Source organism: Alosa alosa, chromosome 15 (assembly GCF_017589495.1).
Source record: "Alosa alosa isolate M-15738 ecotype Scorff River chromosome 15, AALO_Geno_1.1, whole genome shotgun sequence".
NCBI classification, from domain to species: Eukaryota; Metazoa; Chordata; class Actinopteri; order Clupeiformes; family Clupeidae; genus Alosa; species Alosa alosa.
This window is the reverse complement of record NC_063203.1, coordinates 2,581,143-2,637,410: the sequence shown is the minus strand read 5'-3', so window position 1 is coordinate 2,637,410 and position 56,268 is coordinate 2,581,143. Positions and strand designations below refer to the sequence as shown.

The 56,268-nt window shown below is 41.8% G+C and overlaps 3 protein-coding genes across 4 annotated transcripts in view; all 3 read right to left on the bottom strand.

Moving 5' to 3' along the window:
* Window positions 1-8,997: 8,997 nt before the first annotated feature.
* On the bottom strand, window positions 8,998-19,529 carry LOC125308015 (thymus-specific serine protease). Its single transcript, XM_048264211.1, has 12 exons — window positions 19,399-19,529; window positions 16,799-16,974; window positions 16,405-16,504; window positions 12,604-12,733; window positions 12,273-12,396; window positions 12,018-12,095; window positions 11,838-11,885; window positions 11,361-11,645; window positions 11,051-11,192; window positions 10,717-10,896; window positions 10,306-10,457; window positions 8,998-10,163 (listed from the first exon to the last, which is right to left on the bottom strand). Exons 1-12 carry the CDS (start codon window positions 19,457-19,459, stop codon window positions 10,101-10,103), a joined length of 1,539 nt encoding a protein of 512 aa, XP_048120168.1. The 5' UTR covers window positions 19,460-19,529; the 3' UTR covers window positions 8,998-10,100.
* Window positions 19,530-19,735: 206 nt separating this feature from the next.
* ech1 (enoyl CoA hydratase 1, peroxisomal) lies at window positions 19,736-36,291 on the bottom strand. 2 transcript variants are annotated; one of them, XM_048264245.1, is made up of 10 exons: window positions 36,067-36,291; window positions 35,197-35,398; window positions 34,395-34,483; window positions 32,272-32,396; window positions 31,615-31,663; window positions 31,318-31,382; window positions 29,290-29,360; window positions 29,115-29,186; window positions 20,362-20,512; window positions 19,736-20,200 (listed from the first exon to the last, which is right to left on the bottom strand). In XM_048264245.1, exons 2-10 carry the CDS (start codon window positions 35,376-35,378, stop codon window positions 20,096-20,098), a joined length of 909 nt encoding a protein of 302 aa, XP_048120202.1. In that variant the 5' UTR covers window positions 35,379-35,398; window positions 36,067-36,291; the 3' UTR covers window positions 19,736-20,095. The 2 variants fall into 2 exon arrangements, with proteins under 2 accessions (XP_048120202.1, XP_048120201.1); XM_048264244.1 differs by having other exon boundaries at window positions 35,197-35,362.
* A 17,239-nt stretch (window positions 36,292-53,530) lies between these two features.
* Window positions 53,531-56,268, bottom strand: part of LOC125308012 (heterogeneous nuclear ribonucleoprotein L-like) — a gene marked incomplete in the record, with an annotated part of 10,397 nt that continues 7,659 nt past the window's right edge. The window contains 4 exon segments of the mRNA XM_048264207.1: window positions 53,531-53,971; window positions 55,119-55,226; window positions 55,423-55,480; window positions 55,593-55,797. Of these exon segments, the coding sequence (XP_048120164.1) occupies window positions 53,913-53,971; window positions 55,119-55,226; window positions 55,423-55,480; window positions 55,593-55,797 (430 nt within the window).

Genomic DNA, 56,268 nt, shown 5'->3' with positions numbered 1-56,268 from the left:
TATGTGATAAATACGCCCCAGCAGGAGAGACATGTAGTTCACCTCTTCTGCCTCTTCAGCTGCCCTGGCCTGGCTTCGGAGGAGTTAGGGATTTGTTACCCTCTAGAAGATCACATGCCACCGATCAAGAAGTTGACATTGCCCCAATCAGATTCTATAACCAATTCTTATTATGGATTAGCAGGAAATGACCACAGAAAAATACACTCATCCATAAAGAAAATGTTTCAACAACTGGCAAATTAACTAGGTTCTTAGACACCAATCATTCATCTGGAGTCTTGTCAAAACCCCACAGCAGAGCCACACGTCAGCAGCTTTCACAGGTTGACAGAGGGATGCAAAATGACAATCAATTCCCAGTTGCACAGAGAAAAGCCATTAGTGTTTTAATCAAATCAATGGAATCCTACCAAGCCAGAGGTTGTCTATGCAGACATGCATCCCCACTCTCAGCAGAAAAGCACTGGTCTACCCAGACTCATTGCATCCATCCACTCCTTCTGCCCTTGCTAGAAGTAACGTTGGCCACCCAGGCTCGATGTTGACTCAGTCCTAAAGTGTAAATGGCCACAGTGACCCCCTATACCCTCACAAGCAGTGGAACCTCCAAAATGAAGGGGGTGCCCCCATCACCGTGGCCTGTCTTTAAAGGGGGAGGAAGAAAGAGAGACAGAGAGAAAGAAAAGGAGAAGAGTGCTTTTTTACAAGGGTGCACCTCTCCAGTTTCTGTGTTGCCTGGCCTCTGTTCTCGTAAATATCCATCATCGCCCTATATCTCTCTCTTTCTCTCTCTCTCTCACACACACATAGTGTGTACTCACTTTCTCATCTCTGTACTTCATCTCTGTCACTGTCTCTCTCCAACCTAACATGGCTAAGTGGCCATATGTGTTCCCTCCTCTTGGAGAGTTCTTTATTTCAATACCATGTAGAATAAATAGCTACCTGTCTACATAGTCTCTTAAAGACATGGGACATGTTTTTGATGATCTTTTATGCCTATCTTCCATTCTTATTTCTATTTTTTTCATAACCGGGTCCAAAAAAGAGAATCACAAAATAAGAAAAACATAGCAGCTCCTTCTCTGTCTCCTTTCTCTGTCCTTTCACCCCACCACCCCCCACCCCAACACACACACACATTCTCTCTTTCTCTCTTTCTCTCTCTCTCTCTCTCTCAGACACACACACACACACACACACATAGAAACACACACACACACACACATACACTCACACACACACACACACACACACACACCACCCTCCACTGGTCTCCTTACAGATGGAGATTAACTCAGGGCCCAAGCTCCATCCGTTTCCCTGACTGTTTGTTATTAAGGAGATGGATGGAGGCTTGCAGTGCCAGCCCAACACAGCCGCAATTACAGCAGCAGCCGTGATAGATAGAGGGAGAGAGAGAGGGAGGAGATGGCAAAAGGGAGATACAGAGAGGGGCATCTATCACACCCCTTAATCTACCTGTCACTCTGTGCGGAAAGCAAAAGGAGGGAGGGAATAGAGGATGAAGGAGGAGAAAAAGAGAAGGAAAAAAGGAAAGGTGCGGAGAGAGAGAATTCAGACTAGCTCAGTTCTGCCCTGTTGGCCCTATGGATGCTCTGATTCTTTAACCTCGCTGCTTCCCATAGCACAGACTGACATACATATAAACACCATGACAGCTTTTCACTGCAAAGGCAATCAGATCACATGGGCTAATGAGCTCTCATTGTGTCGTGAAGGAGGTGAAACAACTTGACCAGTTCAGCACAAGCAGGTGTAATGTTGACGTCTTGCAGGATGTTGACACAGGGGCAGTGTATTAGCGTTCCCGTGTGCTGTTTGGCTGGATGTGGGGTCTGTGCTCTCTGAGATGTGATACTCATGAAACCCAATCCTCTGACTTGGCTGCATGCCATGACAGTCCAGGGCTGGTGTGTCCTTTCATTGATTGATGCTTGTTGTCAGCCAGGCAGCCAGCGGACTGTATGTTGCTTGCTGTTAACCTGGGGATATTGTGTGGCACATTATTGAGTTAATATTAGCTGCTGATGGGGAATGATGCTCTGTAGATACTTGTCAAGGTTGAATGTGGGTTTAAGGACACATCCGTTGTAGGCTACTGGGAGACAGAGACCCTAAATCTGAGTTTCTAATGAATGAAACACTCATCACTATGAGAAAATTATACATTTACCATCAGTATTCAGGCACATACAAACGGCAAAGCACACTAAACAGTGCTTTTCAGATGTGTGTGTATCACCTCTCACACGCACACTCACACATCGTGATAAGGTCCTCTTGGAGATTATACCTTCTTGGTGACTGGTAATATATGGACATACATCGCAGGTAATATGATACCGTTTTTCTTTTTACAGTGTTATGAGAAAGTAATCCAAAGCTCCCCTATCCTTCCCCTCCACCTCCTCCCTCCCACTCTCATCTGTCCACGGGAGTGAGGGATGGGAAGAAGGGATTAATCTCCTTCCGCTGGCCATGGGAATGATGGATGGACAGATGTGAAGAAGGACAGAGGGAGGGAGAGGTGGTAAGCAACGGGGGCAAAGGAGAGATGTGAAGGCAAGAAGAGCCATAGATCCAGAGGAGGAGCTGCTCTGCGTCACGTAGGCCTGTTGCCAGTAGACTCTCACTAACAGTCTCCCCATCGCAGCTGCACCATCCAGTAGGCACTACAGGCCGGCCTTTCTTTCAGCTGAATGGAGCGCTGAAGATCATTTACCACGGCAGAAACCTGAGCAAATGTGTGGACTTTGTTGTAACTAAAGTACAAAAGAAACAACAAGAGAGGAAAAGAAAGTACGATAAATATATATATATGTAAAACAAACACAAAGCAAAGACAGAAAGATTAAACAATAAATGAAAGAAAAGAATTTTAAGAAATGGGTTGAAAGATTTCACATAAACTCAAGACATTACCTCCAAAATGCATAAGGTATGCCTATGTCATGAAAAGCATGAAAACAACTAAAATAAATAGGAAAAGCATGGAAAAACAAGCTCTTTACAACGGTGGTAAAATCTGTACCATGTTCGTTTATGCGTCTTTTATGAGTGTTGTCTATGATATGGGTCAGTAGTCTGAAATATGTCGAAATTCTGAAGCATGTTTTGTGGTTTGTATGGTGTTGATACAAACCCACGCAGGTTAGTGTGTGAGGGGGGGCAGCCTCTGGAGTCATCTGTAAGTGGCGTAGTGCTGTGACCTGGCTAAGATCAGATAAAGTGTGCCTCTCTCCACACCCCACCCCCACCCCCACCCCAGTCTGCCCCCTCCCTGTTCCATTTGTCATGGGCCAGCTGTCGGGCTCCTGTGATTGGTTGTTGGGGGAGACAGATAGCCGATAGGCCCTGATTAATAGTTGTGGCTCTGGCACTTGCTCATTGATCAGGGGAGCTGGCGAGAAGTGAGGGAGAGGAGAAGAGAGAGCAGAGAGAGAGAGGGGGAGAGGGAGAAAGAGAAAAACAGAAGGATGGGGAGATTGGGAGAGGAGGAGGGAGTAAAGGGTAGATGGAAGGGGGAGACAGAAGAAAGCAGGAGAGAGCAAAAGAGAAAGAAAGCAAGAGAAAGATGGAGTGAGAGGAAGAAAATGTGCTTTACCATTCCGCTGAACACCTCTGCTGCTTGCTTGCATGCCAGAGTGAGAAATGTGAACTTCCATTTTTATGACTGATTGTCACCTGCCCAGTTTTTTTAAAATGCTGTGTGCCTCTCTCTGTTTGTGTGGCTGTTTGCATGGGTCTAGAAATTAATGTGAGATATCAAACTATTTCAAACATGAATGTGTGGAGTGCAGGGAGAGACAGGACATCATAGGAGCTGTCAAGGCAAGGCATGCATGTGCCAATGTGCTCAGAAGACGCAGATGCCACCTCAATGCTCATTGGAAGGCATGCGTGAAAGGCTGTATGTGCAAATGTCACATATTGACCAAGCCCATAATGTGAGGATGATGTGTGAGAAAGGAAGGCGGTGTGAAGTGATATGGTTAGGACTAGAACCAGAGTGGACATGGATGTATACAGCCATGGACTAGAGAGTGTGTGAATGTGTGAGCAACCAGATGTGTACATGATCTTTGTAAAATATACCGGTGGTGATAAAGAATATGTCTTCATGTAATAATCTCTGACAAAAAAGAGATGGGAAGCAGACATATACCAGTGAATATTTTCCTGAATGTTTCTTCAATCAGCATTACCGGCCTTCATGGTCTCCTCGCTGTCTTGACATTCTTATGGAGATCATTCAGGGCCTAAGGGAACTGCTTCCCATGCACGCTTCAGTCCTGTCCATGGATCATCCAGGGTGGATCTGGCTTCTCCAGCTATCCAAGTGGAGGTCTACAAGTCCTTAATGGATTTATATTCAAGGACGAAAGATCGACACACAGGCCCAGGGCGTTTGCTAGAAATCTGAAGAACAGATTAAAATCTAATAGACAAAAATTCTGTTATCCCTTGTTGTTCCACCTATTAACCCTTTCAAATCAGTGAACTCCAGCAACAATTTCGCTTTCCCAATTATTTTCTGAAGATTGTTAAAACGTATGACTTACTTCCCCCTGTTGTATACCCTGACTAACACTGCACAATACCATGACTTAGACTGCACATTCTGACAACGCAAAATTTACAATTCCTAGCGTGTACCTTGGATAATGAGCATACCTTCCCTCAGTAAATACCTCAGCCACTAAAATGTTACTTAGCATAAACAAAACCCAGAATAATCTCCCATCCACACTTCTTCTACACATCCTTCAAACTAGGGCTCTTATAGGGCTCTCGGGGCTTTCAAGCAGAGCTACAGAGTTACATGACAGCTATTCTCACTGGTGTAGTTGTGCTGTTAAGTATACCCTGTAAAACAGGCAAATGGGAATGAGTGTGCCTGTGTATGTGTAAAAGTGCATTTGTGAGTGTTCAAATGGACATTACAACTGTTGTTAAAGAGGCACAGAACGTATGTGTGTGTGTGTGTGTGTGTGTGTGTGTGTGTGTGTGTGTGTGTGTGTGTGTGTGTGTGTGTGTGTGTTTGTGTGTGTGTGTGTGTGTTGTGTGTGTGTGTGTGTGTGTAGAGTTAGTGTGTGCATGTGTGGGTGAGTGTTTGTGCAAATGGGCAAAAGGTTGTTGTAACAAGGGGTTAGTCCATATGTGTGATGAGTGTGTGATGTCTTGATGGAATGAGTGTGTGTGTGTGTGTGTGTGTGTGTGTGTGTGTGTGTTAGGAGGGGGAGATTGGGCTCTCAGTGGGGAGGTCAGTGTAGAGAGGTCATGACCTGCATGACCCCAGGGGAGTGGAGATCATCAATCAGTGGTGGGCAGGGCAGAATGGCAGGAGCCCACCACCCACCCTCACACAGACACACACTCACACACACACACACACACACACACACACAACCTCTGCCTCCTCTAGCACAAACAGATACATTCCTCTTTCCCTCTGCCATATAAAGATGCATATATTAAAACAAAATCACACAAAGGTCTCTCTACACACACACACACAGGACAAATCAGGTGTCCAGCTCTGAGAGAAACAGATGGCCCGGGATAACATGTCCTCTTCACCTTCCATAAGACACACAGTCCCTTTTTTCTGTATCTACCCCCTTCTCCCTCCCTCCCTCTCTATCTCTCTCTCTCAAACACACACACACACACACACACACACACACACACACTTCTAATTACTACAGATGTTCAGTACACCAAGAAAACTGCTGTTGGATCATTCCGTGTCAAATCAGATAAGGTTGTTGCTGCAGCATCTCAGATTTTGTTCATATGTTGTCCATATCATGAATCGGTCCCAAATTGTATCATTAGGACGTAAGACAATCATGTTCTCAGTATGACTTAACCATTAAGTTTACTTTTTTATAAGGCCCTACATTTTGGAAAAACGTGCAAAAATAACAACACTGAGGGTATTGATTTGGTAACCATCATTATTTTACTTTAAAATATTATTTTATTCATGCTATGCCAATGTTTGAGTTCTCCACATACAATTAGCAATATTACAGTTTTTCTCATTCGCTTTGGTGCTTTTTTCAGATCAGAATGAAAATTCTCATAACTATTAGTTTAACCTCTACAACATTTAGTCATTTGTGCACATCATAGTAGCAATTTCTCCTTCCTCTGAACAAATTGCAAATACTTTTGGACATGTATCAGTTGCTTTCATACAATTCTCTGCTGTTTTTTAACATTATCATTTGCTTATGTCATGTCAGTCAAAATGAACTATACTTATGAATGCTGAATAGTCGTTCCCAATAAAACTAATAGTCTTCATTTCATTGCTTGAGTCATTACATACAAAATTGTTGAACTAGTTATCAAATTCTGTCACAGTGCTGTAGAATTGCAAAGAGCATACAGTAAAAATGTATGCATTCAGTGTCTTGTACTCACTTACTCACCTAACTACAGCAATGTGTAACTTTACTGTAGTTTTCAAATGGCTGTACAAGTACTGTATAGTGCTGTCTTGAGCATGTTCAGGTAGTGTCACCGAAGTTCTGACCTTTTGCATTGGAAAACACTGAGAGAACTATCATAATGAAAACATGACAAAGCCATTTGACTATCTTGTTCATAAACGATGGTGTCAAGACTTCTCATTTTGATGACACTGACAGTTTCATTGACATGAATACCTGCTTTTGAGGAATGGACTATCCATTTTGAGCAAGTGACGTGCTTTTGCAGGTCATCCACTAGGTTTTGCAGTTTGCATTAATTGTTTTGAGAATTGCACTAACTTCTGTGCAAATGTTAATAGTGATGTGAGAAAAGCACCAAAGCGACTGAGAAAAACTGCAAGAATAAATCAAGGGAAGGTTACAAATTTCTTCATTTTCAAAGAACTAAAATGGTGTTCGGGTCGGCTATAAACATATGATAAAGTATGTGGAAGTAGTTCAATGTATGGCTATATATACCATAGAGAAATAGAGTTTAAATCATTGTTTTACCTCAGGGACAAGAATTGAAAAGCATGTACAATGTAATTAACTAAGTGTATTTATCTATGGATGAAACACGGCACTACATGTTCTTTGTACATGATTATACATTGAACTATTCCCATATACTAAATAATAACAATAAATAATAATAATACATTTACTTGCTACACAGCACCTTTCAAAGCATCCAAGATCGTTTTACAGAGTAAAACACAGTAAAAACAATACCAGCACACAAAATGAAAAACAAAAAGGCACATTAAAGTCCATAGGAGCTGAAAAAGGAGGGTTTTGAATTGTGAGATGGAGTCGAGAGGTGTGAAGGGAGTGAGTTCCACAGTTTGGGTGCAGCATATGAGAAGGTCTTTGCTCCCATTGTGGCGAGCCTAATCCAGCTGTAGATGATCATAGTGAACGGGAGGGTGTATAGGTCTGTAGGAGTTCTGTGATGTACAGTGCAACCAGAAAGTTTTCAGACCCTTTCAAGTTTTCCACATTTGGTTATGTTTCAGACTAATCTTTAAATGCATTCAATTATTTTTTTTCTCGTCAATCTACACAAAATACTCCAATACAAAAAAAAACAGGTGTTTGAAGTGTTTTGTAAATGTATAAAAAAAGAGAGAATAGAGGCTACCATGCTGTTGGGCATTTTCAAAGCTGCAGAAATGTTCTTTCCTATAACTGTGTCTTGACACAATCCTGTCTCGTAGGTCTACGGACAATTCTCACATACACCCTCAACTGTGAGACCTTACATAAACAGATGTGTCCCTCTCCTCACAATGTCCAATGAATTCATTTAGGCACAGGTGGACTCCAATCAAGTTGTAGAAGCATCTCAAGGACCATTGATAGAGGTAGGATGCAGGGCAGCCGTGGCCTACTGGTTAGCACTTCGGACCTGTAACCGGAGGGTTACCGGTTGCCGGTTCGAACCCCAACCAGTAGGCACGGCTGAAGTGCCCTTGAGCAAGGCACCTAACCCCTCACTGCTCCCCAAGCGCTGCTGTTGATGCAGGCAGCTCACTGCGCCGGGATTAGTGTGTGCTTCACCTCACTGTGTGTACACTGTGTGCAGTGTGTGTTTCACTAATTCACGAATTGGGATAAATGCAGAGACCAAATTTCCCTCACGGGATCAAAAGAGTATACTTACTTATAGGATGCACCAGAGCTCATTTGCAAGCACAAAGGTCTGAATACTTAAGTAAATGGGATATTTCAGTCTTATTTTTTTCATAAATTTACAAAATGCTCCAAACACCCACTTTTTTGCGGAGTATTGAATGTCATCAGTAGGATTTTTAAGTTGATCCGTTGAGAGACAGGGTAGCTGTATCAGGAGAGGTGTAACACGTTGGGAGGACTTTGATACTATACATGTTACTTCTACCCCACATACCATTTCAAAAAAATAAATAAAAAATACCAATAAATGCAATCACACCTCCTTTTATCCTTAATATCTTCATGTTCATTTGTTGTGGAGAGCTCAAATAGACACATTAACAAGCAGACAAAATACTAATTGATGCCATGTGAGTGCAAAAAAGTTGGGAAGACTCAATGATCCAGTCATCCTGAACATGCTTTTGGCTAAGTTTGGCTAGAAAAATACTTTTTTAGATATTGATGTCCAAAAATGTCCTCCAATATAAGACATGATTGAGGTTGTAAAAATGATGACAAATCAGGAATGAAAATGTTGGAGTACATTGAAATTTAACAAAGAATAAGTATTATTTGTTACATTATTTAGACAAATTCTGAACAAAATCTGACACAATACAGCAACTATTTTCCAATATTCTGTCTGACTTGAGATAGAGTGATCCAGTTCACAGTTTATACAACCTCTACGTACACTTCCACTTTAATACACTCTTATCTTGCAGTCATGTAATTAGTGAGAGATTAACATGCATCTAGATACTACAATGCTTGCTTGTGTACCATTAATTCAGCATTCACCAAGACACACAGAAGCAAATGAGTTTATTACAAAATGTCATCAATACAGTCTTCACTTAGACTGACATCGGGGTGCCATTTGAAGTATTTTTCTATTTACTCTGTGTTTGGATATTTTGCAACATGACCATTGTAAAATGCAAATTTCTAAAACAACTATTCATATTTTTTCTTGCAGGTCTTACAGCCTACTGTAGGCTTCAGGAAAGCATCACTTGTGCACTCTGCTGGTCAGGTCTGAGAAAAAATTGTATGGCTACACTGTACCTCAGATTTGGCACTGCAACTTTCTTCTGACCTGGTGAAGTCCTCAGATTACAAGTCTGATCTGATTCTAAGCACAAGGCACAGAACCTGTAATGATTTAATGAAATTCAGGATTGAAAGGGACTGTTCTTACAACAGATGCGGTTGCATAGTCATATCAAATACACTCTTGGTGAACTAATGATCCTTTTTTAAATATATCTGTCTAATGTCAATCATAAGTGTGGCTGTGTAGTGAAGCCCAGACTATGGAATCACTTTCATGCTCTTGGATTAGAACTAGAAGAGGAGACACACAGAAGCACGGGCTTATGGCGCCCCTTACTGGGCATATGAAAACCTACAGGATAATAACTGGGGGGGCAATTTGAGTTATGCTCACTGCAATTTGAGTTATGCAGCCTTCACATACAATGTGACAACAGCACCACTGCGTTCTAAAACCCATTATTTTCAATGACTGTTCAGTGGCTCAGCAAGCTCTTGTCCACACACGCGATGGCCACTACTATTTTGCACTGAACCCAGCGGCCAGCACAGAGCGCTATAAGTCATGCTGGAAAAACGCCTTCCCAACATCAGTTAATAGGGGAAACCTCGCAATGCTTTCACCACACTTATTCAGTCTATATGCAGCCTGGAAAAAAACTAAAAGTTAAATGTAATACAAACATAACATCTAACTAGCATCTCATGGAAATGTTTTATCCCTTTCAACTGCAACACACCAACTTATTAGCCTACATCTCCAAACATTTTCTCTAAAGCTGGGCGATTAGTGGAGAAAACGCTGTGGTCAAGCCAGCCTGTGGAACATCAGCCGTCTGCAGCCTGGCCGCCTGCTCAGGCCATCATGCGCTCCCACGCAGCAGTCTTCAGCCACATGGCCACGTGGCTCTCAATCCCCTGTGGACGTGGAGAGAGAGAGAAAGAAATGAAAGAAGGAAGGATGGAAGAAAGAATGAAAGGAAAAAAGAGATAAAAAAAAATCAAGAGTGCTGTTGGTCTCATGCAACCCATTTCTCCTGCTCTTCTCCCACTCCCTCACCTCTCTGGCCTCTCGCAGTGAAGCGCTATCTGACTTGTCCTCTTTCTGCATGTCAGCACAGTGGGACGCACCCTTGATGAAGATGGCACGGCCCCTGTTCTTCCAGGTGCCGTTGCTGGTCACACTCAGTTCATGCCAGGGGTCAATCTCGCCTGGGTTGGGAGAAAGGACAAAGATGGCATCAGCGTGACGCAAGCACTGCCAGCTGTAGGCTATAGGTTATAGGTTATAGTAGGACTATAGCTAACCTTTGCATTACAAATATACTTATTGATTAATTGTATATGAATTATTTTTAATTAATTATTTAATTAATTATTTCTCCATCCAATGATTTGTAGACAGGTTGACCAAAAACACCTTAAACAAGACAAAATTCTGGATGATTTGAACAAATGCTTCAACTCCCACCATTGACATAGAGAACTCTGTCGTTTTCGGGGTCTTTTCCTCCATAGTACAAGTTGGTGAAGGCCACGTGCCCTGGCAGCCTATCCTGTGGGATGTCAAACACCTCAGTGCAAAGCTCTGTGGCCGAACGCAGAGTCAACATACGGGAGAAAGGACAGGAGGCGTCCTCACAGGTCTGGACTGCACACACACAAGGACACACATGCAGTCATGAAAACATACATACTAGCAACACCTCACGGGATCAAAAGAGTATATATACTTAACACAGTCACTGCAGGTGTAATTATAGACATGCGTCATGGGACCATACGAAAGTAGGCTGTCGACTCACAGAAGCCAAACTCAGTGCACATCTGGTAGTACCACTGGCGCTCAGAGGAACCATCCATGGATTCAGTGGTGTTTCTCAGCTCATCCAATATGTCCTCATGAGAAGACAGCAGGCAGGGCAGGTCCTCCACATCCCTGTAGATCTGAGCCACAGACACAGCACAGTAATCACCAGTCAAGCAGCAGACTCCTGTTACAGGTGACCGATGCTAACCAGTGCTAGTGCCATTACAGATGGATCAAAAATGCTACTGGGATTGATGTTCCAAGCCAGAGACTGGAGTGAGGTGATATGCAGTTGAGTTACTTACGTCCATAAGATTGACCAAACGGTCATATGCCTCGGCTTCTTCCTCATATTGCTCACTCTGATTGGTCATTAGGGTGCAGAGCTCCTCGATGGACATGCCTCCTTCAATGTCATTGAGCTCCACAGTGGTAGCGATGAGGTCAGCGAGGCTGCTGAGCAGCTCGATCTGGTCATCCAGGCTGCTGGGGGTGTCACAGCAAGAGAAGTCCTTTCCCACCTGTGTCTCATTCCCACCCATAAGGGCCGCCTCGACAGCAGCAAAGGCCTCCCAAACATCTCCCACACACTAAGGAGAGACAAGAACCACTGTACATCCATGCTGACATGCACACACATCTATCCCATCCCTCCCTCCAACAATCCATTCATCCACCCCCAATACAATTATCCAACAATTCATTCATTTATCTACTGCAGCAATGACATAATCTCATCTTTAAATGATCCACCTATACTTCCAATTCTGAATCAGTCTCACCTTAGCAGAGCCACCGACACCCTCATCCATTAAACTCAGTCCGACAACCTGTAATTGAAGAAAACAAAACTAAACCGATGCCACAGATAGTACGGCAAAGACGTGATATACATTAATTTCACTTCAATGTATAAAAACCCTGGGATTCAATAACCTGTCTCTACAGTTCAGTTTACTTACTTTGTTGTAAGTGGAAAAGTCCAGTTTGGCTTTAACAGGAGCGGAGGAGGCCACGGCACCATAGACGAGGTGAGGGAACTAGAAAACAATGCAACATACACACATACATTGTGAGCTTTCATCTCTCCGATCAGTCCGTCATTGTGTACCATTCATTCCTCATCTTGCACGCCATCTTTACAAGCATCTTTACAAGTATCAATACATCTCTCTACAGTAAACTGTGGTGGTGCTGGCTGCACACGAGAGCAGTACCTTGCCCCGCAGCCAGGCGGAGAGGGACCCCCCATAGGAGCCCCCAAAGCTGATCCAGGTGTTTTTATCAGAAAGGTGATAACGTTCTGAGATGTAGTGATGGAATGTGACCAGATCCGCAAGACTGCAATGGAAACAAGGAGGGGTGTCAGGCTCAGGTGTCTGTATATTACAACAAATACCAATCCAACTTCATATTTGTGCGCAAAATAATCTCTGCAAGAAATCATGACAGGAATATCCAATGTATCACACATTCCATGAGTTTGATTATTTGATTTGATAATGGCATAGCTTCATATTGCTGTCTTCCCCAATGTTTTTTTCTCACGCTTGCTGGCTGGACAGGTCAGCCAGGTCCTCTGTGTCCAGACCCCCAGGATTCATGCTTTCGCCATAGAAACGGTGCTCCAGGGCCACAATCAGTGCTCCGTGCTCCTCTGCCATGTCAACATGGTGCCCTAGAAGATAATAACAGACAACCCAAATACACGTTTGTTATATTCTATCAGCCTTTCCTGTGTGCTAGTGATACGTGCTATTACATGGTACATACCATTTAAAACACAAGTTTCATTTTTTATTTTCATTATTAACACTATAATTACCACTGTTAATTTCCTCTTGTTTCACAACTTCGTTTCAATTTAATTTTTATCTTATATGTGTGGTGTTGCTCACAGGAGGAAAGGTAGAAACTTTAAATGATGAGGAGACGGTAAGTATCGTTCAACTTTTTACTGGAACTCTCAAGGGCACACTGGACCACGTATCATAGTGCAGTCTCAATATATACCATGTACCGGTTACATCACTACAGTGCCACCTGCTGGTGATTGAGTACACGCACTCAAGCATGATAAAGTAAACACAACAATATGTTCTCATATTTTAAAACTTTTTATGTTATTAGCCTATTATCATCATCACCGTAGTCATTTTAGGCATGTTTTATTCTTATTATTTATAAATGATTTTGTTATTTGTAAAGCACTTAGGGTCAACCTTGTTGCGTAAAACATATTGACTTGACTTGAACGTGCGTTACGGCTGGTGTCCATGTCCATTATTGCGGCGCGTAGACGCTTGCAGACGCCTAGCCCTCTCTTCCGTCGCCGCTTGTGGCCGTGTATAGGCTAAAGTGTATGGTGTAACGACAGAACTTGTTCCAGAGCCCGTCTACGGAGAGCCTGGGCACTTCCTATTAAGCCTCATTGTATCGACATTGGTTGCAGTTCCATTAGAATTCCGCTGGGGGTGATCGCGGGCGAGTGCAGGTTGAATGGAGTCTATGGAGCTAGATGGCTAAATGTATCTCTTTCACCTGCTTGTCGTGGAAGAATCGTAGATTTTATTGTAGTTTATGCAAGTTCAATATAGATTTTAGATCTAAAGTTGAATGAGCAGTACTTATGTCCTTTTCATTTCTTACAGGTTGGTGAATTCGTTGTTGCCCATATCACGCTAGCATTGTGCTAATGAATCACTCATTGACGTATTTGAAAGGCTTTTTTTAGAAGACTTATTGACTTCAAAAAAATATCAACAGTGTGTATTTTCTTTGCCTCTCCTAGCTTAATGCAACATTCAAATTACTACTCAAAAAAAATTATATCCAGAGAAAAGTGGATATTGAGGGGTAAAGCTCCATAGACCTCAATGCATTCTGCACTCGCCTGCGAGCGCCCTCAAGTGGAATCTGAGGAGGAACTGCAATCAGTCCAGAAACCGTAAGTAACCAGACAGTGCCAATTCTCTTCCTATTAGACATTCTCTGGATGTACTCAGAGAATGTCTAATAAGGGCTCTGATGTACTTTTCATTGGATAACCGCCAAAGATTGTTAAGGCGGAGCAAGATACTTCGTCGTAGTTCATGTCTATGGGCGCGAAATGGGGATCGAATCCTGTCTGCATAAAGAGGCGTGTCGATGACGTATTGATGAGCGTACGTTGCAACCGGCCAACAGCAGCGGCATAAATAACCGGCGCACACCTGATATAAAGTCGATTTTCTCCAGACTGGAATGCTCAAAAATGCTAAAAATGTACCTGAAATGTTCAGAAGGGTTTGAGGATCATGAAAACGTGCCCGAAATTCACATTCCTAACTCTATAGAACCAAGACCTTAACATATGTGGTAAAATTCTGAGCTATGCCCATAGACTTCAATGGAGCAGTCACTGCCTTTTCTTTGCATGAAGGGGGATTATGACCCGCCCTCGTGCGATCTGGGTTCCAGGAAGTGGCTCCTGATGAAATATCTTGCTCCGCCTTAACAATCTTTGTAACCGCCTCGCGTTAACCGCTCTCATTTGCATAAAGTTCAGCCGAGCCAGAGCCCGTTTACGGAGAGCCGGATCACTCCCTAGTGCAAAAACAATGGGGGTCTATGGAGCTAGATGGCTAAATTTGTCTCTTTCACCTGGTTGTCGTTGAGAAATTGAAGATTTGATTGTGGTTTCTGCAAGCTCAATATGGATTATAGGTCAAAAGTTGAAGGAACGAGTAGTCACGTCCTTTCAATTTCTTACAGGTTGGGTCGTTGTTGCCCACAACACACTAGCTTTCTGCTAATGAATGACGTCATTGACATATTTGAAAGGCTTTTTAGAACAAATAAGTGACTTAAAAAATATAATACTCAGCGGTTTGTATTTTCTCTGCCCCCTCTTTTGACTGCAACATTCGAATTTCTGGGCAAAAAATTATATCCCGAGAAAAGTGGATATTGAGGGGTGCAGCTCCGTAGGCCTCCATTCCTTCTGCACTTATTCGTGAGCGCCCTCATTAGTACGGGGGCCTATGTGTGTAATTTGGGGGCTTGTGGGATTCGCATGTTCATTTTTGGAGAGTAATATATCTTTGTTCTAGAGGTTCTTAAGAGTAAAAAAAAAAAACATGTCTCCATTTTTTTTAAGGTTTTGAAGGACCCAAATCAAAGGTCAAATTCAGAAAAGGTCAAATTTGGTGTTTTGTCCATAAACCTCACATTGCTGGTATTATAGCATAGGGTTTGGTGCCAAAAAGCAAAGATATTCAACAAGGTATTGTGCAAAAGTGGACCACATAAACAATACAACATTATAAAACATTTTTTCAGAGCACAAAGTGCAGAGATCTCTGTTAAATCAAGTTTAATAGACTTTTACATAGTACCAGCTGAAGTCTGTAAGGCCTTCCGAAGCCTATGTAAGTGTGAAGAAAAGACAGGGTAAAGGATCAGCTAGACAAACAGACAGGTGTGTGTGTGTGTAAGAGAGAGAAAGAGAGACACTACTAGCATGGACGGATTATGAACTTTCAGGCCCCTGGGCCCACATGTATTAAGGGCCCCCCACTAATTGTTGCGGGGGACATTTTTTTAATTTACTTGATGTGATTTCCTGTATTCTGGTGCATTTTGGGGATGGCCAATACTTTATTTCAATCAGATTCATAGCCTGTGTTGATATGATGTGTTGATATTGAGACAATGATTCCATGCAATGGCTTGGGCCCTCTGACTCCTTGGGCATCTGGTTTTGGGCCCGGTAGGCCCGTGCAGTAATCCATCCCTGACTACCAGTGACAGTTGGCTGTTGATAGCTGGCAGTGATAGAATTTAGAATATTGAATAACTTGAAGCACATAGTGTTCTGTTCTTCATGGTTGGTGATATTAGTGACCTTCTAGCCTTCTACATTTGAGCAAGCACATTTTCATATAATAACTATATAACTATAGTTCATGGTGGCACAGTCTAGTTTCTGAGGTGTATCTTTCTGTTAGTCAGGTGATGGCACACATATTCTAAAAGAAACAGATTTTGGGCTATGTATCCAGTGGCAAATATGTGTGGACTGGTGAATGACCCATCACTAGAGACATATGCCAAATTTCTTGTTTTTGTCCATGAGAAAGTATGGAGATGGGTATCACAGATCAGATCAATAGCGATTACATTGTTACAGTGCAGTTATTTTACAACAGAACAAAGCAGTTTGGCACAGGAACTGCTACAAATCCACCTGTAACAGTGAGCATCTGCAGCATGCTAAGATTCGCTACTAGAAATCATGTGAAGCAGGCAGGACTCAGTGTCTTCAGAAAAGGCCCCCTGACTACATGTAGAACCAGAAAAGGGTCATACCTGCCAAAACATCTACTTCTGAGATTGCAGCTTCTCCTCCAATAAAAAGAAAGACCGGTCCATCGGGTTCCTCCCAGTACTTTTCATTCACAAAGAATCTCTGAGGGAAGACAGAGAATGTTCAGACAGAAGTTGATAGCATGTATCACATGCAAGTCTACATGCTCAAGTTCAACTCAAATAACCTAAATCGCAACATTATGTGCCTTTTTCTAGTGAGTCTGTGCACGGTGCAGTGACTAATCTAGAGTTGTCTGTTTACATATTCTTTGACAAATTATAGGCATAGTGTAGGCCTAAGTCATGTTCTTCATATTAAATGTATTAATTTACCCAGGAATGCCTGGGCTCGAACCCTTTAATAAAGAAGGAAATAGTCCATTGTCAGTTTTACCTGAGGAAATGTGTCCTTGCGATTGCTATCAAAATGATCCAGTTCCTGGTGGATAACTCCGTCTTTGGCATGGCTCTTGAGTAGATGTCCTCTTAAAGCATGCCCCAACAAATGCTGCTTGGCCTTTTGATACCGTGCTTGACGAACACGTTCTTTGATCCGCCAAAGAACTCGTCCTAAGACAGACACATGGAGCTTACGTCAAAAGATTATGTTATAACCCTGTCGGTGTCATTAGAGTGCATGCACTCTACTGTTATCCGAATTATTCTAACTATCTGTCTATTAACAACTGTTAAACTATCTACATTCAACTTTTAAACTGTCTACGTCTAAACAATCAACTTTTTATTACAGTGCATGAAAATGCACTGTTCTGTTATCCGAAGTCTTCTTCTTCTTATTATTATTATTATTATAGTGCATGAAAATGCACTATACTGTTCTTCCAAGTCTTCTTATTACAGTGCATGAAAATGCACTGTACTGTTCTTCCTAGGCTTCTTCTTCTTCTTCTTCTTCTAACGCAGTTAATGCAGCTTCAACCGTTTAACGTAGAAACTTCATTCAAACTATGTTACGTAGGTCTTACTTAGGACAAGAGTGCTATGTATGTTTCATCTTTGTAACTTTTATACTTTTTAAACTATTAATTAAAAACTATTAAAATCTCCCCATAGACTTAACATTGGCCTTTATGACATCACAATGGACTAATTAACTTGATTTGCACCTGTATCAACTTCCAGCTGCTCATCTAGGCCCCATCAAAGAATCAGTTCAACTGATTGCACCTGTATCAACTGCTTTCTGTTGAACTAGGCCAACTCTCTCTGTGTCTCTCCATTCTACAAGGATATAAGGCACATTTCATCCAACTTTCTATCTATTCATCCTCTTCAAACCATTCACTCATCCACCCATAAAACTATCCATCAACATCCATTAAACAATGTGCCTATCAACATCCATTCAACTTTGTCCTTCAACATCCATTACACTATCTACATTTTTTTAAACTATATACTCGGTCTCAGGCTTTAAGCATACTATTAAGCTCTATTAAGACTGCCGTTAAGCAATTAGAATCCTAACTGTCTTAGTCTTTAAGCATACAATATGGATGTATTAAGACTACGGATCCTGTTCAACTGCTTCCCGTGCCCACAACTGTTTCAAAATAAAAGTCCCTTTAAACTATCCAACTTTTTACTTTTAACTACTGTCAACTGTTAAACTGTTGTAACTGTCAGTCAACTATGACTCCCATCAACTGTATCCTCTGCCTTCAACTATTTCAAAATAAAAGTCCTCACTAGCTAGTTAGCATCATTAACATTGTTAACATAATTAACATTTTAACATAACTGCTAAAAATGATTAGCTAAGTTAGCTGAGTCACATGGTTAGCATGCTAACATTTTTAACAAAGCTGCTACAAATGATTAGCTAAGTTAACTAAGTAACATGGTTAATATTGTTAGCATTTTAGCATAACTGCTAAAAATGATTAGCTAAGTTGGCTAAGTCACATGGTTAAAATAGTTAACATGTTAGCATTGTTAGCATTTTTTGCAAAACTGCTAAAAAACATGAGCTAAGTTAGCTAAGTAACTTTGTTAGCATAATTAATGTTGTTTACATAGTTAACATAACTGCTAGCAAACATTAGAGCCATTCCAACTGTCAGTTATCCTCAACTATCTACCTATATAGAGCCTTTAAACTATTTGTCTATTAATATGCATTAAACTATCAGTCTATTAACAACTTTTAAACTATCTACATTCAACTTTTAAACTGTCTACTTCTAAACTATCAACTTTTATTAAGCTATGCTGTCTGTCCTAGCTTCATTTTCATGCACTCATAATTCCCTGGAATTACATTCTCTAGTTACACTTTTGATGGCGCATTGTGGACATGTGGGCTATAATTTTAACGCACGCGGCACTACATCTGCCAAGGGTCGATTAAACATACAAAACTGCAACACACACCAAAATACAGGCCATCACAGTTATAGCCTATAGGCCTAGCATATCAGATAAACTACAAGCAGGCTCTCACGCTATTACGCTAGCACTAGTGCAGGAGTGATTTTCATTGCCAAGTCAACGCATGTTTATCTTACAAGCTAGCATCTCATCCAAATGAATTGACTGATTAGAAGTTATCAGCGACAGAACAGCATAGAGTGTTTTGGACAGTTAGAGTAGCCTAGGCTAGACTAAATGTTTATGCGTAGGCTATAAAATAATTTTGACACACTGGGCATGCTCAGCCCACATCAACATTAATTAACAGTTCCCCCATAAATAAATACATGATATCATAAACACACTCACAGACACAAACAGTTTGGAATAGGTGTCCTAAACATGCGGGTTATGGTACGCAGGACAACATTAAATGCAGGCCTAGTCTATCCTAGTAGGAAAATACTTATATTAATACCTATACAACCATTGCAACAAACCTTATGGCATTATTTTTTTTTAATTTACCCTGTCCTATTAATTTCACATCAATCAATGCCACCATTTCAACTACCAACAACTCAAACGCAAACTAAAACTGAAGAGTAATTTATGATTTACCTGCACAGACGTAGTACAGAAGGAAAATTATGATTGTCAGGCGACTTGTTGACAAATACATGATGACAGTTGGTCTGTGAGCACTGAACAGAGTCCGAGTGAGACTATTGCCTGTTTGAGGTCCTGGGTGCTGGGGGAGTTTCTTATAAAGGGATTCGTCAAAGAAACTTTATCTATTCTTACAGATGCGTCTCTATGTGTCCTTCTTAGTAAGATAGTGATGTGGCCTGGATGGGCCTAACATGAAAAAGCTTTGCTTGGGCACGCACCATACTGAACCAAGAATCGTCTCCTGTGGATATGGATGTGAAGACAAGCATACAAACACACACTGGACTAGGCATAGACCAGAACAGCCCTCAACACTTTATTGAACAAAACATTTCACAGCTGCATCTGGCACAAGAGTGTGGATACCGGGCTTGAGGCATTGAGGTTGTAATCCTTCAGAGGGAGTTGGTGGCTCCTTTTGGCTGTACAGTGATGAAATGTTCTGTCCCCAAGGCACAAGTGAACCCTGTGAAATTTGCTTAGCTCCTCACCCATGCTAAGGCAAGTCAGGCATACTGCAGTTGTACCAAGTCCATGGGTTTAGTTTAATATTTCCACTGAAACCTATATGCCGTCCAGTGTTTTGATGAGCATACACTTCAATCTGTGCACCTTTTCATCAGGTATACGGGTCCTTCAAAGGCCCTTAGAGTTTTGAGAAAGCCACCTCTTTGGGAGTTTTCTTTTCCATGGCTGCCTGAGCAGACTTCATGACATCCTGTGTCTGCAGCATGCTCATATTCCATGTGGCCTGAAAGAAAGAAAGAAAGAAAGAAAGAAAGAAAGAAAGAAAGAAAGAAAGAAAGAGAGAGAGAGAGATTGTATGAGAAATAAAGTCAGTAAAAGTACCAGAGTGAAAAGTATAGCCATGTAAAGATTAAAGATGCAGATCAGTTCAGGAGTGAGCCCTACCATGTAGTCCAGGCCCTCAGCGACAGAGTGGTCACGCGAGTAGATGAGGTTCATCTTGGTGCCCTGCACAGCCACAGGGCTGCGGGCCGCAATCTCCCCAGCCAGCTCCAGGGCCCCATCCATCATGGACTCCTTATCTGGGAACACCCGGCTGCATCAAACAGAGCCACAAATCAGAACACTCACTCTTTCAGGTGTCGGGGAGACGAGTTCTACTTGTCTGGGTGAACCCAGGCTAAGGCTAACAGGTTTGTCTAGGTTCACCCAGGCTAAGGTTCTATCTTCCTGTCTCTACAGAAAAAAAAAAAAGCTTAGCCATTTCTCACAGTTGAAACGGGAAACTGACTGTTTGGTCAAAAAATGTTCAAAGTCCAGTTTAGATGCTGTTTAGAGTATTACACGCTTACTTAACACTGTGTACGGCAGTTGCTCATACCTGTGTTCAATGGCAGGGAGAGATCATGCAAGCAGTCCGGCAGGCAAGCAAGATGTTAGGCAGGCAGACATGCAGGCAGGAGGGCAGGAAGGGCAGAAAGGCAGGGAGGGAGGTACAGCAGGCAGGCAAGCAGATGGTACGCAGTGATGTAGATACAGCAGTTCAATAATCCAAAGGGAAGGGGGTATTCCAGGGGGTATTCCAAAGGGTATTCCAAAAGGTGTTTAAATTAAAATGTTCAACTCTAAAGCTTCAATAATGGTCAAGATTCAAACTATCCAGATTCAAGCTTCAAGCTGTAAAAAACTATTTGTGTCCAGCATCTTCCATTGTCTAACTAAGACTGACTAAACCACATGGAAGACGCCATCTTGAAGTGAACAGGTGACCTAGGACCATGTCAAAATAAAAGCTCCATACAGAAGCTAATGAATCTCAAGCAATCTAAGAGTCTTTCAGTTCAATAGGGTTTAAAATTGAAATTGGCTCCTACATATCCGGCCCCTTATAGCAACCGCGTGGAGCATGCTATAACAAATATCCAAAAAGGGAGCCAATTAATTATCATTTATATGACAAAAAAAAAAAAAAGGAAAGAAAGGAACTCTAAATTTTACTTCCAATTCTAATTCTAAGTGAAGGTGAATGCAATTATCAGTAAATGTATATGCGATGCAGAAGGATGCACGTGCACATTCCAAGAGTCATCTCAGTCTTGATTGGCAGCTTCGACTAAGAGGCATATCTTGTTGATGGGTCTTTGGAGCTGGTTTGTTTTAGTCTGGAGTCGTACACTACGAACCAGACCCTTGGAATCCTTCATAGCTTCAATGACTCTTGCCATCATCCATGAGCCTCGTGGTGCCGTAGCATCAGCCACCACAACAATGTCTCCCACACTAAAATTCTGCTCGACACGAGACCACTTCTGTCTTTCTTGCATGAGTGGAAGATACTCCCGTATCCAGCGTGTCCAAAAAAGATCTGCAATGTATTGAGTTTGTCGCCAGCGCCTCCTGACGTAAAGATCTTCCTTTCTAAATAACCCTGGTGGTAGTACGGGTTGGACTTTCAACTGAAGTAAGTGATTGGGTGTCAATGGCTCCAAGTCATTAGGGTCGTCTGAAAGAGTTGTCAAAGGACGACTGTTCAAGATGGATTCTACTTAAGCACATCACTGTGACAAGACCCTCGTCGTCCAAATGTTGTTGGTTGGTAACAGACAACAAAATCCTTTTGACCATTCGGATTAATCGTTCCCAAACGCCTCCGTGGTGGGCACCAGCAGGAGGATTGAACGTCCACTTCACACCTCTTTGTAAGAGACTGCGCTTGATTTGTTCCACATTCCAAGACTTCAGTGCTTCCCTTAATTCTTTTTCAGCTGCGATCAAGTTAGTTCCATTATCGGATATTAGTTCCTTTACTTGACCTCGTCTGGAAATGAAGCGTCTGAAGGCATTCACGCAGGAGTCGGTATCCAGAGAGTGTGCCACTTCCAGATGAACAGCCCTACTGGTGAGACAAGTGAATATCACACCATATCGCTTGGCCATGCTGCGTCCTCTTCTCACCTCAATCGGTCCAAAGTGATCCACTCCGACATGTGAGAAAGGAGGAAGGTCAGGTGTCAAACGGTCAATTGGCAGGTCAGCCATCTTTTGTTCACCTGCACACGCATGTTGCCGCCTGCAGGGCACACATTCACACATTCAGGACACACATAATTTTTCTTGCCAGGGAGTTGGCACAGGGGATCCAGTACTTCTTCCGTAGGGTCGACAACATGTGATTCCTTCCACTGTGCCCAATTTGATGGTGGATATGGCGAATTACAAGCCCGACACATGATGTTGCTTGGGCAGGATGGCTGGATGTTTTGCTCTTCTGGCATTGCCATCCTGTTAAAGGCGTCCACCAACTCTTAAGATGCCATTGTCAACTTCTCGGATCCAGCCTGAGGATGGAGCTTTTCTTGTCTAAATTCTTCCCATTGCATAGGCTCTCTATTTCCCGTGGAAATCCTTGCTTTTGGCAGAACTTCACAATGGCTTCTTCAGCATCTTCAATGTCCTGAATGGACAACATCGATGCGACTAGGTTTTAGTGTTTTAATGGTGCCTTTCCTTTTCGGGGGCGTGCTGGACCAGTAAGCTCTTCAATTTGAGCATCCATGCAGCGGCATTTTAGGAGTTTGCTCCATGTTGAAAAGTAGTTGAGCAGTGTGCTGGTGGCATTGCAGTCACTTGTGAAAGTGGCATGTACCTCAACCACTTCTCTCCTCAACTCAGGGTCATCTGGAGGGATTGCAAGCTCAGATGGTGGATTGGGCCAACACTGTGGCAAGTCCCTCAAGAATTTGGGTCCATTGATCCAGATGTAATTCTTCAGAAATTGAGCAATATTCAGCCCACGGGATGCATAATCTGCTGGATTCATTTTGCCAGAAATGTGTTTCCATTGAAAGACATTAGAGGCATTCCTGATGAGATTGACACGGTTCGCAACAAAGGTATGAAACCGCCTGCTGTCATTTCTTATGTACTTTAAAACAGTTGTACTGTCTGTCCAAAATACAGGTGGTTCCAGTTGCAGCTGTAATTCAGTGGACAGCATCTGATCAATCCGAACAGCCAAAACCGCAGCAGTCAGCTCAAGACGTGGGATGGTCATTAGTTTTAAAGGAGCCACTCTTGATTTTCCCATAACAAAGGCTATGTGCACTTGATCACGGCTGTTAGTCAACCTCAAATAGGTCACGGTGCCATATCCAATTTCACTTGCATCACAAAAATGATGCATCTGTGCACATTCCACATTTCCAAAGTTCTTTGGCTTGAAACAGCGGGTGATATTGAAGTCTGTGAGAGTCTTAAGGCCTTGCCGCCACTGCTTCCAGGTTTGGGCATAAGTGTCAGGAATCGCCTCATCCCAGCCGAGTTTAAGCCTACATAGTTCCTGTAAGATCTGCTTTGCCGGGAAGGTCAAGGGTGAAAGAAATCCAAGCGGATCATTTATCGAGCTAACCATGGATAGAATTCCTCGTCTGGTGCATGGTTGGTCCTTGAGGGAAACATGGAACTTAAAGACATCCTCTTCAGCACACCATTGCACACCAAGAGCTCGCTCCACAGGTAGGTCTTCGAGGTCTAGGTCCAGATCCTTCATCTCCTTTGCTCTTTCAGCCTCAGGAATGTAAGACAAAACTTCACGGCTGTTACTGGACCACTTTGTTAAGTTGAAGCCTCCTGTTGCACACAGAGCTTTCAGTTCCTGGTACAAGCTAACTGCGTGGGCCTGTGTGTTCACTGACTTTAGCAAATCATCCACATAAAAGTGGTTCAAAACAGTGCTCACTGCTTCAGCTGAGAAGTTGTCTTTGTTGTCTTCAGCGGTCCTTCTTAGGGCGTAGCTGGCACAACTAGCTGATGATGTTGCTCCAAATAGATGAACTATCATCCTATACTCCATGAGGGGTTGAGTGACATCTCCATCCTTCCACCACAAGAAGCGAAGGAAGTCAACGTTCTCTGGTGGGATCTTGACCTGGTGATACATCTTCTCGACATCAGACAACAGAACTACATTCTCATGGCGAAAGTGCAACAGGACTCCAATCAAAGAGTCTGTCAGGTTTGGGCCCTGTATAAGCTCATTGTTGAGAGATGTTCCTTGATACGATGCAGAACAGTCAAAGACTACCCGCAAAGTTCCTTTTTTAGGATGACGGACCCCATGATGAGGTATGTACCAACCCTTGCCATTTTTTAATTCAAGCTCATCCTTAGGTACAAGCTCAGCATGCCTACACTGCAGAATGGTATCCATGAACAGTCTGTACTCATCCTGAAAGGTTTTGTCCTTGCTCAGCTTCCTCTTTAGAGATACTGCTCTTTGCTCCGCCATCTGCCGGTTGTTGGGCATGTCAGGATCTCTTTTGAATGGCAGTGGCAACTGATAGTGTCCATCCTTATGCTTTGCAGATGTGTCCATTACCTGCAGAAACCGCAGGTCCTCGAGACATCTCTACCTTCTCGTAGCTGTTCTCAGGGAAGTCATGGTTGAATTGCCGGATCAGGAGTTCATTCACATCTTCAATAGAAATCCGGTTGGCATAAACATATGGCTTTCCTTGCGTATTGAGACAAGTGTGCTCACCATGGAGGAGACCATTCACTACCCAGCCGAGCAAGGTTCTAATTGCAAAAGGCCCATTGCCTGTGCTATTTATTATCCTCCACGGTTCCATAAGCTTGGGCACATTCATTCCAATCAGTAGGTCAATGTCTGCATTGATACTCGGTAAGTACACATCTTTCAAATGTGGCCATTTCTCCACATCCTTTTGTCTTGGGATATGATCTTTGCTGACTGGGATTTCTTCTTGGGTGTAAACATCAGGCAACTCATAGAAGTCTTTCCCTTCCAGACTGCTTACTTCTAAACCTTTGATGACCAGGTTATCAATGGGTTTTTCCTGGCCCATAGTACGCAGAAGTATCCTGTGCTGTTTACCCTTTGCATTCAACTGTCTTCTGAGATTTTCAGTACAAAATGAGGCAGAACTACCTGGATCAAGAAATGCATAAGTTTGGACAATGTGGTCCGAGTTACTTAGTTTCACTTGAACAGGTACAACTGCCAGCGTGCAGTGATCATCACTTGATCCAAGGCCTTTCTTTTCCAGCGAGACTAGTCCACTGCTCACGGCCTTCTGAGATCCACTGGCACTCCTTTCCATCTTCATGAATTCACCATCAGACTTCTGAATGTGCAGGATGCTCGGATGTTTCTTGGAACACACTGCACAGGTGATTCGTCTCTTACAGTCTCTACTCATATGGCCCTTAACCAAACAGCCAAAGCAAATACCCTTTGCCTTCAGCAATCCTACACGGTCATTATGAGACTTGGATAGCAACTCTGCACAAGAATCAATGACATGTATACCATTGCAAATGGGACACACATTTGAAGTGACAGATGTCATTACTTTGCACCTTTAATTTCTCCTGTGTGAGAATTTCAGTTCTAACTGGTGCGTCTGCTACAGTGGTTGCAAAGCTACTGCCTTTGGTATTCATTTTAAAAGACAATTTGGAATCTGGAACAGACTTGCTTTGATACACCTTCTTGGTGGGGACTGGTTGATGTAGATCACCAAAAAGAGGATCTTGCATGATTCTGGCCTGCTTCTCAATGAAGTTAACCAGATCAAAGAAAGTGGCTCTTCTTTTCCTATGTTCTAGGATATCAAAGGCTACAGACCTCCATTTTTCCTTTAACTTGTGGGGGAGCTTTGAAACAAGAAGCCGTAGGTTAGAGGGTAAGAGCTCCTCCATGCCAGTCAGGTTCTGTGACAGATTGCAACATCCTCGTAGAAACAGTGCAAAACTTGATAATGCCTTTCCATCCTCAGGTTTAATGGTGCTCCAGTTTAAGGCCTTTTCCATGTATGCACTAGTGAGTTTTATTTCATCACCAAAGTGATAATCCAACAGTCTTTTTGCCTCTTCATATCCCTCATGAGCATCCATGTGTAGACAACTCCTGACCAAATCTCTTGGTTGGCCAGAGGTGTATTGCTCCAAGTAATACAAGCGGTCCTGGTTACTGATGGTCTTATTTTCAATTCCATGCATAAATGCTTGCATGAAGGGCCTAAAATTCAAAGGCTCTCCATCAAAAACATGGATGTCCCTGCTGGGAAGTAAAGACAACCTTTGCTGTTGAACAATAAGTTTTGCAATATCATTCAAGCCACTATTTGCATTTGTGAATATTGTTTGTGGTGATGGGGTAGATGACGTAGCTGTTGCCGTTGGAACAAAGGTAGCGGCAGTTGTGGCTGGTTGATGTGAGGCTTCTTCTGCCATTGACGGATAAAAGTCAAACTGTTTTTGTTTAGCCGTAAGAAGCTGAAGTGGAGTTTTGGAATCCGTGTATGTTTGCATATTCAATTGATGGCTCTGTATCCAAGAAAGTTTCCTTTAGTTGTTTGCCTTGTGCCTTCAGATAAGAATTCATGCCATCTTCGGGTTGCTTTGCCGGATATACAGACCGAAGGAAAGCACTCTCAAGTTGCTTCTCAAAACTCTCAAGAACTTGGACCTTGGCATTTGCAGCAGCTAAGTCAGTTTGTAGAGCATTTTGTTCTATTGCATTTTGCAGTTGCACCTTTTCACTTCCAGAGCGTGTTTCTTTTCAAGTCCAGCAGCCGCGTTCCATAATAGCTGCTTTTTCAGCTTCAGCTTTCATGCGTGCTGATGATATTGAAGAAGCACCAGATTTTGAAGAGTGTCCAGATCTCTTTGATTTCCTTGACACATTTGAAATGCTGTCCAAGGGTGTAACAATTGGCTGGGGTTCAGCGGAGTTGCTTTTCCATGTTTCAACATCCTTTAAAAATGACATGAAGGTGCTCTTTTTGGGCTCATACCAGTTAGCATGGTCATTTTCCTTTTCCTCATCAATTATCAGCTGCTGCACAGACACATGAGCTTTCTCAAATTCATCCAAAGCATGTAGCAAATCTTGAACACCTTTTTCCACATCAGCATCATTGCCTTTGGCCATAAGTTCTTTTAATTTGTTTTGTTTGCGGGTACAAACACCCAATTTTCCCTTTCGGGTTGCAATGAACTGGCTTAATTTCTTTTCCATGGTGATGGCTATGTCCGTAGCCTCAGTCTGAGAATCAGGCACTACCACAACCGACATTGATTGAGACATAAGGCATAAGCACACAGCAAAACACAATACACGGCCACAAGGAGTTCAAATATGGCGTCAAAATTCAACAATCCAGAGCAGCAAGTTGCAACACAGGTAAAGCACACAGTTCCAATAATAGCAATTTCAACACATCCAAATGCAGAGAGATAAAGGGAGTTGCAGCAGAGGTGAAGCACAGTCCATACAGTGACAATTGAAATCCAAACTCCAAACAAACAATTCCAGTTCAAATAATTCCAAGTCCAATCCAGTTGTAAGCACTCCAAATATAGTTTTTTATTAATGTTTGGTCAAAAAATGTTCAAAGTCCAGTTTAGATGCTGTTTAGAGTATTACACGCTTACTTAACACTGTGTACGGCAGTTGCTCATACCTGTGTTCAATGGCAGGGAGAGATCATGCAAGCAGTCCGGCAGGCAAGCAAGATGTTAGGCAGGCAGACATGCAGGCAGGAGGGCAGGAAGGGCAGAAAGGCAGGGAGGGAGGTACAGCAGGCAGGCAAGCAGATGGTACGCAGTGATGTAGATACAGCAGTTCAATAATCCAAAGGGAAGGGGGTATTCCAGGGGGTATTCCAAAGGGTATTCCAAAAGGTGTTTAAATTAAATGTTCAACTCTAAAGCTTCAATAATGGTCAAGATTCAAACTATCCAGATTCAAGCTTCAAGCTGTAAAAAACTATTTGTGTCAAGCATCTTCCATTGTCTAACTAAGACTGACTAAACCACATGGAAGACGCCATCTTGAAGTGAACAGGTGACCAGGTGACCTAGGACCATGTCAAAATAAAAGCTCCATACAGAAGCTAATGAATCTCAAGCAATCTAAGAGTCTTTCAGTTCAATAGGGTTTAAAATTGAAATTGGCTCCTACACTGACTGTATGTAGAATTATGGGTCCCTCCCCAAGAGTAAGATAATTTAAATACATTTCTGGGCTCTAATAAATTGCTATTTTTTGTATAATTCACAAGACATAAATGATAATACATTTTATTTATAAAGCTCCTTTCAAGACACCCAAGGTCCCTTAAAAAATAAAAATGCCAGATGGAGCGGCGTAGTCGCCAGCGTACCCGTGACACCAAGATGACAAATAAATTAAAAAAAATAACAAACACAGGACAAAAATGCCAGACAGAGCGGCGTAGTCGCCAGCGTACCCGTGACACCAAGAAAGACAACAAAACAAATAAACAAATAAAAAGTAAAAAAAAAGAAAATACATTTAAAAAGGGAAAAAAAAATATGTTCAATTAGTCCAATTTCCAACTGGCTGAAAATGTCCAAGGGCAATGATGACATACAGTATTTACATTTTTAATAGTTATCCCTTGTCCAGTCTTAACCCACTTTACGAGTGGTTGGCAGATTTTAATGTTACTGTAATGTTTATTGATGTCATTTTAAGTCGCTAAAGGTCTGCTAAGATCCATAAACATAAACTGTACATGTAGTTTTGTTTTTTTTTATTTGTGTGTGTTTGTGTTTGCTTATTTTCACTGGTGTTCTGTTCTGTTTGCTGTTGGTTAAGCAATGTCATTCATTCGAAATATCTCGGTTGCAATAACCATGCATCTCACCTGACAAGTCCACAGCTCTTGGCCTCATCAGAGTACATCTTGCGTGCAGTCAGTGCTAACTCATTTACCAGACTAAAGAGAATAAGAAAACATTAGCATTAGCACATTAGCTCATGTAAATATTGAATACGTGTCGTGCGTAGTGCTGGGGCAATTAAAAATGGACTCTGCTCACCTACCGCTACCTATGACCTTGGGAAGCCTCTGCAGTGTGCCCACATCAGCCGCCAAACCAATGTCAACTTCCTGTTGTGGGAGGGCAAAAGTAAATATACGTTACTACTCAGACATCTAGCAATGTCAACCTACAGGTTCAAGAATGTAAGACAGACATCACCCCTTCTTGGAATTGGAATTAATGCTCGGGTTGGAGCAGACTTAGGAGGGAACTGACAATAAACCATACAATAAAATCAACTTCTACAGTATCTTTGGTAAGCTTAGGCTTGACACCAATCTTGAAACCACACAGAAATAAGGCCTTCTTATAGTGCACGTAAACAAAGATGGAATGTACTGTATAGCCAACTGTGCGCATTGTTTGCCAGTTAGTTTAAGGCTTTCTTAACTGTGTGCTAGTTTAAGGCGAAACAACTTCAGGATATTCTTAAAAGGTCAGGTCTGTAAATTATTAAATTGTTAGAGAATTACACTAGGGCACCAGCATCCTAACCTGACTCTGCCAGATGGATAGCTTCACATTTGCTCCGCATATCCATCTGGGAACTTTCGGTTGGAGAACGTTTGGGAAGGGGCGAAAATACTGGTTAGCTGATTGGATAAACCATCTGTATCACCACCTATGTTGGTGATAGACGGTCCAAATCAACCAATCAGATAAACGAAGCGTTCTTCTAATGGCATCTTTTAACATACAAGTTAGGTAAGTAGCTAACGTTAACGTTTTTAAACGTATGTGACATGAACCTCATCAACGACAATCCCCACCAAGTTTTCATGGTAGGCTACACGTCTGAAGAAAGCATATTCCTTCTCGTTGAAGGAAAATTCCATTTTTTAGCACTTTAAGGCCCTTTTCTGGTTTGTTTTGGATGAACTTGAGGGTGGACACCAACATTTTGACGATTGGTCCTGTCTCGACTTTTCTGACGTTTTGAATCGCCTTTGACTGCTCAGGGTGCCTGCCAACAGGCATACTGTAGTAGGCTACTCAAACATGTCCTAAAACAACCCTTAACGTTCGTTTTCAAAACTGTGCAACTCACCGAGTGGTTAGTGGAGTTCGTTGACTATTAAAAGCAAATATATCGGCGCAATGTATGGAACTAGGCCTATTGTGGAACTATTTATTCAGACACCTCACAACCGTGTATAAACTTCCCCTCAATATTTGAACCTGAAGCATAGACGGTGGCACAGTAATATCAACGTGCAATGAGTCTTCCAACAGAAATCAATGGGATTTTACAAAATGCCAAATAAAACACGACAGAAACTGTATTTCACTACGCTACTTGTTTTGGAACATCAACGAACTCCACTAACCACTCGGTGAGTTGCACAGTTTTGAAAACGAACATTAAGGGTTGTTTTAGGACATGTTTGAGTAGCCTACTACAGTATGCCTGTTGGCAGCCACCCTGAGCAGTCAAAGGCGATTCAAAACATCAGAAAAGTCGAGACAGGACCAATCGTCAAAATTTCGGTGTCCACCACTCTAGTTCATCCAAAACAAACCAGAAAAGGGCCTTAAAGTGCTAAAAACCGGAATTTTCCTTTAAGTAACTACGATTCAGTGCTACCAAACACTAACTTGAATTGGCCGTGGAGGATGTCTGTGTCCTTCATTCCTCCCAGCTACATTGCAGAGACTCCTAGCTTCCCCAGGAATACTCAAATATTCGGATAAAACTTCAGCGATAGCTATGCTCATCTCATCCGTGGAAGTCGCCATGTTGTTTAGATTGAACAGTAGCTTCTCGTTGCGTCACACCTAAACCCGCCTCAAAGCTGATTGGACGTTCATTTGGTGAACTGCTCCAAATTTTCTCTATCGGAGAGATGCCAGACTGATCTGCGAGTGAAAATCTGAAGCTCGCGAGATCAGGATGGTCTCACGAGGCTACCAGCATCCCAGATGAAAACAAATTCAGTTTTTTTTTCCACTTTGTTCGTTTAATTTCTGAGCTCCATTGATGATGACTTTTCCTAGTCATCAGGCATGCGCTAACTTAAGGCCTACCTTAATCTGAAACCAAGCATCCTGGGTACAAAGGCGAATGTCACAGGCGGTGATCAGGTCCACACCTGATAAAGCACAAATGCACACAACCAGATACAGATGACGAAAAGTGTACTATAGAAGACTAACACAGTGAAATATAAGACAACAGTTAATGTTATTATTATTATTATTATTGTCATCTTCATTGCTGTTGTTTTTGTTGTTGTCCTGACATTGTGTTTTTCTGACTTACACAAACACACTTAAGCACATGATATTCACACACCCACAGAGAATGATTTCACTTTGTCCTACCTCCTCCAACACAAGCTCCATGGACTGCAGCTACTACTGGCTTTGGACACTGCAGGCAAGGGGAAAGAGGAGGAGTCATGTTGTTCAGAAAATGAACTGAAAATGAACAGTGGCAATACCGCTCACAACACTCAACACTTAGGAAGTGGAGGAGAGGGTGTGGACCAGTAATTACACTTCAGCTGTTAAATGTCTGCTGAGGTTGTTGTTGTCCAACTGGCTACACTTTAAAGAAAGGTAGACATTACAAGGATGATCGCAATTATTTTGGGTTTCTCTTGTCCATGGCCTCTGAGATCAACCGCCCTTAGGGAGTCTGGGGCAATAACAGCTTTTCCTTATCATAACAGCTCTTTTTCTTTCATTTTATGTCATCCTTCAAGAATAGCCTGTTTTAGTCCTATAAATAATGGCAAGACTTTGTTTACGACAGACTTGTTGATCTCATGCTCGCCTAAGATGCTTGTGTGTGTTTGTAACCTGTCTCCGGCGTTGTGAATAAAGCTTTCTACCTGTGTCGTACGGTAGACTTGCTTGTGCATTACTTTTTGCCTCTTTGTGGATTAATACTTAATTTTTACCACAAGGCCCAAGGGCAAAAAAAAAATTTCTTAAATAATCAAAAAAACAATCACACAAAATCAGAAAAGTTGAAACCTTTTCAATCACTGAGAAAGTCTCCTGATACTTGGTAATGATGCGTCGCAGGTTCCACGAGGTCCTGGCAGTGTCATCACCTTCAGGCTGCAGAACATCACTGGCCATGTCCATTAAGTCAATGCCTTCAAGACAAGGACAGAGGTCAACATATAGGACAGAAGGCTAAAGTATGCTAACTGGTGTTGTAAAACTGATGCCAGTCTTATTCATTCACTCTCTTATCCTGGACTTTTAACTCCAAAGATTTTAATTTCCTTCCAAACAGTTCACTGTTTCTTACTAAGAGGACCATTTCATACATTATAACAATGTCTCTGATGGTTCAACATGCAGGTGACTCTGTAGGGCTAGGATCACAGAAGCGGATTACCACAACACACCACATTTCCCTGAGGATATTACAAGTATATGCAAACACTACCTTTTCTTATAGCTCATCATACTATTAAAATGGAGTGGATTGAGGTGTTGAACTTATCAACTTATCTAGACCAGTCTAGGTACCTTGGGATTTTTTTAGTGAGATAAGATTTACACGTTTGTTTGACATTCCACAATGCAAGATGCAACTGACATGCATCAATGATTGAAAAGCACCTGGCAGTCATGCAGGTAGGAAAAACTCATGCACACTATAATAACACAAACACACACACTATAATAATAACCCATAATTGGTGTGGTGATTCTGTTTCATAAATACATACATACATATATTATCATTATATTTTCAGAATGAATTCTGATCTGAAGTTGGCAAAGAACACGCCAGCCAATCACACTTTCTTATTCAGTGGTAGGCCCACCCCACCTGGTTACTGTTGCTATGCCAACTTAAGCTCACGTCCAAAACAACAAGTGAACAGCAGCCTGTTAACATTAACTGCGCTGCACAGTCTCTCATTTGAACACGCAAGAAGAGTTTGACCGAGCGATAATAGCCTTGCAGATCATGAAAAATGGTGAGCAATGTAATCAAAAGTAGCTAAATTACAAATGTCTGTAGCCCTACCATGAGCCTAATGATATTTTTTAATATATTAAACAACATGCCTTTTCTTTTGGCAATGACAAGTCAAGTAGGACAAAATAGGCTTAGCCTACAATGGAAAACCTGAATGAGAACCCAGGGTGATGTGTGTTGACAATGCACAGATAATGCGAACCGTGCTGCGGACTTCAAAGCGAACCATGCCGAGACTTCCTCCACAGGTGGTCTCAGTTCGGTTGACGTTAGAGGGGTCTTAGTTCAGTTGGCATGTTGATATATGCACAAAAAATGCTGAGTCATCGATCTGAGTTCTTTAAATGGCTGAAAGGGACCAAGTGTGAAAAAACCCTTGAAGTGTTTCCACATATCGTCCTTTTTAAAAGAACCCAACCAGAAAGTGGACCAAACCAAAGGAACTTGGTTCATTTTGCATTCACATTACAAGTTCATTTGAAAGAGAACACGGACCTCTTTCTGGTGCACTTCAGCTCTGGTAGGGCCTTAGTTTTCTTCCTGTACACACTATACCTTCTCTGGAGGTGTCAGACCTTACTGCTTTGGATTATAGGTTATTTACATCAGTAACGGCCACAGCAAAAAAGAGTAATGACTGAAGAATTTGTTGGTATTTGTGGGTGCCTGCATCAAGGGCTTGCAGTTTGTCTGGTTATGCTGCTGATCGGATCATAAACAGCCATAGGGGTTGGGTCTAGGGAACCCATCATGAGTGTGGAGGGGGTTGGGTCTAGGGAACCCATCATTAGTGTGGAGGGGGTTGGGTCTAGGGAACCCATCACGAGTGTGGAGGAGGTTGGGTCTAGGGAACCAGATGAGCCCTCTGGAGGTGGTGTGGACCTTATTCAATGAGACACTGATGAAGAAAGATGCCTGCTGATAACCCTAGTGAAATGCTCTCATGTTGGAGATAAACAGCTGTGCCCTATATCACTTGCATAAAAAGTTGGTCTTCTATTCCTCTAAGCTCATGGGCGTGAGGCAATACAAAGCGAATCCTGAGTTCACATAAGGCTGTTTCCACATTATATTAGAAAAGAACTTGATGCAACACTGGAATGTATTCAATGACTATCCATCTCAGTGATACAAAACAAAGTGGTACACTGATTACCAGCAGTGAAGATTTTTCCAGCGCCTGAGAAGATCACAACTCGGCATTCTGAATCGCCAGCAATCTCGGTAAAGCAGTCTACCATTTCACTGAAAGACAAAGGAGAGGAGGATTAAAGGCAGTAGTATTAAAAATGCCAGTAATGCTTTTTTCAGGCCTTTAAAAAGATAATATCAAGGGCATGAGATTTGAACAGAAATATTTCACAGGGCTTGGTGTTGGAAGATTGAGAAACTGATTGGCACCAGAAATCGTCATGGTGTTTTATTGCAGATTTCAGTTTTAGGTCCAGATGTTTTGGTTGAATTGGCTGGATATGGGCAAACTACGGAGAGCTACTGCAGATCCGCAAAAGATTTCCCAAGGTCGAGGTTGTACAACTGCAGATTTGGTTTAAAATGCATGCTGCCACAGGTTCCTAAACCTTTGAGCATGGCCTGATTGGCAGGTGAAGGGTTGATCTAATCAAACACTAAAGAATTCCCTTGCCTATTTGACATGACAATAATGAACAAATGTTTTTAAAAGTCCCTCATTTAGATCTCACACCTGTATCATCCACTTAATTGCTGTAAGCTGTTTGATTTGCATGAGAGGGTACATGGGAAGAATGGGGCATGCTGTCATCAATTGTAGTGAGGGCAGAGATCAAATCAGCCAACTCTTCTTTGTCCCAATCCTGTCCAACACCAGTTAGTATTACCATAAAACTAGTGTCAGATGAGAACGCTAGACATAGTCCTAGTGTTGCCACAAAACTACAGTGTCAGACGAGAATTCTTAACAAAATGTAAAAGAATACCTCCAAAACGCCCTGTTCATGGCATTTCTTTTCTCCGGGCGGTTCAGCTCCACATGGGTGATGGCGTTGGATGGGCGACTGATTGACAGCGTGGAGAAAGCGGAGGTGGGACCCTCCGACGACATGGCTCTTATGTAGTTCAATGCAGGTAGCCACAAAGATCGGTCTAAACAACAGACCATAGAAAAATTGCGAAACTAACCTGACAAAAGATAGACCGGATCTCTCACTAGACATAACAAGTAGGCATACAAAACATAACGCCACCTCCAACCTGGCCTGGCATACATATAGTTGTTGATCAGACAATAATAGTTTATTTGCCAGTCCTCTTGAAAACCCCGACTTGTTTTGGGCAGGGACAGGACAAGTGTCAAATAATAAAAAAGCTGGACTGTAGTGTAAACATTAGCAGCTAACGTTACGGAACAGTCCGCCTAACGCCTTGCGGGTCTCCATTTCTCAGATGGGAACCTTCTGAAAACAAAAGTTTTTCCTTGGTTTGTTTGTTTCACATCGGAGGTGTGCACTGGGTGTGATTTTACTATAGCGTATGTCGAGAAGTGGGGGAAAGGTCATATCCATAGACAGTAAAAGATAGATCGTATCCCGTGCTGCTATCCCTCTTGCGTTGTAGCTTGTTCTTGCAATCAACTCAACTGTAACTTAGGCTAAGCAAGGGGAATTTATCCGGTATTACATTTGAAAGCTAATAGTAACGTTGGCTAGAACCTTATGCACCAGCCACGGACATTTTTGTTTTCAGATGTTCCCAATTGAGAAAGAGACTGCCAGGCGTAATTGTATACATTACGCTAAAGTTTGACAATCACTTACAAGTACACCCACTGATTCTTTTATGACACTTACTTTTCTTAAAGGTAGATCTGATGAAAGTCATTGCTCTGTAGGAGTATTGAGTAACGGTGGGTTTCCACACAACGAAACACCTCGCGATTTTCGGCCAGCGAAATTTCGCCTCGGGGGCGTGACCAAAGATTCTAGAGCGCTACGCGCAAGATGGATTACTGGCTGGAAAATACGTTGGATATGTTCAGAGTAGTGATGGGCAAATGAAGCTTTGGTGAACCACTAAACCACAGCAGTGTGAAGCTAGCGACACTAATGAAAAAATCCAATATGGCTGCCACATGTAGATTTTTCAACATAAAAGTCCTTACCCAAACCAGTATATGTAACCAAAAAAATTTTTTTTTGCTAGGACTTTTATGTTGAAAAATGACAGTGTGGCGGCCATCTTTTTGCTTTTCACCTAGTGTCGCTAGGTTCACACTGCTGTGGTTCAGTGGTTCACCAAAGCTTCATTTGCCCATCACTAGTTCAGAGCCCGTTTACGGAGAGCCGGATCACTCCCTATTAACTCCATTATACCTGCAATCTGCTGCAGTTCCGCTAGGGGCGATCACGAATAAGTGCAAAAACAATGGGGGACTATGGAGCTAGACGGCTAAATGTGTCTCTTTAACCTGGTTGTCCTTGAAAAATCGAAGATTGGATTGTGGTTTCTGCAAGATCAATATGGATTATAGGTCAAAAGTTGAATGAACGAAAGTACTTACGCCCTTCGATTTCTTACAGGTTGGGTCGTTGTTGCCCACAACTCACTAGCTTTCTGCTAATGAATGACGTCATTGACACATTTGAAAGGCTTTTTAGAACAAATAAGTGACTTAAAAAATATAACTCAGCGGTGTGTATTTTCTCTGCCCTCTCTTTCGCATGCAACATTCAAATTTCTGGCCAAAAAATTATATCCCGAGAAAAGTGGATTTGAGGGGTACAGCTCCATAGCCCTCCATTCATTCTGCACTTATTCGTGAGCGCCCTCATGTGGAACCAGAATTGGAACTGTAACCAGTTCAGAAACCGGAAGCTTCCCGAGAGTGGCGGTTCTCCCCTTATTAGACATTCTCTGATATGTTGAAGTACGTTCTATGCCATTTTAATATGTGTTATTTAAAGCTGTAGGCCTATGTTGAAATTACGAGAAACCCAACAGACCACACCATGTCTAGACCAGTTAAATATATTGTATAAAGACAATGTCGAATTATTTCCGAGGGTAAATTAGGCTAGGGCACATGCCTGTCCATCATCCACCAAAACTAAGTTCAATACGCCTATGTTTGGGATATAGCGTCGTTAATGTAATTTCGTTACTTTGTTGGGAAACGAAGTAGGCCTAGTCTAAAGGTAGCCTACATTTAAATTTCATTAATTCGTTACAGTTACTGAATAACTGTAACGTCGATTCCTGCATTAGGCTTAGGCCTATTCATATAGCCTATTTTTGTCTCCATGATTGCTTATTTAAAATATGGATTAGCCTTGACAGGCTACATTATTTCATAGAGATGTGCGTAGTGTAGGCAACAGCACGCATTCTTTCCCTGCGCCTCTCTCCCTCAAACGGGTTCAGCCTGCATCTCCCCTAAGCAAATCAAAACGGTGGCTTGTGCAATAACTGTTCATGCAGACTTCAACTGGCGCGGTAGCCTACACAACTTTGCAAAGTCAACTTGAATGTATCAATTTTGAACAAAGTTAGTATTACCCTATTTAACACAACGTTGTCTGTCGCGTTGTTAATCGCAAACGCAAATTTATTCAAACGACTAAGGAATTAACTGTAGCTTAATTTGTGGAGATCGAAGAGAAAGCATCTGTTTGACATAGTCTTACGTATACTTGTCAGTCTTGCCCGTCCGATTAGAGGGCTTTCTTCGCCCAAATAGCAAAATGTATTTGGCCCGGATCCGGCCCAGATCCTCCTTCAGATCTGGGCCGGATTGAGGATCTGGGCCGGATTCGCAAAACGGACCTGGGCCGGTGTCTTTTGGCACAACGGGCCAATACCGTTCCGCATCCGTTTTCATGATCTGGCCCAGCTCTGGGACGGCTCTGAACCGATGTGTTTTTATTTGGCGGATCCGGGCCAAATGTGCAAATTATCGTCATGATCTGGGCCAGATCCGGACCAGATAAGTGTTCGATAGTGGCGATTGCGGCCCTTATTTGGGCCAAATGTGCACTTTATCATAATGATCTGGGCCAGATTCGGACCAGATGAGTGTTCGATAGTGGCGATTGCGGCCCTTATTTGGGCCAAATGTGCACTTTATCATAATGATCTGGGCCAGATCCAGATCAGATGAGTATTCGATAGTGCCGATTGCGGCCCTTATTTGGGCCAAATGTGCACTTTATCATAATGATCTGGGCCAGATCCAGATCAGATGAGTATTCGATAGTGCCGATTGCGGCCCTTATTTGGGCCAAATGTGCACTTTATCATAATGATCTGGGCCAGATCCAGATCAGATGAGTATTCGATAGTGCCGATAGTGCGATTATGCCCTTATTTGGGCCAAATGCGGACCAGCTCATTTTACGTCTGGCACCCATTTGTACTATATAGTCAATGTCACTAACAAATCAAGGAGTTACAGTATTTGTTCAGAATTTCAAGCTTTAAAAAGTTAAGATTGTCAAATGTATAAAGGATTACTAATAAAGCTTTTTAAACAGTAACATCCAATACCCCTAGTTGAACTCAGTAGCCAGTAGTTTGATCATGTATATTGAGTGTTAAATTATCAACATCTTGGAATAAATTATCTAAAAATCAAAACCTTGTACTAATGTATTTCAGAAAAGAAGCACAAATTCAAAATGTTACTTACTTTATTAAATTTCATTTATCACACACACTTTCCCCTCTCAATTTATTACACACACATATGTAGCATGCACTGGGTGGTGGGTGGATCTTGTCCTTACTGCCCCTGTTGAGACAAGAAATGCAAATCAGCACACATGACAATCCTTGGCTAATGCTTCCTTTACAAAATGACATTACTCAACATTATCAAGATAGTTAATGATTTGAGTTGAATTTGAGAATGAATGATTTGTGATGCAGTGTGTAATGCTTCCACTAGATTGGAAATGTAAAAATCTTGTTTGAGAAAGATGACAAGTCTTAGTCTTGGAACAAGAAAATTTGAAAAATGTGAAAATGGAGGGTACAAATTAGAAGACAAAGTGGAACGCCTATTTCTATCCCTGTTCAAACAATTTAAGCAAAAAAAAAAACAGCGTTCCACATTCAGCTTTTAGAGAGACAGTTATCTTTGATTATGAGTGCATCACCGGGGACTCGAATTTCCAAATGACGATTGTCCGCCATCTAATCCAGAATTTTAATCCTGATAACACCTTTATGTAATATATTTTGGTTTTTGAGTTTTTAAATGTCAGAAACATAGGCTAAACAGTGCTACAAGACTTACACTTACCTTACTGAAAGGCAGGATTGCAGACAGGGCACGCCCAATTCAGTCACGCCACCTCAACGCCGGTCCTGGGGCTGAAGACAGACATTTTATTAAATATCTTTTATTTTATATCCTTTATATTTTTCTGAATGACTGATATTAATGACAGCACACTTTATGCAGATTAGCCTATAGCCTAGGCCTACTATTTTTTATTACAACTCTACCTCTTTAATTCAGCTGTCTGGTTGAAGCCTGGAAATGTTGTAAACAAAGTAGCATAGTTGGCTAGTTTAGCCTATCATAGTCTACTGATTGGACTGTTCAGTTTCCCCATGTGTGTTGAAGTTTCAAGATAATACTTGTTCTCCTTGGTACAGGCCCTTTTGGGAAACGTTGGTATTGAGATGATCAGTCAACTTCAATGCAAGAGTTTTAAACAAATATGTGCAGCAATGATAGCTAATGATGCTAAGCGGATTTAATAGTAATTTAGCTAGTCGTCTTCTATCGCCCTTGCTTTCAACGATTGTGAATGTTTTATTTAAGTCGCGCGTGTTCATTGAGCAGTTGAGGGAGGGAGAGGGAGGGAGCGCGAGAGAGAACGGGGCAAGGAGAGGGGGTTTACTTATATAATGTTTGGTAAAGTTGCACACATAGTCTACAATGAAAGCAAGGAGAGGTATGAAATTATTATTTATTTATTTGTTTTTGGACAACGTAGACTACCGATAAGTAAAGCGGAGATGTGGGTTGCTTTTTGCGCGTAAGCTGCAAAGCAGTCGTGAAACACTAGAAAGGGTGTGTCAGCGATTCTGCCTTTTCACACCTTTGACACAGTATCGCGGATATGAATGTCGCGATTTCGGCTCGAATCGTATATCGTTACAGCCCTACTGATAACACCTTTATGTAATATATTTTGTTTTTTGAGGAAATATCAGAAACATAGGCTAAACAGTGTTACAAGACTTACACTTACTGAAAGGCAGGATTGCAGACAGGGCACGCCAACCACGCCACCCTCAACGCCCGGTCCTGGGGCTGAAGAGACTGGGGAGGAGGGAGAAGGCATGATTCATTCGATACTTGGATACCCGTCTGACAGTATAAAATCGTTATTTTAACATACTAACACGTATCTCACAACATAAATAACTCGCCAACATCCCAATTCGTTCCATTGTTAGGGACCTGAAACCGGGTCTATCTGGCTCTGTAAATTTTCATGGTGGAATACGTCGAATAAGTCGACTAATCGCTGCAGCACTACAAAGAATCTGTCACTGTTTATGTTATAACTAGATTGTAACTCTGTAAAGTGTTTTCCATTGCTGCTGCTTCAGTTTTCTCAACCACGATTACCACGAGTTTGAAAATGCTCCCTCCCGCTATGTAGTCAAGATGGCGCACGCTGAGGGCGAAAGATTCTAGAGTGAAATATGTATCCAGCGTTCCACGTTCAGCTTTTAGAGAGACCGTTATCTTTGATTACGAGTGCACCACCGGGGATTCGAATTTCCAAATGACGATTGTCCGTCGTACAAACGAGAATTTTAATCCCTGATAACACCTTTATGTAATATATTTTGGTTTTTGAATTTTAAATGTCAGAAACATAGGCTAAACAGTGCTACAAGACTTATCACTTACCTTACTGAAAGGGAGGATTGCAGACAGGGCACGCCAGTCACGCCACCTGAACGCCTCAGTCCTGGGGCTGAAGAGACGGGGGCGGAGGGAGAAGGCATGATTCATTTGATACTTGGATACACGCCTAGACTGCTAACTGTATAAAATCATTATTTTAACATACAAACACGTATCTCACTACATAGAACACATCTCAATTATTTTCTGGCTTACAGAGGATGCGGTAGCGTTAAGGAATCAGGCTAGCATGCTAGCCTGGAAATTGTAAGTTAAAATCTCAGCCTAAGTTGCTCTAAGGGAGACTAGCCCTGAAGTAACAAGTAAATTGACCAAATTAAGTCGCCGATAAAAGCGTTGCTAAATTAATTTGTGCATGGCTAAAATTAACATTTCATTAACCCTTGCTTACCCCAAAAGCTAACGTTAGCTAATTGTCCAAGATCAGTTTAAAGTAGCGTAAACGTCAACAGGATCCATTAACATCATATGAAAGCAAAAATAATGTATTTCATTCTAATATAGTTGAAGCAAATAGGCTTACCTGAAACAAATCAAAGCGAACTCTTCTTTTCACTAGCTCGTGGTTCACCAACCGCCTCCGTTAACGCCTAACTCAGCTCTGGCTGCAGTAAGGCAGTCGACTAAAATCATTAAGAACTAAAAATTGGCTATGCGTTTCCACGACGGCTGGCTGTATCAGTTGTGACTGTGCTTCCCGCCCCTGGTGTCTGATCCGGGTCAATGTCTCCATCACGACAGTAAAACAGAGGTGACAGTTACACGGATTTGCCAGTTTGAAGGCGGAGTCTGTCCGGAGTCTACTGCTATTTACGCTCACCATCTTAAAAAGACGCGCATGCAAGTCAACACTGCGCTGAAACCTCAAGAATCAGTCAAATCGCGAAAAGCCACAGCTCCGTTTAATTGTCAGGTGTGATGAAATGTGTTTATAATCCACTTCTTATGTCATAAACGTTGAATGCCTATGGAAAGTTTTTGTGGTAGGATTGTCCAATGGTCAGTGTTGCTTGAAATTTGTGTTTTGATTTATGCGACGAACCGATGCTGGGTTTATCAGTTTTGTGCAAGTTTAAAACGTTTAGCCAACTGCCTAATTTGTCATTTTCGTTCTATAATTTCCATTTCTCATGTCATGAATATAAGTAACATGCCTATGGCTTTGCAGTTGTACAAGATGGTCAATCTATTGTCTCAATTGTGATTCATGTGATGCGCACACCATGCTGGGTTCATGCACTTGATCAGCCTAGAACAGGAACATTTTGGAGAGGGAATGAGAGAATGAACGCACGCAAGAAACACTTTTTAATTAAACGTAGGCCTAATTTACAAAGACATCGTAAAACACTGAAAGTTAATATTTACACCATGGGTCTCACGTCGCTCTCAAGATCAGTCGCGTGCTGCCTTCTTTTGAGCTTGCGAGAGGCTTAAAGATGCACAATTGCGCAGCCTTTAATAAAAAGTAAATAATGCTTAACTAGAATTGCGGTTCCGAGGAACTGCAAGAGTGGGTTTAATCAGGGGCATGGAACTCGGCCTCATCCAAGAATTCCAACAGTACCTCATTTATGAAAATCGGACATACGGGTCAAAAGTTACATGCACACACCTTCATGTACACATACAGCCCATCCCAGCCCATTAGACATTGCTAGATGGCTTAGAACTCTGCCAGGTGCAAGCTTAAACAATTAGAGCTGTGATGTCACAATCGGAATTAGAATCCTTGAACATTCCGCCATTCATTTCAATGGGGCCCAAATACGCAGAAAAACGGGAATACCGCGAAAACGACAAGGGCCAGCGACACGAAAGTAACAAGCAAGTTACACCGGTTCGGGCCTGAATTTTTGGAGTTCGAACTGCGTCGATAGCTCAAACGGTCTAGGAGCAGTAGTTTGTCCAAAAAGTGGGTGAACAGGAATAATAAATAAGAAAACTTAAGAAGAACAATAGTGGGCTTGCTGGATCAAACCCACTAATAAGAAAACTTAAGAAGAACAATAGTGGGCTTGCTGGATCAAACCCACTAACTAGAATTGCGGTTCCGAGGAACTGCAAGAGTGGGTTTGATCAGGGGCATGGAACTCGGCCTCATCCAAGGATTCCGACGGTACCTCATTTATGAAAATCGGACATACGGGTCAAAAGTTACATGCACACACCTTCATATACACAGACAGCCCAGCCCATTAGAGCTCTGCCAGATGGCTTAGAACTCTGCCAGGTGCAAGCTTAAACAACTAGATGTACCGCATAGCGGTACAAAATATGACCGCCGCTCAGTCCTGTACATCCGTTCCGCGAAAATAAATCACACTTCAATTTGTCTCCATATTTTACTCCATCCCCCACTCTTGAAACTTTTGTGTATGCTTGTTTGGCATGCCTGAGTGTGTGTGTACTGCACAGAAAGTAGCCTACTGGTGCTGAAAAGGTGAATAGATTGTAGAATAGCCAAAGAAGATGTAGCATTGTTATAAAACCTTGTTTAGAGATTTTAAATCACAAGTAGGGCAGTTCATCACAGTTCATCCATTGCAACTGGATTGATGAAAGGTCACTTACACCTGTAGGCTACATTGTATTTGGGAAAAGCAAAAGGTATCAGCATGTTATTTATTTATTTATTTTTTATTTTTTTATGTATTTATAAACAAAAACATCTCTGTCAGTTCCATGCCATTTTCAACAGCTATCAAAAACAAAGGTCATTTTTGGATGGATGGATTTTTTGTGAATGTTTCTTCTTCTACATAAGATTTTAGTCATCTTTAGTTCATGTAATACTTTATTGTCAATGCACAAATTAAGTAACAGTAGTCTGAAACGTTATTGTTAATGCACAAATTAAGTAACAGTAGTCTGAAACGAAATGCTGTTTTACATCTAACCAGTGGTGCAAATAACTGACATGTCCAAATGGGCCTTGATGAAATGCGTCGCTAGACTGTTCATACACATTTTAACGGGCTAAAGTTGAAGAGCTTTTGTCCGTTATTGTTCGTGCAAATATAGGCTGATGTTCCCTTGCATTGTGTAACTGAGGTCCATGGCTAGTCTGGCTTTCATCAGACCAAGCTCAATCTTTTAAGAAATCAAAAATAAATAGCTGGCAGATCAGGCTGGGTTCACCCAGCCTAGTCCATAGGCTTTTGATATTGTTTAATTTTCCGATTGAGATATACACGCTCTGGCTATTCTAAATGCAAAAAAATGCATCAGGGAGTTATGACAAAACGGTAGCTAACAAACTAGATCCTAATAGAAAGCTGTTAGCTTCCCTAAGCTACAGGTAGGATTATAAGGTAGGCCTATTTACAACATAAATTGTCCATAGGCTATGCTGGCGACACAAATAAAATCTCCTTTGAAACCAATGGCTCACGCTTTACAGTATCAAGCGGACTTAAACTGCCATTTTCGGGAAAAAAGTTGTAATAACATTCACGCGAGCTCCATGAGTCAAGGAAAGCAATTTAATGGAGTAGCCACTTCTAAATGGGACCCACTACACAGTAGCTTAAGGTGTGTTGCTAAAGCAGCCATAATGAAATGAAGGTGTCATTGTTTGGATACTTCACACACGCATTTTTTAATTTCACAGACTACAACTACCAAGCTGGAATCAAAGCACATCGATTCCCCTCTCACACCCTGCACGCACTTAAAAACAAAATAAACAGGGTCTCAGTCTCACGCATGTATAGGCAAAACTGTATCAGACCGGTGTAACGTTGGTAAATCTTCCATTGCACAGAATGATTTTGTAGCACGTGCAATAAATGACAGTCGAAAGATACAAACAGTGCTGCTATCAATTTGCTTGGTATAACCGCATTTATAGTTTCTACAAATGCAATCAATCAAATGGGCCTCCATCACTCAACCAACGCTTAACGGTAACATTACCTAGGTCCTTATTGATATTACAAGATTAACGTGCCTGCAGTAAAACCAAGCATGTCCGATAAACATCCTCAGATTTATTTCGGCTTCAAGAAGAAATGGAATTACACTTCATGTGAACATCGCCCTATCCTTATTAGATGTTCGCAATGTAAATTACAGTCCTTGTAGTAAGTGTCCATTGTTTTTCCAACCCACTTTTAACTTCCAACAAAATTACGCCTCACTGCAACGATGCGCCATCTAGTGGACAAAACGACTACTTATCGCCAATACTGAAAATGCAGCCATGATGATGATGATGAATATTTTGGCTTTCTTTTAATCCTACTGAATTTGTAATTATGTATCGGCCGCTCTAATACCCGATAGTATGTGGGTGCCTGTGTGTGTGCATGTGTATATGTGTGCACCGCCATTTACAGGCCAATGAGTGTACAGTCACTAAATGTACACATAACCTAATTTTTTTAGACCCCCCCATGGATGAAATTCTTCATCTTCAGTGCCACGGGGTGGGGGGGGTGGTCCCCGAGGACGAAATGAAATTTTTCTGTAAAAGTCTAGTGGGGCTACATACCCACCAAATTTCATGTACCCCGGTGGTTCGGTGTCCCGGGTATCAATGACCAAACATTCAGGAAGTAGATGACGGGAAAAATTCTTGAATTGTGTGCATGTGTGCGTGTACAAGTTTATGTTTATGTGTGTGGGTGTGTGTGTGTGTGTATATGTGTGCTTGTGTGTTTGCCTGCGTATGTGTGTTTGTGCATGTGCATGCATGCGTACATATGTCTACTGTGTGAGTATGTATGATTACTGTAAATGTATGTGTGTGCGTGTGTATCTGTTTATGCACATGTGTGCACATGGAATGGGTTAACATGACCCCTGGAGGCAAACATACGGAAAAAAATGGTCATCCTAGGCCCTACAGTTCTCAAGATATTCACAGAGAACTGTGTCTGCCCTACCCTCCTTTCGGGGGGGTCCAGTCCAGCGGGGGGGCTACAGATCAAAACGCCGCTTCGCTGCGCGGCGGTCATAATTAGAGCTGTGATGTCACAATCGGAATTAGAATCCTTGAACATTCCGCCATTCATTTCAACGGGCCCAAAAAACGCCGAAAAACGGGAATAACGTGAAAACGACAAGGACCAGCGACACGAAAGTAACACGCGCACTACACCGGTTCGGGCCTGAATTTTTGGAGTTTGAACCGCGTCGATAGCTCAAACGGTCTAGGAGCAGTAGTGAGTACAAAAAATGGGTGAACAGGAATAATAAACTAGAATTGCGGTTCCGAGGAACTGCAAGAGTGGGTTTGATCAGGGGCATGGAACTCGGCCTCATCCAAGGATTCCGACGGTACCTCATTTATGAAAATTGGACATACGGGTCAAAAGTTACATGCACACACCTTCATATACGTAACAATAGCGCCGAAAATGGCAGCTTTGTTTTTCGCTCCTCATCTTTCCTATCTATTTTTGATAACATTACTATGTATATACTTCATTTTTCTACAAAAAGCAAGCGGTCTTATTCAGTATGACAGAGTGACATTACTGGACATAAACAACTCACTGTCAGCTCATGTGGAGCCGGAGTTTCTAAACTGGGACCCCGCACTCACTCAGGACGCATCTTCCCCACTGTTGCCATGGACGAGACGCCACCGCCGCCGAAGAGGTAGGAGAGCCGGTGTATTAGTGAGACTGAGACGGCGTGCAAATCGACCACCGCTCCCAAGCATCCTTTTGGCCAATGTTCAGTCTTTGGACAATAAGATGTGCGAGTTGCGTGCAAGGATCTCCTTTCAGAGAGAAATTAGGGACTGTAATATCATCTGCCTCACGGAAACTTGGTTATCGGAAGATGCGCCAAACCATGCTATTTCTCCCACTGGTTTCTCTGTGTTTCGGACCAACAGGTCAAAAGAACTATCGGGTAAAGTCAGGGGTGGAGGGGTGTGTTTCATGGTTAACTGCGCTTGGTGTGACAGTAAGAATATCCACTCGATCAAGTCTTTTTGTTCTCCAGACATAGAATATCTCACCATTCTCTGCCATCCATTCTGGTTGGCAAGAGAATTCACGGCTGTTGTAGCAACCGCAGTATACATTCAACCGCAAGCGGATGCAGAGCTCGCGCTAAAAGAACTGTACGCGATTATCAGCAAAACGGAGAGCTTACATCCAGAGGCTGCTTTTATCATTGCAGGCGACTTCAACCACGCATCTCTGAGAAAGATACTGCCCAAATACTTCCAGCACATAGATGTAAACACACGTGGAAATCGCACACTAGACCACTGCTATACTCCCTTCCGCGAAGGGTACAAGCCCCTTCTCCGCCCACCGTTTGGCAAATCGGATCACTCTTCTATCCTGCTCCTTCCAGCTTACAAGCAGAAACTGAAACAGAGCCCACCCACTGTCAAAACCATTTGCTGTTGGTCTGAGGAATCAGCACTGCAAGGCTGCTTTGAATGCACTGATTGGGACATGTTCCGTGATGCATGAAATGGGGATATAGATGAATACACAGAGACAGTCACAGGATTCATACAGAAGTGTGTAGAAGATATTGTTCCAACAAAAACAGTCAAAATGTATCCAAATCAAAAACCATGGATAAATAGCCAAGGAAAATCTGCTCTCAGAGCTCGGGATTGTGCGTTTGCTTCTGGAAACAAGGAGCTGGAGAAAAAAGCCAGATATGACCTGCGGAAAACAATCAAAGCAGCAAAAAGAGAATATAGGCACAAGATTGAGGAACAGCTGGAAGGGAATGATTCAAGGAATATGTGGCAGGGACTGCACATGATTTCAGATCTGAAGGGGAAGAAATCCAACATCCAAGTCTCTCACCCCTCACTTGCAGATGAGCTGAACCAGTTCTATACACGTTTTGAGGTTAACATCAAACCTCCAGTAAGAGCCCCCTCCATTTCTCACCTCTCTGACCCAGGCCTAATGCTCACAGTGGCTGATGTGCAGAAATCTTTCAAGCAAGTCAACATTCGGAAAGCAGCAGGACCTGATGGGATTCCAGGCCGTGTAATCAAAGTGTGTTCAGAGCAACTGGCTGGTGTGTTTACAGACATCTTCAACTTCTCCCTGTCCACGTGTGTTGTACCAAGCAGTTTTAAGTCATCTATTATTGTTCCAGTGCCTAAGAAAAAACAAATCACCAACTTGAACGACTGGCGACCTGTGGCCCTCACCCCCATCGTGAGTAAATGATTTGAAAGGCTTGTGAAGAACATCATCTGCAAAATGATTCCACCTATGCTTGACCGTCACCAGTTTGCCTACAGACAGAATAGATCTACTGATGATGCCATCACCAGCGCACTGCATACCTCCCTGACACACCTGGAGAAAAAAAAAAAGACACTTATGTAAGGATGCTGTTTGTAGACTACAGCTCGGCCTTTAACACCATTGTCCCCAATATACCGACGGCAAGCTCAGGAGTCTAGGAATGCACAGCGCCTATGTAGCTGGATACTGAACTTCCTCTGGGCCTAAAACAGATGGTGAGAATGGGCTCCATCACATCCTCCTCCTTGACCATCAGCACGGGAGCTCCGCAAGGTTGTGTTCTGAGCCCTCTCCTCTACTCCTTGTATACGCATGACTGTGTGGCTAATGACTGTAATGACTGTAATTTGAGGATTTACCGTAGGCCTAGATGAGTAGGCCTAAATAATAGGACTACAGCTATTTTATAACTCAAGCAAATTGTTTTATTAACATATAATTGCACACATTAAGTCCAACGGTTAGATTCATCTGGACGTGTTTTAAGTTGGCTGCAGCCTGTAAATAGGCTAATGATTTTTGAAAACGAACTTCTGTGGTCATAGGTAAGCAGGACAATTTGGGAGTTTTTTACTGCATGGAAACGATACAATAGCCTAGTGTCAAGCACGGTTGTGTTTAGCCTAGGCCTACCATTTGCATTTATTTAAGTTATGAACATCAGACGCTTGAGTGAAATCTCGACCTTATTAGTGATTGATATAGCCTATCTTATGCACTGTGTTTAAGCAGGCCGTGAACAAAGGGTTAACTTATAGCCTACAGGTAGAAAAAAGAAAAATGGTGATAATATAACTAATGTTAGCTAAGTTTGCCTGCTAGCTAGCTTATTAGTAGGCTATACAGTCTCTCAATGGGAATTTATGTGATCTATTTACCAGTGCAATAGCTACTTCTGTCTAAATAATAGGCCTATTTACCTCTCCTTATTCAGTGTAACCTTGGAAAAAGATCAATCGGGCCTTTCACACTATCAGTTCTTGCAGTTCATTAACGAGAAAGAAAAAAAAAAAACAGCTGTTCAGGTGGGCTCATAGAATTGGAACTGTATATGAAATTTTGCGCTGAGCTTATTAAAATGGCGCCCTGTCAGGCTCAGAACGTACTTCATGCCTATGACATAACTGATCTATCTTGCTCCGCTCTAGAATCTTTGGCGTGACGGCGAAACCGCTAACCTTTTGACTGCAGTGTCTAGCCAGTGGTGGCAAGCGAGCTAATTAGGCTAATTCAAACGTTTAAGTACTTAATGAAGATATCCAGGGATCTTTATGCCTCGACTAAGTTGATGTTGCCTATAAACAACAATTCATGTTCATAGAAACAACAAGGTCAATAAGACATAATATATTTCATACCTATGTTGCAGCATGTAGCCTAATCCAGATAGCAAGGTGACATTGATATGATGTTGATTTTCCATCCAAATCATCATTTTGGTTGAGATTGAAATCTCAATGGTAAATAGACATTGAATCAGCATTACAATCCTGACAAAAACCCGACAGTGCATGAATATCGATAAGAGAGATATCGAAACAACATTGGTTTATAGTTTATGTTGCCATAATCGATAGAGCATCGATACATAGTTCACTAAAAGATATTGAAAAGTCATGGATTTGTGGTTGACTGGGAAATCTTAACGTGGTGATTGAAAAGTAGTGGATTTATAGTTGACCGCGCGACGACGTTTGAACTGTCCAGTTCATTTTCGGCAACAGTTCAGTCAGACTAATGGGGGTGTTCAGCTCTCTGTCAAGTTCACTCCTCCTTAATGGTAAGCAAGCATTTATTTATCAAACGATAATGTTTTATTGTAAAAGTGTACTACATTAAATTCGGTCATGTTTACAGTCTATGTACATCGTACTGTCAGATTTACAAACTGATTCAAATGCTAGGCTAGCTAAATTTACTTGCTGTTGTCAAATTAATGTTTAGGCTAACTTACGTTATGGCAGTTCATCATAATGTTAGGTTAACATTACTCGGCAGTCTGATTTATAATTAGGTCCTACCTTTGTTGTCAGTAAGTTACAGTTTATTATACTCATGATAATAAAATATGAAGTAGTGCTAGGCCTACCGGTAACGTTAGCTTCTAGGCTGTCAAAATTATAAGCTGAAGATGTGCTGCTGGTTTACGTGGAGATTTAGCTAACATTTATGTAACTCCTGGTGATGATATTTTTGTGAGTTTAATAGGCTAACTTTAGCAATACTGATATAAGTAAACTTTAAGTCATATCTGACTAGACTGCTATCATTAACCGTTCATTGGGCAGCAAAAGTGTTCGGACGAACAGAGCTGCCCGAATGGCTGGTGCTGCTAGCAAACACTGCATGTTCAATGAGCTCACCCAGCTTGCGAAACTGAATTATTCTAACGCCATCTTCAGCCTGGCATTTTGACAGCAAACTCAACAAACATATAGAATATATATTCTATGATTATTCTAAAGTTTCAATTATAAGTAGCCTTCAGTTGAACATATTTATCTAACACTGTCTATCTCTTTTTCTTCTGTTTCTGTTAGGTGCCACTTCACTCTGCAACTGGATGGTGGAGGGCTAACTGCGAATGGGTGGTCTATGAATGCTATACTGAATGGATGGCAGGGAAGCACAACACACGTGAATTTCTAAATGAAGAAGAGTTAATAAATGCACTTGATTTTCAAACTGATAAGTTGTCTGGTTATTTATGCACGATTGTGTAGCCTAAACCAGCCATACTAGGCCTGGTCAAATTTATCCTGGCTGTATATAAAGCAGGATGTGAATTTCCCAATATTTTTCCAGATTAAAAGTGGTTTACTGAGGTTTAATATCAATTGAAATACCATTGAAATCGCATTGATCTTTAGTTTGGTTGTAATTTCAACGTTGTTTCAATATTCATTTTAATTGAAATACCATTGAAATTCCGTTGATCTGTAGTTGGAATTTCAACATTGCTTCAATATTAATAGAGGGTGCAAAATGTTATAGGATCAATGTTTAAGTGCGACGTTGACTCAATGATTTTAACATTGACAAAATAATGTTGATTTAACATAGATTCAATGAGTAATTGCTAACCCAGACACGTAGACCGGTAGTCGGGCCAGTTCAGCACACATAGAAGAGAGAGAGAAGATGGAGAAACAATGAGGGTCTGCACTGACTCCTCTAACATAAGTGCAGTAAAATCAACAAGAACATCTGACATTTGCCCGTAAATAAACAACCCGTGCCATATAGTCTTGGGAGACATGAGGAATTGAAAAATGGATCCGCCAAAGATCCACGATATTTTCCTACATACAAATTAAAGGAGAATAATCGACGTAATGATAAACAATAGTGCATTTCTGGAAAACCGCAAAAGAGATTTAAAATAAAAATAAATAAATAAACAATTGTGAATAAAAGGTCTGAGGAAACTTTTATTTATATAAGAAAAAACGAAATCAGACAATAATGTCCTAAAATACTAGCATTTCGCCTGTCAGCTAGCTAAAAAGATTGAGTGCTTAAACTAACATATATAGTGGTCTATTTAGTAGTGTATGTGCTCTGACTAAGTTCGTGTGGCATATAAACCACAATTGGTGTTGATACAAGTGACAAGTTAATACGGAGAGCCTTGCCACTCCGTATTAAGTCCCATTGTACCGAATTTTGGATGCAGTTCCACCAGAGTTCCACTGGGGGCGATCGCCATGAGTGCAGAATGAATGGGAGTCAATGGAGCTAGACAGCTAAATTGGTCTCTTTCACCTGATTGTCGTTGACAAATCTCAGATTTGATTGTAGTTTGTATAACTTCAACATGGGTTATAGGTCAAAAGTTGAATGAACGAGTACTGATGTCCTTTTGATTTCTTACAGGTTGGGTCGTTGTTGCACATAACACGCTAGCATTGTGCTAATGAATGACGTCATCGACACGTTTGAAAGGCTTTTTAGAACAAAGTGACTTTAAAAAATATGATACTCAACTAAGTGTATTTTTTTGCCTCCCCTTTCGAATACAATATTCAAATTACTTGAAAAAAAAAATTATATCCCGAGAAAAGTGGATTTTGAGGGGTACAGCTCCATAGACCTCCATTCATTGTGGACTCGCCCGCGAGCGCCCCTAGATGCAGTACCACACCGGAAGAGTTCCGAGAGTGAAGGTTCTCCCCTTATTAGACATTCTCTGGTTTAACTTTATCAGAGAATGTCTAATAAGGGGATAACTGCCACTCTCGGAAAACATCCGGTTTCTGAACTGGTTGCAATTCCTTCTGTGGTTCCACATGAGGGCGCCATAGGACCCCATGTATTTTGGACTCGCCCGCGATCGCCATCTAGGTGAACTGCAGCCAAATTCGGTTTGAATGGGATTAATAGAGTGGGGAGGCTCTCCGTAAACGGGCTCTGGTTAAACTTTGGCCAACTTTGTTTCGCCTGCCTTGGCGATTCGCTTTCATTTCGCCCAACCAGGGCTAATTTCGTCTCCATTCAACCTCAATGAGAGCGACGCGAAATTTCGGTGTGTGGAAACACCGTAACGCTGCCTCTTGACGGTCACACAGGGGGACAGGAAAAGCAGACGTTAACGTTAAAAGCAAACGACTTCAAGTCAGTTCAGAACACAAACATTGACGCCTTTTCTCAGATAGAGCCAAGCCAACACGTATTTACGTTTTAAAATATCGTTGTTGTGCAAAAAAAGCCTTCACGTTTCAGTTTACGTTGCTGGTCTTTCAAGCGCCATTTCCTTCTCACGTCTATGGCAAAACAGAAGGTACAAACCACAGATTGACGCGCTCCGATTTAGGGCATTTGGTACAAACGCTTTCAAAAGGTATCCGTCGTTATACAAAACGACTTGCAGCACACATTAGACATACGTTAAGCATAATAGTAATAACAATATCAAAGAGGGCTTTTCATATATAAAAAAACTCCATACCTTTACATTTCCCCACAAAAAATAAATAAAAAATACATTTACATCACCAAATAAATTTCACATTTATATTTCTCATTATTAACTTAGGCTGAATGACTTTAAAACACTCACTTTGAATAAAATGTAATAAAAAGTAAAAATAAATAATAAAAACCACACACACCGACAAGGAATCCAATTTAATTATTCATCAATTTTATTGAGAACAAAAACACAAGATGCAGTCTCCTTACAAAGTGTGAACTTTCGGCAGGTGCTAAACACAACACAAAACCAAATTGATGGAAAGCAGTAAAAAAGAAAAAATACTGGTACAAAAGCTTATCATCCCCATCTTAAGTAAAAACATTTCCTTATTCATGTTGGTCAGTCATTCTCGTAGAACTCGCAAAGGATACATGAATAAATCTTGAAACAATATGAAGACAACTCAATATGACCGCAGACACAAAAACACTAACAACTGCCCGTTACACACAAGAGGGTAAAATACAGATGAAGTCAAGCAGTGATTTTAGTAGTTTGTGGCTGTTACATCCTGCAGACAGGTGCTACTCAGTTGGCATGTTGTGCAGTGGAGAAGCACAGCTTCAGCGTGTATGGGTAAGGGCCATCTAGGAAGGGGAGAAGAAAAAGAAATCAGCCTAGGTCTAAATATAATACTAAAAGTCAATATAGCAACATATTCATTAACCAACATTAAAACCACCATTTTTTGCACAGACTAATAAAGTTGCATTTACACAATTGCAAGGTAAAAAATATGTTTTCCCCGTTCAGACATCAACTGGACTCCTGACATGATCCAGGAATCAAACAGCCAGGCTGTATATGTGAACACAATGTCTGAATTATTTGTCCTCGAAATGACCCGGGGCTGACACTAGCAGCACTAAGTGCTGAGGTCACACGGGTGAACAGATATCTGGACACAGACTGGTAGAACACAGGCAGAACCACACCTAGTGACTGGGCGTGCTGATGACCATGCATGTCAAACTGATGTGGTCCTCTGGGCTTAACTGGAGTTGATAAGGTTATGACTGTCCTAATCAAGTTCATCCATTAATTCTTGTTCATGACAGACTGGTGCTAATTTGCAGACAGGAAGTTCCTATGAACAACCCTTGTATTGTTCACCCTGTGTGTTATGCACATCCACTATGTGAATGCAAAAAAGCAAGCCAAACTCCGTTTCCATGAGCCAAGGTGATCATTGGTCATTGCAATTTAACTGTAGGCTATGGCCAGATTGTCACTCTACCTTTTATGTAGACAGGGTTTTGGCTACCACTTGGATGAGAACGATAACTTGGGTGCTACACAAACTATAACCCATGTTAAAATGAAAAGACGGTCTTGAAAGGGCAATATTCAATCCCCAGAATCTTATTTCGAGTGCATCTTAGGGCAAGTGGGGCTGACTGAAACATGTTGCCATTTTACAGGAAAATAAAACACTTCCAGACCTTATTTTTGTTTCAACTATTAAGACTTGCCATATTAGCATTCTTAATCATTGAGCCTATATTGTGTGCCAAACCCAGACAATATATTGTGCGTCAACTCTGACTCAACTTCTGCTTAAATTGGCATTTCCTCCAAATCCAGTCACTGACCTCTACATACAAACCTATTTTGAGCTCTGCTTCTAAAGTGCATTTGCATTGGTTTAGAAACGTAGTGCATTAACAGCATGATTTTTCCTGACGAACACCATTGGTTTGCCTATAATCATTTGAATCATGAAGAGCAACTCACTAGGGTTCTGCATCTGGTAATGGTTCATCATGGCTAGTGCCTCCATAGCATCATTGATTGATTCCCACTCTAGCAGGCCTGAAGCACTGCGCTCTCCAGGGGCTCCATCTGACAGATCAACAAAAACTACCTTATTAGTCAGACACACGCACAATGCACAAGTTGGGTAAGGGTATGTCTAACAACCAAGTACTTAAAGTGTTATTTAGCAATTGCACTTCAAATTGAAGGCAAACCTGACATTTCTGATCAAGTGCAAACACAAAGCATGTACTCGGCCTTACAACAGGAAGAACATCCTTACTTTTTCCTGTGAAAAGCTTAACGTTTGAGGGACATTTGATGCCAAGTTCATCACAAATCTGAAAGACAAAGGGAGAGGAAATATGATGCATGACAAGATAAGTAGACACACACATAAACAGGAATTAGGAAATGGATGTGTTTAGATATGGACCGCCCTTCAATACATACAACCTGGGAGAAGATATCAGCGGTGGCCTCGGGCTGCGCGTTGAAGAAGTGCAGAACGTTGCTTGGGTGTTGGATGCGATTCTTAGCTGCCTGCTCTGGAGAGTTGAAACGGTTGTTCCTACTGCCGTGGAAATCCTTGAAGCTGTTGCTTCCATCATCTAGTGTGTAGGACTGGCCCAGCATAATTGCCTGCTGCTTGGACACACTGACGGAAAAAAGTGCAAGAGGAACGAGTCACAATTTAAAGGTCTTCACAAGATTACCAGCTTGCTTGTACAGTGGCATACAAAGATTTGGGCACCAAAAGGCACGACGCGGTCTCTTAAAAGGTGCAGTCAGCAATCATACACTATGTAAAATCAGTCACATTCAGTAACACGATCCGCTCACAGCCCATTCTGTGAGTACACTACGTGTGTGGTGTGTGTATATAGTCTTTGTCCAGACTGAAAACTGGAAACAAAGTTCTCACCCATACAAAAATGAAACCCTGGGTGGCAATTCTCTGAGAATATTGAAGGGGGAGGTATTCTACCTCTGGTGTTTCATTTGGTCCTTGGTTAAAATATGTTTGAACAACTACCTGCACAATTGCTGACTGCATCATTAATGTTGCTTTTTATCCTTTTACCAACACCATTTGTTTTTCTCCAGCCATACCTCACAGAAGTCAAAA

Coding starts and splice junctions, on each gene's coding strand:
- LOC125308015 (XM_048264211.1), bottom strand. CDS start 19,459: ATGTATTTGTCAACAAGTCGCCTGACAATCATAATTTTCCTTCTGTAC. Junction 12,397..12,603: donor GACCTGTCCAGCCAGCAAGC/GTGAGAAAAAAA, acceptor TTTCCATTGCAG/TCTTGCGGATCTGGTCACAT. Junction 10,164..10,305: donor CACTGCGAGAGGCCAGAGAG/GTGAGGGAGTGG, acceptor CCACGTCCACAG/GGGATTGAGAGCCACGTGGC.
- ech1 (XM_048264244.1), bottom strand. CDS start 36,097: ATGACTTTCATCAGATCTACCTTTAAGAAAA. Junction 35,363..36,066: donor CAGATCTACCTTTAAGAAAA/GTAAGTGTCATA, acceptor TCTGTTGTTTAG/ACCGATCTTTGTGGCTACCT. Junction 31,664..32,271: donor CTTTCTCAGTGATTGAAAAG/GTTTCAACTTTT, acceptor CCTTGCCTGCAG/TGTCCAAAGCCAGTAGTAGC.